Below are 72,089 nucleotides of genomic sequence, written 5' to 3' on the forward strand. Positions count from 1 at the left end.
CGCTGCGAAGGCGGCGACATGTCCCGCTATTAAATAAATTACAATAAATTATTTTATGCACCCGTTATTTTTTTTAGTATTTTTTATTACTAAATTATTTTAAGCATATTATACAATTTGCGTATTTTAAAGAAGTTTATTAAACGTTCAGATAATACACATAGGTATATTTGTTAAATATTTAATTTAACGAAGTCACGCATAAATTAACACCTAAACCCACCAGGACGCTGAAAACATAGCCAACTTAATCCGTATCAAAGCAAGTAAAGCGGCTAATTCTCAGAATATACTGCAAACAAGCTGAGAGACTATTAAGGGACGAGAAATATGATTTCCGGAGCGGTTTCCCGGGGCGCGCATAAAGAAAACTTTAAGCAGGCATTAGATGCGGTTTTATTCGTCGGTGCCCAGCGGGCGGACTCTAGATTTACCGACGCAATGTTCCTACGAACATGAATATATTTTAATAGAACTGCGTTTGCGTAAAGAGCGCCGAGTGTTTATAATGTTCAGGGGTGTACTTATTATTAATTAATTTTATGAATTAAAACCTTACTTCATAAGTTTTTCATATTTACTGCAAAGAGAAATTTACTTACTGCGATTAAAGTTTTAAACAAACATAAACAAGCATTTAAAAACAAGACAGGAAATGCACAAACAGATCTTCTGATGTTGTAAATGTTAAAGGACAGCAGTAACCAGTTAAGATCCTTATTTTCAATAGAAGCCCAGCAAGGGCCCCATTATCCTATAAATATTTAGTACAAAACTTGTCAAAAATAGCTACACAACCCAGCTTGCTATTAAGAAACGTTTTTAAATTCTAGATTCCGTCAAGTATCTTCAAATGACAACTAATAAAGGAAGGACAAGCTTTACTTAGAATTCAACAGAGTGAAACTAACAGGAGCGGTCACGCGACCTCATCCCATTCTAGTCCGGAGATACCGAGATATATTGCAAACAGTAGAATAGAAACAATACAACATATACTATCTGTACTCGTATGTTACATGCTATTGTATCGTATTGTTTAAGTCGATTGGATGGTACTTCAAACTAACTACCTCTAAATCTTTATCGATGCAGAACATTTCACAGTAGTCACAAAATTTATCTTATATTTGAGGTACTTAATAGTAATTTCTTTCAGTTTCATCGAGATATTGTCTTACTGTACGTTACCATTCGCGAAACATTTGTATAAAACATATAGTCATCACTCCTAGTTACTTTGAAAGACAGAGACAACACTATGTTTTCTTTAAAATGATTTTTACGTAAGCTAAAACTACGTGTAAGCAAATTTCAGGAGTAATAGTGGTAATTATCATCAGCTCACTAAACGTCTCCACCGAGGGGTTCGGAGCTTATCCTAACTTAGGGGTAACTATGCCATAGTCAACCACGCTGGCCAAATGCGGGTTGGTTGACTTCACACATATCTTTGAATTTCTTCTCAGATATGTACAGGTTGCATCACGATGTTTTCCTTCACCGTAAGAACGTCGGAAAAATTACCGAACAAGTGGTCACCGAATTAATAACATGTCAGGTCTGTGCTTATAATATTTTATGTACTGTAGAAAATGTTATATGAATTATCCATCTTATTATGTAAATATCAACTATGACGTCACGAAAACATCATAAAGAATAAGAAATAGATAGAACAAAAAGCCTTCGAGCAAAGCGCTGAGTTTAAAAGTGTCATAAATAACTCACAAACATAAAGGATGTGAGGAATTTTGGGTGGGCGTGGCTTCAGTCTGTCAGAGACAATTTTAATGCGTTACTTAGCATATAAATTATAATGACTTATCTCCCTGGAAATTTTGACAAAAAATTTGTCGAAAAAATCATGTTTTTAGACAATACTTGCCACCACTGCTACTAAATTGATGTCAATAAACAAAACAGAAAATAAGTCCCACAAGTGCTACGGTCTTATAGTTAGAATTTAAAGATTGTCTTAGAAGTAAAAAGTATGCCAAAACTGAAAAACATGTACGTAACAACACAAAGCAGCTTTATCTTCAAAAAGTTCACGGTCCCCTTACTAAATATCCAGTCGTTTAAGAAAACACGTCATATCTGAACCCGAAAAAAGCTTTCGTCCGACACTTTTTAGAGAAGTGTGGCGATTTCGTAAAGTTTAAGTGGCCATTAGCAAAGTTGTTTACAGCTGCCCCCGGCGCCTGGTTCGCTTCTCGGCACGTTAGCTCACTGCTCACTGCCCATATTTTACTTTACTTTCTAAAACTTTAGTTTTCGACTAAGAATATTAAGTCGTAGTATACTTAATAATTATGGTAAGTAACATTGTAACCACACAACTTCACCAACAGAATTTAAGTGTTCGAATTCTGCCAAATTTATCTACAATGTTACTAGTATCATTTTTCCTTTTCATGTAAATACGGCGTTGATTAAATTTGTGTCCCCTTTGTGAAAAGTAAACGTAGCCATTCAATATCTGGTTCCGACAAGAATATTAGCTGTACTGCGTAAGGCTTCCGAAGGTAATCGGTGTCGATTAGAAGAATATGATATCGGAAATCTGTCGCATCCGCGCCGTTTCCGCGACATGTGCTTAAATCATAATATAATATTAGGCCGCGTTCACAGTACGACGTTAAATTAAAAAGAAGAGTTTTCTTTTTTTTTTGTTTATTGTAAAAATATCAATAATAATAATTACTCATTGTTCACGACTATACCGTTACATGTTACGGAATAAAAAATCGTATTCTGAACTACTAGTCTCTCGGTGGCACAGAGGTTAAGCACTTGACATGCAGTCTTACAGGCCTTGGGTTCAAATCCCGTCATGTACCAATGTGTTTTTCGATTTATACAAAACATCGTGTATGCAGCCTGCACATATCTGCGAAGAAATTGAGATATGAGTGATGTCAACCAACCCGCATTGGGCCTGCGTGGTTAACTAATTTCTAGTCACCCCTCAGGGTAGACTCCGAGCCCGTCAATGAGGACGTATCGTGAGCTGATTATCATGATTCTAAACTACAGGTTGATGAAAAAAAAATATAGTGAACAATTAGCTAGAACATTTTAAATGATGTAAGTCTAGTGGCTTGTTAATTACAACGTGAATTATCAGTAACCAATAATTATTTCATTACAAAAAACTCTTAATTAATACTATTAATGAACTATTTTTACCTCATTGCAAAAAAATGTAATCTCATTGTAAAAGTTTGATTTTTCTCACGACTCGTAGCTATGTGGTGTTTATTGCGTCAAGGAAAGAGTGATTAAGTTAATAGTTATAAAAAATTGCGTGAAATAACTCAAATTACTTAGTAATAAATTTTCAGGTGAGCTCAAAATGTGTAGATTAATTTATAATTATTTTTGGTATTTCTATGACACATTCAAAATATTTTTGTCGTCGTAAAACTATACGTACAATTTAACTGTAACAAACATCACAAAAAATATTTTTAATGTGTATATTGTACGTAACAAAATCAAAAACAATTGAATATTTTAATATCTCAATTGTGAATACACTCTTACTTCAAGCACGTTTGACTTTTAATAAATCCATGAACCCTATATTTATAAATTCTGAAGCCGTAAAAAATTCAAGCATACGCCAGGTTTATAGCAGTATTACTTAAATTAATGTAAAATATTAGAATGAATCATTTTGTTAAATATATTAATAAATGACACATGATTTTTTACAATCAGTTGTCATTACTTCGTTGTAGTTAAAGAAAACCAGCAAAGGAGAATAAGTATGTTAAAGGAACTCGCATACTGTTCAGTAATATAAACAAATTATTTAATAACATAAGTAAAAATACAGAATTTACTCCAATGTTTGTTTTTTTCTTTCTGTCCAGTACTTTTCATATTTCAAAAAACGAACACAGAACTATTTAAAATAAAAATTTCACGTGCATGATATATTACTTGGAAAACTCAAGAAATAAAAACAACTTATGGTTTTGACATCAAGTTGCCAACAGAAAATAATTTATCGTACGAACTCGACACCAACTTTCCATTATTGCTTTTCAGCTGGAATTTTTGGTTCTTCATTTAAGAATTTTGACCAAAATATTTTCTGTTTTACATTATAAAGGTCGCTTTCTGGTTTAATGAAAACATGTTTACGGAAAGTCTTTTATCTACAAAACAAGGAATAATATTAATAAGAATAGTTAGCACTTATTTGCCGCACATATAAGACCACTGTATACCTTCAGGTTTAACTGCACATAATACTGAAGATATGTAGTGGCCTTTACAACAGTTTTTATAATCTAATATATAAAATTCTCGTGTCACAGTTTTCGTCACCGTACTCCTCCGAAACGGCTTGACCGATACTCATGAAATTTTTCATAACCCCCCCCATTTTTTTTTTAACTGCGCGCGAACGGAGTCGCGGGCGATAGCTAGTAATGAAGTAAAAATTCAAGTTACCAAAACTCCCATAAAATAAAACCAAAGTATGTTAAGTTAATTAGAATGATGGTGAGGTCGTACGTGACATTCCACAGTCTATTGTGAGTTTATGAATCAAAGTTTCAATCAGCGCTATGGACATCTGCAAATTGCAAGTTGGAAACTACCGTCCGCCGTGCCTGCAAATCTTGCAAGGTGCAACTTCATTCAGAATTCAGTCAGTGCGATGCCCTACGAACTTGTAACGTAGACTTTACGAAGTTGGACTTACTCAAAATTCTAATTTAGTTATGAGTTATTTAAATCTATATATATAAAAGAAAGTCGTGTTAGTTACACTATTTATAACTCAAGAACGACTGAATCGATTTGACTGAAAATTGGTGGACAGGTAGCTTAGAACCAGGAAACGGACATAGGATAATTTTTACCCCGTTTTCTATTTTTTATTCCGCGCGAACGGAGTCGCGGGTAAAAGCTAGTTTGAAATATATACTTTGTTGTGATTTTAGCAGAATTATTGAAATTTATGAGTCTTGCTTATATTATAAATTTTATGGATGGATGGATGGATGTTACAAAGTATCTCCGGAATGGTTTCATGGATCACGCTGAAATTTGGCATATATGTAGAACATAGTCCAGAAGAACATATAGGCTGTTAATTAAGTTTTTTTTTCTGTGCGGCCGGTGTCGCGAGCGACAGCTAGTTGAAAATGAAGAGAGATATTAGACATCTGCAAACCTTTCTCAGAATAATACTATGCGACGTTCAGTTCCATTCCAACTTACAACTAAATTCTACACGACAAAATGTTGCAAAGTTTTTTCTATACATGTACTTATTTTAATTTTCACTTTATAATACATTTATGTCGGGTATTATTCATACATTCAACAAGATACTATTAAATAATAAAAGTGTGTTCAAAAAGTGTTCAGAACGGGGTCACTTCGTACCGTTAAACGCGCGGGCAAAATCAATATTTTTGTGCTCGAAAGTAAGCAAGGCTTGCGAGCGGCCTTAATTGAGCTCGGCACTGTTAATACTGTACTGATAAAATATTTATACTATAATCCCCGTCAGTTTAGTGTGCTATTAGCTTCGAAACAAAATAGTGCTCAAATATATTTCACTTTATTTAATTACATCCTTTGTCACAAGATTCAAGACGTACCAATAAAATTACCTACACATTCTAAAATAGTATTAAACGCATTTAAATGACAAAAACACCTCTTTAAGGATTGTGGATTTTTTATAGCTGTATATAAATGCATTATTTTTATATAAAACTAGTGGAATTTCTTCTTCAGCGAAGAATAAAAGAGTAGCCTATAATATGCCTATTTGCATCGATTACCTTCACCTCAAGATAAGCCTTTCCGGAGATTACGCGGACTTGCAGACTGATAGACATACAGACGGACAGACATTTGTAGATCTTTTCTTCGATTGTACATATAAACACTCCATTTTTATTATATGTATATCTACGTATAGACTACGTCTTGCGCTTTAACTCTCTAGATTTCTTTATTGTTTATCTTTTCAGTACTGTACTATGATAACCTAACCTTTCCCTAATACCTATAATAAGGCTTAATAATAATAAGGCTAATTTTCAAAGAATTTCAGTCTCCGTAATTCCCGTAGTAATACTTTTAACTAATACGAAAAAAGAGATCTTAACCTTTACAAATCCATAAAGCTTAATATATTTTATTATAGGTTTACGTAAGAATTTTCATTATGTTAAGACTTAAAGAATCGTTCGTTCAGCACTAATGCTGTTTACCTGTGAGTCCTATTACAAACAACTGAACACGGACGACTAATGGCTGGGATGCGTCTTGCACTTCACTTGTTTAGTTAATTCTACCGTATCAAACTAATTAAAATCAATGTTAAAGAAATCTATTTCTGCTTTCCTAAGTTTTAAATTTAAACATTAGCAATGGTAGTATTGCCTTTTCGAATTACTTCACAAGAATATAAAGAAACTTTCACTGCATATTTTTTAACTATCCATCCATCCATCCATTTCAGGTTCGTAACGCCCACTGCTAGGCATAGGCTTCCCCCAAAGATCGCCACCATGATCGGTCCTGTGCAACCCGCATCCATGATACTCCCGCAACCTTGACCAGATCATCGGTCCATTTTAATCTTTATAGTGGCAGATAAGTTCCGTTTATGAAATATCCTTGTAACATAACTTCTTAAAACAATATGTAAAAGATGATTTTGGTCTCAGAAACCCACGGTTAATGAAAGTTTGAATTAAAAGAGTGTACATTCGTTCTTTAAAAATGTAGCTGAAACAAAAGCTATCCTAAAGTAATTTATTTACGGAATAACACATGTGAATTCGGGCGCGGCCATCAAAAAACAAATAAAATTGTACACTATGTTATTTGTTGGAAAACAAGCCATTTGTACGGGTCTTTCGCGTGCTCAAACCCGATATTACTCTACAATATGACGCTATTACAGTTCAATTGCATATTGCATCGCTGCACCGACTGACATGTCCGTTGATATGATAGCCTCTAATGGCAATTGGACTAAGTAAACGAATCATTTCATACATACGTAATACCGTCAAAGGTTGAAACAGAAAATAATTGCTTGATTTTGTTTGGATAAAATTAAATGTGATATTCCATAAGAGTATCGCATTGTATCGATCACCCTCTGAACGATGCATCAGGATTCATCAGCTAATATGGTCGGCAGCTAGTATGCTAATAAGATCGGAAATAAATGGTTCAAAATTATTTACATCGACAGTGTGTTATGTTATGTAATTACTCTTAACAGATATAGAATACGATTACTTTCTTCTTAGCTAAAAGACATATACAAACCATATTGTGAATGCGAGTAACAGGCTCATCCCATACGCTCAAACGATGAGTTAAAAAACAAAAAAAGCGGATCAACCCACCGCAGACTCAGGATTCTTATGGGGTTTTTAAAAAGTGTTCTAATATTTAGCACCTCAGTAATGGAACACTCTACGTTAGGTCACGTAAATATTGGAATTTGAAATTATATTAGAAGAATACATACAAAATTGAATACCAAAGAAATAATTTATATGTATCCTTAGCAATGTCAAACCTAAATTGCAATTCGTCTTATACACTTTATTATTTTAAAAGCAAATATTATTTTTTCAAGTGTATCTTAATATGGGTTTATATTCCATAATATTTCATAAGGTTAACAACTATGTAACAAAGAACAAAACTTCACCATTTAAAATTAAAATGAAACGTTCAGAATGACATTTGGATAAAGCCCGCATACAAGAGCAATCGCTTTACAAACAATGACGTCATGGGCATAGCTTATTGCTACCGCCTTATATTTTGCTGATAGTTGCAAAAATATTACAATAGTTCCATAAAATTGTGACATACATGTAATATATTTACTGCTTTACTCTGCTCTACTACGTTTTTTTTTTTTTTTTTTGGAAATGTGAGTAACAGCATAAATTTCCATGCATTATAAAAACTACTTAGATATTTCTTTCCTGCCTATCTTCTTTTCGTACTAATTCCCTCTTTTATTATAATAACTGTAAATGGCTATATTTTTCTTCAAAACAAAGGTCATATAAGTAAAAATTTATTATTTCTATCGCCAAAAATGCAAGTTTAATATAATTCTTGTATGATCCTAGTAATTTTAAATAACCTTTTCATCACAAGATATCGACAAATATAAGAAGATTTAGATAAAATCATCATCAGCTCACTATACGTCCCCACTCAGGGACTCGGAGCTTACCCCAAGTTAGGGGTGACTAGGTCATAGTCGACCACGCTGGCCAAGTGCGGGTTACTTCTCAGATATGTGCAGGTTGCATCACGATGTTTTCCTTCACCGTAAGAAGATAAAAGCTGTAGTTTAATATTAAGCATGATTTTAGCTTAGCAATATGTAACAAGAAAGTTAATACTCCAAAGTATGCTTAAGTAACTGCCTTTAACATATAGATGTGTTAACACGTTATGTTTGCTAAGCTGAAAGTTAAATGAGATAGATGTTACATGAATATTTGATTAAGATTCCTCCCTTTTGAAGAACATATCACTAAATACAATTTATAGTTTAAATATATTTTCTATTTGTTTTCCACAAACTAAATATTTGTTTAAAACATCTCATAATCTTCTCTAAAGTACTAGAAGCATCATGATAGTGTCCTATTCCTTGGGGTCAGCACAGTATGTGCTACTCTTCCATGCATTTCTATCAGCTGTCATATCTGAATTATTTCCATTCTTAGCCACAACTTCTGCATAAAAAATCGATACATATTGTCTAAAGATGCATCAAAAAACGTAGTATTTTGTGGGACCTTTATAAGGTTAAAAGAATCTTTGTTTACTAGAGTAATTGTAGCTGACGTAAACGTTTGAGTGCAGCGAACTTGAGCGCATAAAGAAAGCGTAACGAAACTCGACGTGTGCTTGTGTAATTAAATTCTTACCCAGTGAACATCACAACTTAAACGCAACTTCAGTACCGTTTCTCGGTTAAAGATTTTGATGATAAAAATGTTTTAATTTTTTTCAAGCTTTTAACTTAAGATAATATATATGGAAAAAATCACAAGCTTATGAAATATTTAACAGGATATTACTAAATCAAATATAAAATATAGGACACAACATTGTTGTTTTTTTTAATTCAAGAGAACGAGAAAAACAATTGTTAAACAGGCTTCAAAACAGTATAATCTCATCGATAGAAGTGACGTTCTAATTCAACTTTGATTTGTATTAACTTGGCTAGGCTTTAGAGGTGCAGATATGTTATTCTAATTTTATACAACCCTATCGAAAATAGTGTTGTCAGACTAGGTGACTAGGGGTGACAGGCAAAAGCCGTGACGGTCGGAAGTGCCGCCGGACGTCCGTGCCACTCAGCTGGAACATATCTAAATATACCATTCAGAGTACCGTATGGTTTGGGAGTATAAAGAAACTCCCAGCGACACAATCGATCGGAACTATAGAATTTAATTTAAGAGTAAAATGAGCCGTGTACATAGCTTGATATAAGGGATAAAATCGCTTAATTGTGTCGCAATAAATTTGTATATTGGAAAACAAATATCTCTCTAGTGTACCCATTGAGAACTAAACAGTCGAAGTATATAAAATACGAGCCTCTCTTGAAATGATAGGATTTTAAATCAACAGATTTCAAAACACGGGAAAGAATAGAATGGAATCATTAGCCGCCTTGTGTGATACAGATGTCTATAAAACAACTAAATAAAGTATATGCCCACAATGTTCCAAATAGTGTCTTTCAATTATGTTTTACTAGCTGTCGCCCGCGACTCCATCCACACGGAATTAAAAAAAAAACATAATAAGTAGCCTATGTGTTCTTCCAGCCTATTATCTACATCTGTGCCAAATTTCATCGATATACGTTGAGCCGTTCTGGTAATACCTTCAAACAAACATCCATCCATCCATCCATCGTTTGGATGGATGGATGGATTCGCATTTATAATATTAGTAAGATTAATTACAAATAAATTTACTTATATAGCTATTCAAGTTAATTCCAATAAAAGAAATAATGAAGGATAAAGAGCGAGCAAGTATGGAGTGATTCTCTTAGCAAGAAATGAATTGATTCAATAGGAGAGACGGCGTCGCACCGGACGCGGCGCCGACGCCGATAAATAATAATTAACTGCCCTAATTTTATTTATTGTCACCGACACCGACGACGAAGGCATTCGATTCTATTCTCGCTTTATTTGACTTTTATTTCTAAGTCTTACTCGGATTATTGCGATTTTCGAAGACAACAAACTGTTTAATGTAATCAATAAACTTAGAACAACGTGCTTGTTTTTTAAATCGTCGTTGTCGTTTAATTATTTATCACTAAGTTGACACCTCAGTGTAGATTTTGTTGTTTTTTTTAATTCTTTGAGTGTGTCTTTAAAGCGTTGTAAAAGTAGTTTATTCAGATTATCGTCTACAATTGATTGGTACAACTGTGCGTTTGCGAAATACCGCCAAAAGTAAATATATAAACTAAACAACACATCATATTATTATAAAATATTCACAACAGATCTTAGACCGATATTTATGACGTCACATCATTAGTAAGTCGGAACGTATGTAGTTGGTGAACGGAACCTCTGGCTTAGACGATATCTTCCGGAAGGAGCACGTATCGGCTTAATTCCGCCGCTTACTCTATGAATAACAATTGTACTGACTCATAATATATGGGACCATTGAATACGCGTTACTTAAGTCTTCAATAGAATTTAATAAGTGTAATAAATGGTGCTAACAAAATTAACAGATTTCGAAATCTTATCTGTATCCGTGGGGTTCCACTGGTGAAGCAAAATTTCGAAACGTTTTGTTATATGTACATATTTTTCAACGACTCAAAGAGAGATGATAACATGTGTTAGGCCGTGGGCCTTTTTCGTCTCCATGAAAATTTATAGGCTAAAATTTAATAAGATTTGATAAATCTGGTCTTCCAATATTTACTAAATTTGATCAAAATATCTTTTTAAAATTTATGAATTAAAAAAAACCTTTTTTTTTTTCAATTTATTTATTTGTTCCTCTTATAACATATTAAAAGTTAACAATAAGAAGTAATTTTAAAACGTAAACTCGAGTATTAGAATAAATTATTCAATAGCAACAATACAGTAAGTGCTTCCGATATGGTCTGCTTGCCACCGGACGCCAGTTGCTTCGGCGGTTAGTTACAAGTCCGGGTTCGAACCCCACACACGTTGGGGTCGGTTAGAACCATAGTTTGGATTTACGCGCCGCTAACTTAGTTTTAAGAGTTCTCTTTTATGAAACACACATTTTCACGTTGAAATTCCAAATACATAGTAAAGTTAAAGTTGAGTCGAGTAGTTGTGCATTTTTTCTCTCTCAAAGGACTTTTTACTTTGAGCCGAGTTGTTCTCTGTTTGAGGTGTTGACGTACTTGTGAACTACCGGATTATAAGACTTGTGAAGTTGTAAATATGTGGTGCTTGATGCATTTTATACTCGTTCTACAATGTAAGTACTTTTTTTGTTATTCATTCACGCTGAGTATTCACACATTTTTCACTGAATTCCAGGGAAGAAAAATCACAAACAGAATCCACTTCGATATTCGTAAAGTACAACTTTTTACCGTTGCCAAAGCTTTGACAAATTCCAATATGAGTACTGGCAGCTAAATGATGAAGAGCAAATTGTTTAAAACATCGACGTTTCGATAATTCGTTTTATACGCGCGTTGGGAACTATGATCTGCTTTGTTGTTCAAGTTCTATAGGAAAAGAGATTTAGGAGCTGCTATTTTATAGGTTACAAACCTACAAAAACATTTGTTTTTTAAATTAATAAATAATATGTATTCTGATCGAAATTACTACATGGACACGATTTGCCTCAAAATCCCTTCAGGATTGCTACCTTAAAATTTTGATACAATCTGAGTGTAAATTTAAGAGAAATAACATGATACCACGTAAGATTATCTACGATTACTTTCTGAATATTGCTCAAAATGTGTAAAAACAAATGCATGCGTTTTTAAAATTTATTATGACGTCATTTGAAATCATTGGTTACGATAATATAAATTCTAATGCACGAAGCGTGAAAAAATTCAACACAAAACTAAAATTAAGAAACCGACTATCTTATAAGAATTAATTTAACTGAAGAAGAAGAAAAAAATATAATGGAAAATTCATCTTTACAGAAATAAAAAAGCACACAATACGGTTAGCAAACCCTTTGAGTGAATCAATACAATAATAACAAATTGAGCGTTGCGATGTTGATGTACCAAAAAAATTGCTTATCCGAATCCTCCGCTGGGCGGGAAGCAATATAATCGAATTTCACATTCCGGACGCGTTTGAACTTGTGAACAGATCTAGTGTACGAAATTCCTTTTTAAATTATTATACTTATTTTTGCTACTATACAAAGTATGAAAGGCTACAAAAAAGAAGCACAAATAAACAACAAACATGATTACCAAATAATATTTTGACATTTCCAAACCAGTGCGACCTAAATACCTTCAAGAAGCGATCTTACCATCTACTTAAAGCCCGGAAACGAATCTACAGTTCCTCTGGTATTGTGGATATCCTCTGATGTTTTCCCGCAGCTCGATTGCCCCCTTCCCGTAAAAAAAATATGATAGTCGTGGAAATAGTACCTCGTGATAGCATGAGCATACCTTCTAAACGTTGACCCTTTTTGCCCATTGGTCTTGCTTGTCTATCGAATAGTGGTCGGATTATTTGATAAACATTGCCTTTCACAGTAATCTTATAATCAAAGTATATCACTATATTATAATCAATGAAATTAATAGAAAAAGTCAACATTTGTACATTACTTTTAGTTACAGAAACATCATATTTTTGATGTTACCGTAAATAACTATCAATTTTATCGGCAAATTGTAAAAGCTCAACTCAGATTACAGTGAAATTGATCCGCGCAGTAACCGATAGCAACACGGAAGCTGTTTATCATCTGATGTCGATATGTGAACACGTTATTGCCTGCATTAAAAACACTTTAGTCAATTTAAAATGTTTGACATTAACCACATCTTTTATCTTATACATATAAAAGAAAGTCGTGTTAGTTACACTATTTATAACTCAAGATCGGTCAAACTGATTTAGCTGAAAATTGATGGGGAGGTAGCTTAGAACTAGGAGACGGACATAGGAACTTTTTTATCTTGTGTGCATTTTTTTTATTTCGGCGCGGACGAAGTCGCGGGTAAAAGCTAGTTACATATATAGGTTGGTTCAAATCTTTATCACATTTACGAATAATTTTATGATTCACACTGCCTTATAAATGTAGTCTTTGGTTATTGGTTGTAGTAAGTAAAAGGGAATACAAAGGCATTGACAAGAAATACAAGAGACATCCTAAAAATTTTCTTACTGCTCAAATTTTAACTATATCATTTTCAAACAAAACTTTCAAACTTGTTTCAAACTTCATCTCATTGTATATTCATAAATGTCTCAATTCACCCGCAAATCAAAAGACCACTGAAAGAAAGCTTTTAAAGTCCTCACAACGTAGGATATCGTCGCTTCAACAGCCGCCCCACGTGTTATGCAAATCAAAGCGGATAAGTTTCTGAAAGTTCACACTCTTAAACTGGAAAAACTTAAAGGTGCAATGTACCTGTTTGAAAATGGACTAGGAAAAATTACTGGAACATAGATACAACTTCATGAGATTCGGATTAGAAAATATTTTATAATCTGACTGTTGTTAAGTTTGTACTGTAAAGACATAGAAATTTACAAAACATTTTTCAGTGTTTTCAAAATAAAAGTGAAATCCGTGAAAACAATAAAATTTACAAACCACAATATGATAAGTAACACAACATATTATCATACTAATATTATAAATGCGAATGTTTAGATGGATGGATGGATGTTTGTTTTTAGGTATCTCCGGAACGGCTAAACAGTTCTTAATGAAATTTGACACAGATGTAGAACATAGTCTGAAAGAACACATAGGCTAGTTATAAAGTTTTTTTTTTAATTCCGCGCGGACGGAGTGCCAGGCGATAGCTAGTTAAAAAAAACTTGAGAGGTGTCAAGGGACACCCGGATGGAACGAAGTTCTTTTCTATTAATTAGTGAAGGAACCAATGTTTATTCTATGAATAAAAAACTTAAGTCTTCAAAAGAAGTACATTTTATTTCTATGAATTTTCGTTATATATTGTCACGTTGTTGCCATGGTGAACTAGCGCTCATTCGTCGTTAACATACTTGCTATAGCAAAAAGTGTCGTGACAACTTTTCGTAAGAATTTTTTCCGTCTAGCCCCCTTTCACAACGCGCGATAAGGAACTTCGTTCCAATTATGAAATCAACCAAAGTTGATAAGTATAAAGGTTTTTTGTTCTCAGTTCACGACGGTATTCATAGTCACCCGAACAGTAAAGTTCTACATCGTTGAAAGCGGTGAATTTAAAAATTCAAAGGTAAAAGTGACATCGAGGGAACGCTGAGTCCTTATTAACATCAGCCGAGTCACTTTCAAGATCACTCAGTTTAGAAACTTTGAATTATTCTTTTGAAAATTCACACTGAAGAATTTCGCGCGGAACAAATCGTGGAAGTTAAACTTTAACAATGGGATTTGAGTTATTCTCTTTTAGGGTATATTAACCACCTTTATATCACAAAGAGACTGTTTAAATGAAAACGAACTATTCACTCATTTTTTCATAAAATACTCCAAAATACTTAAATTTAAATTAAAATGCTAAGTATGAATAATTTAGAACCGTGTAAAATTTTCTTCAGTAGGTTTTTTTGGCATTATATGAGCTGACGTATACATATTGTTGCATGCAAGTATTTTTGTGTAAGTTTACAAAAATTCACTACAATATGTTACAATTAAATGTAACAAGCGATATATAAGAATTGACAAAACACTAAATATAGGTTGCCTTTTACGATATTAGATAAGCATAGTTAAATACTGCGAACAATGAGTTTTTAAACAAAAGAATCTAATACCCGATACTATTTTAAAAACTCGTTATAAAGGGCCTTGTTCATAGCACGCGACCAAGACGTGTGTTTACGCTCTGATGCATCAAAGACGCGGGTACAAAGGTGATTTTTTGCTGCGGTTTTTTGTTTTTTATTTCACATAAAGAACAGGATACTCGCTCTTCTGAGCAGGCGCCTTCACTTATCTGAAAATTACGTGCGCTCGCGCCATTTGTGGTGTTCTAATTATGTGTAGAATATTAAATTTCATGCGATAAATGCTTTTAATATTTGTTTACTATCTTGTTAAGCTTTGTTTTACATTTTAGGTACGAAAAAGCTATTAGAAATTGTTTTCAGGCATAATACTTTTTTATGTTTTTTTGAAAGATTTTTGAAATTAATTAAAAAAATATTTAATAGATATGTCCTGCAATGCGATTATTAAAGGAGATTTAAATACATCCTAAGCAAATGTGACTTGATTTAAATGTCTAAGCAACAGTCAATCGTACATTTTAAAAAGTCGATGTTAAGAATACATTCTTAGCATATTTTTAAAGTTTGAGATACATTCATTTAAAAAAAAAAACAACAAAGCCAATATGGCGGACACAGGTGCAATATTGTATCTCATTATCAACGGTTTGCCAGTTAAGTGGAACGTTGCGCACGCGTCTGCCCGTCACGCTCGATGACGCTGATATGTGTATCTTAAGTTCTCGTCTCGCTCTCACTCCATACAAGTAATTGGCCGTCTTGCTCTACCAAAAATACTCTACTTGTTTCGATATACAGCTATTTTATCAGAATTCGTCTAGTCTTCAATTCAATATTTTACGTTAATAAAAAGTTGTTGACTTTAATTTTGAACTCATTATTTTTAAAGTACCGTTTTACCGTTACATAATATAATTTACTTTCATGTAAATTGTAGCACTTAAATATAATCGTGGCCACTCAGTGACAAAAATTCGTAAAGACAAAGGCTTTGATCTATTTTTCTGCTTTCTTTGTTAAGGTATTATATTTTGGTAGTTATAGACCATATAAATATAACATTCAACATGAGGGAAAGACAATTAATTGCATAATTCTAGCAAGTAACGCACGAGTCGCGGCAGACAACGGTTGACTGCCCACCCTTTATATCCTGACATGCGTTATATTAAAATATTCCTCGATAAAAACACCATGTTTTTATTGCCGTCAATAACAAAAAGCTGATGTATATCCTGTTTAATATTAATTTGTTTTTCTCATTTTAATTTAATACATAACTTCATTGTTCTAGTTTTATCACAATTTTTTTCTCGGCCTCCCAACAAAATGTTATATGTCCTATTTCCAATCAATATCCACGAAAGGTCTAATAATCATAACCTACAGGTGTTCTACTTTTAGCTTAATTTTAGCTAAAATTGCGGACTAAACGTAGTCCTACTTCAGTTGATTTAAGTCCTTCAAAAATGTCTTATTATATAGGATTAGTCACATGTATATAGGCCTTTAGCTTATAAAATATCTTCTAGGGCCATAAATCACAGACACCATATACTCGCTTGTTGCAAATTGTAGGCGAAACAGAGCGGTGGCATCTGATTACGGAAAGTCTGCCGCGAATGTACTGCGTTGAAGCCGACTCCGGATATTAACCGAGTTACAACAGCGTGACGATGTGAACGACTGCAACTTACGTGCTTGTTTCATATTGTACCCCACTGGAATACACATTTCCTTTTTCCCAGCTGTTGTACTCTTTTTATTTATCATTTTTCTTTTGAATTATACTTTTGGGAAACCGTATTGAATGCTAACTTACAGCTAACACTTACAGACGTTATTTACTCAAGCAGTACCTAAGTTTCACGTCTTAATGCGTTTTCATTCAAAAATAAAATGCTTATTAAAAACATGAGTGAACATCTAATTATAAAATTTTATTTGGATTTTTGATCCCGAGCCAGTTTAGACGTGTGTACCATTAAAAGCTTTGGTCGGCATCTTGTTTAACCTAGTGGCTAAAACTCGTTAAAACGCAAACACAAAACAATTCCGAAATCCAATTAATCGGTGAGGAGATAACGAAGCTTTCTATAAAATTTCATTCTACCCTGCAGCATTGAAATACAAGAAAATAATGCAAGACGATATTCTAAAATGGAATGGATTTCAAAGGAGTTCGCAGTTGATAGAAAACCGCGAAACAATATTCGAGCTGGCTCATCCGATAATAACGAGGCTTCCGAGCGAGCGCGCGCCTAATGTGCCTGCAGGTTATCCACCTTCAATTTCTCGGTGGATTATTTCTTACAAAAATGAAAATATGCACGATGTAAATTTAGTTTATGTTTCAATTATTTTAGTATATAGGCTTTTTAATAGATTTGTTAAATAATTAAATAGATATGTTAATACTCCGAATTAACAAAAGAAATTTGACGGACAATCAAATATTTTTAAAGTGGAAAGTCAAAACACATCTATTGTGATGATATTATACTTAAGCACTTACAGGCGGAGTAAATTAGAAGTAGAACTAAGCTTAAGTTACATTAGAGATAATGTGGGTTTTCACCATTTCGTTTTTTTATTACACAGGTGTTCATTCGGTACGCATCATCAACATACGAGTACCAGAAGTCATTCAATATGGTACGAGGGACGCGGTGACGCTTGACTGTGACTACGTGACCAAAAACGTCACGGGCCTGGTGGTGAAATGGTTCTACAACGACCGCTCACAGCCTGTCTACCAATGGATACCGCCACAGAAGCCTCAAGCGTTGGGATTATTGAAGAATAAGGTATGGCCTTTTTATGTCATTTGTAATCAGAATCATTATCAAGATCAGTCGAACCATTAGCAAACATGCTCGTTAGTAGACCAATTAATTATGTAGTCCTCCTATTGCATCATCCAACCTCATAAATATATCCTGTTTCCAAAGGGAAATGCTTTAACTAAAAGCAGAGCGCTTCATAATGTTTCTTTTTATGATGGTTATCTTCAGACACGAAGACCAAGCGCCATCATGTGGTTCTACTAGAAAAATGTTAGTGACCACTTTAGCCATAAAATATTTTCTTATGGTTCTAGTTGGACTTGACCTATAAAGTGTCACAAAATCCGTACATGCAGCACCGAGCTCTAAGGATCCTGCAGCCCGGCACCGAGCTCACTGGAAACTATACTTGTGTGGTGTCTACGTTCCTTGCCGAAGATGAGAAGACACGACCCATGACTATTTTTGGTAAATATAACAAATGGTAACAAAAAATAAAAGACCAAACAAGTCATTGCTTTCAAAACCCATTTGTAGTAAGATCAGTACTGTAATTTAATAAGTAGTTTTATGTTTATTCCGGGCTTATATGGAAATTGATGCCTCATTTTAAAGGTCCATATAAGATGCGGTAATATAAATTTTCTTTAAAATGATTCAACCCTGCATCAGTTGTGGTAAAACAAATAATTAATTTAACAAATTGTTCTTCTAAGAACCTGAATTTAAAGAGAAAACCACTCGAATTCAATTACGAACAACAAACACACAAATTCTATTGCCGGCAAGAGATATGCGTTTTGTGATTTGAGACAAAGCGGAAATTACATAGCGCTTGTTTAGTACCGGTGTAGCGGGGGCACGTTGTTTGGTTGTACCTGAACGGATGTAGGGGCTGACTATAGCCTGCTACATTACAAGCTTTAACAGGGGTGATTTGTATATTTCAATATTTATTTCCTTGTAGTATATCTACTGATTTTTGTACTTTAATTTTGCTAGCAAATTCTTCATTATTAGAGACTATGACAAACGATCCTGTTGAATGAATGATTCGATTGAACGGGTGAGGTGTTCTAAAATTGATCGCGGAAGAATTTCTTCTGATTTCAGACGGGAAAAATTAAAACCGAGATTCAGAAATTTGTGCTTAGTATTAGAAACCCATCAGATTAAAACAATACAAATATTTCTACTACTACCCCTACTCATGAAGACATACATTACCATCATCAACAATTTAAACGATTAGAAAAACAATAAATTCATTAATTACGTTTTTAAATTGACTATTATTAGCGCTGCTCTATGTATTTCGAAATACTAATTCGAATTGTACAACACGTACTTCTATAGATTAATAAAACGGATAAACAAATACAAACGGAACAGTGGAACATCAGGCGAGGGGGATGGGGGGAGGGAACAGATACTAATGGAATACAAATTACCGTTTTGCTTACATGAAATCAGTCAATACACGATACGATCTTATCTGTAGTCGAAAATTATATATGGGAAACTATTAAACTTTGGAAGTTAATTTAGTTTTAATATAGTAAAGGCAATAACATTATTTACACTAGTCTTTGTTTTTATCTGTTTAATGTTGTTTTGATCAAAGGCACATGACTTATGAGCTTACTTTTTTTTATTTAAAAATTTATCATTTCTCATAGAATAGAAACAGTTTTACACAAAATGTGTTGAAACTAAAGAAGAATTATTTATTTAGACTAACTTTTAAGGTCAATTACTTCACGTCGTATTCGTGATATGAAACTATTGGAGAGCACCAGAAGCATTCCAAGTCGAAGTAATAATCATTAAATTTGATGTCGCCTGTGTACATAGTGGATGGTTTGATACATTTTCTCTTTATTAATTACTACTTTTGATGGTCTCATCAAAAAGAATTTTTTGATATTCTAGAATTTTACGATCGAAAAATGTTGACGTTTCTACAGAATTTCTCCTAAAATTTTCGATTTTAATACATTGCTAATATATTCCATCAGGCGTTTTGCTAAATTAAAAAATTACAATTCATAAACATTACAAATTATAGAGAACAATAGTTCCAATAATTTATTGTATTTGTTTCAGTTCCCGAAACGAGGTTCGATATGATACAAGATCGGTTACAAGACGGCTACTTGAATATTATTTGTTCCGTTGAAGGCGTTTTTCCCAAGCCAGAGTTAGTCATCTTAGTCGGAAACAGGTAATTTTCTTAAATATTATTCACTAAATATTCTTTCAGTAAAAAACTTAATAAAACGGTTCCTATTAAATTTTTAAGAGAATTAAATTCACTTTAACCTAATTTGTTCCTGTATGCACTACCGACACGACATTTGCATTCTTTTGTGTCCAGCGTATTCGCACTATGATTTTTCTTGCTGAGATTTTCGTTTTTTAACAACTAGCTAACAAAGTTCCGTAATATTGCATGGCCGAAATACTACTTTAAACAAGTGAAGATTAGACAAAACTATAAATAAGATATAAGACATTCTCCTTATCAATTTTTTTTTATTTTTTTCTTTACGGTCCAAATCAACCTTCAAGATTCGGATTAATACATTTTATTTATACGGGAATTAAGCTATACACATGGTATGAAAGCCCTTACCAATTAACATGGCTAGTGAACTTGTGGAGTAGGCTTTGTACTTGTACTTATGTATATAAATACCTATGTATCTACGTATGTGTCAAGCGTACGACATAGCATCTAAGTCGTTTAACGTTCCTCCCAACCATGAAATCCGTCACGTCACACGTCATGCACGGCCTGATAAATTTCGTTTGCTACACAACAACATAAACATATGTGTACGTGTATATTATATTCAGGATTAATTGATATCACAATAACATTCGGAGGCAAACATTCTATAAGATTTAATTTAGTACAAGAAATAATAACATTACAACAGCGATATTATAGGTAAAAGTACACAAAAATAAAGGAAACTTCATATGGATTATAGAAGTGAGAATGTTGTGTTAGACCATTCCAAATTGAAATATAAAACAAGTTTTTTTTTAATTACTTATAATATTCCGATTAAATAGAGGTAAGAATAAGATAAACGGACAAGTCTCATCTTGAGTTTCTGAGACGAAAATCTCCGTTTCAAATAAACTACATCAATATTTTAGTTTTCTAGAATAATCATCTTGCGATCGTCACTTTAAAAGAACTCACTTCTACAGTTGACAGACTGAATTAATCTTGTGTGCTTTTATTGGGAATCAATGTATATACAAGCCAAAAAGGAACTAGAATATCTTTGTCCTACATGTGAATTAGGAAGTAACATACGTTGTTTTATACAATGTTTTTATGATGCGTGATGAAAATCCTATTGGAAAATTAGTACAAGAATAAATATTCGACTCTGTAATGGTACGAAAAAGAAATTTGAATCAGAGTAACTCTTACTATCAGACACAAATAAAATCAGTGCCGTGGATGTTTAAACTTGCCAAAGTTTTGTAATTCCGATCAGCGAGGAAAGTTTCCTAACAATTTAAACAATGTTGAGTATACAGTAAAGTAAAAGAACTAACGAATTAGTTACCGTACCGTGAATTTAGTTTTACACATGAGGGTCGGAAAATAATTCAATTTGATAAAAAAGAGGATACATATTCAACAGTGGTAGATCCCGCAACAACAATATTTGTTGGGTGCACGAATTGGCCGGGTCGACCGGTGAAATACCACGACCACACAGAAGACAGGCGTGAAGTGGAAGCAATTCCGCGTTTCTTCTGATGAGTGTGGTACCGGAGGCCTAATTTTTGTCCTCTTTCCCTTCCCATCCTTTCCTATAAAGGAGTGTGGATTTGGCGGAAGATGGGACGCATAGGAAGGAGAAATATCCTCTTTTTGTGCGTCCCCTTCTCCGTTAATTAAAGGTAGGCAACGCATCTGCGTTTGCGGATGTCTATGGGCAACGGTCGCCTCTCAATTGCGGCGAATCCAGGTGGCCGTTTGCTCGTTTGCCACCTTGCGATATAAAAAAGGTCCAAATATACGTCCATAATATGATCATCTTCTTAGTGATAATCTAAGTAAGACATTTTAAATGGTTGTTTATGTTTCCAGACCTCTGAACGCGAAATCTTCTATCAAAAACTTCGAGGGTCGTTACACAGCGCTAACCAGCGCAGTCGTAAGCGTCGACTCTTTGCCTCCAACAGTTGAAATCCTGTGCGATATGCAAGTCCCCCTCGCGAATTACTTCAGCAGAAAAAGGGACATATTTTATAGAGGTTAGTTAGCGTTTTAGTTTTAATTTATAGTTAGTCATAAATGTTAGTGTAACATGTTGTGTCTAAACGAATAAATGATGACACCTAAAAGTTAGGTCGCATGGTTTGTTACATAAAACGTTTCCCTAGAGTTTGGACTCTGTATAGTGTTTATTTATGTTTCTAACATTTTAAACATTCAGATATGTTTCTAATTTTCCAACTTATTATAAATTACTTAAAAAGCGAAGCGAGCGTATTACCATCTCAAAGACCGACAACGCATCTGCGATTCCTCCTATATTGCAGATGTCCATGGGCGTCGATGAACACCTTGATATTCCCACAGCACGTTTGCCCCTTCTCTTATAAAAAAGTTAGTTATTAAAAAAACTTAATTGAATAATTTCCTTCTATGTTTAAATATTATCTTGGGATAGAATTACTTACGTATGTTTTAATAATGATTTACTTTCTTCCAGATCCACCATTAACTTCGCCAGAGTCAACTAATTATTTACAAACATCACCCGATGCAGGTATACTTATTTATATTACCCTTGTAATAAGTTTTAGTACATAATTATGTAAATAGTATGAAATAAAAAAGTGTTCATGTCTTAAATTTTTTATCTTATTTACACTGGAATTTATATTAATTTGGAGCTTATTTTTTAATTTGATTTCATCCAGCTTTATTGTTGACTAAATATAGAATGAACAAGAATGGATAAGATGGTTGAGACTGAGAAAAATATTCTGCAAAATAAATTATTTCTATTTTCTTTTTTGCAGGTTACTCCATGGAATCGATGCCCAGTCTAGTATTTGTATCAATTGTAATGTTTTATATTTTACAAAGTAGGTGAAAATACCCTGACTATTGAAATGTTTTAAATTAATCTTAATACAATTATGTATATGAGAGTTTGACGAAGTTATTCTTTGCAACACTAGGGAGGGGAGATAGTTATAATGTAAAAACTAAAAATGTCACTGCTCAAAATCGTGATTAAGTAATATAAATTAATTTATATCATAATTTTTACAATTAAGTTTGTTAAATAAAATATACAATTTTTTTATTGTATTCTAGACATAGTTTTATCTAGTCTTAAAAATAATGAATTTTAATAAATAATTTATAATCTAAAGAAGCATTTTTTTGTAAAGATAAACTAACAGGATTATAACAGTAACAGTACAGTATTATAAAGTACGTAAGAATAATAATACTATTCGATTAATGTTTGAGAAAAAATTTAAAAATAGAATGAGACTAGTTGACGCACGCGACTCCGTCCGTGCGGAATTAAAAAAAACATGAGTAGCCTATGTGTTCTTCCAGACTATGATCTACATGTGTGCCAAATTTCATCGAAATCCGTAAAGATCGACTTTCAAGTATCCATCCATACATCCATCTATCAATCCAAAAATTCGCATTTATAATATTAGTAAGATAGTAAGAAGTAAGATTATGTTATACACTATAATGCCTTTTAAAAGTATTGTTGCGTAAAAGATTTTTTTAGAGTAACCTATATTAATTCTATAGATGAGTTTAGGACGAAAGTCGTTTTGTTGGAAGATTAAGATTTGTACCGCACATAGATTTCCCATGAGACACGTATTTTACATTAAGCGAGGCCGCTGGGACATTATATGACCCGCAGGAAGTTAATACAAATTTGGAAGGCTTAGAACTTTTTCCCAGAAAATACTTTGACTTTTATATCAAGGCTTTTAATTTTATTTGTCACTCGAATCACAGAATGTTAGCTGTGGATATTTTAGTCCAATTTCTAAATTAAAAATGATCGTTCAGATCTTTAAAAAAAACTGACAAAATATTAAAATATAATACCTTAATGATAAACTGAAAATATACACTTTTATCCATAACTGAAACGATAGATAAAAAATAATAATTTACATCTATCTTCTCAAAAAAAACATTTTTAAGTTAACATTATGTTTTTTTATAATTAAAAAGTTTGATTGTCATTTGTCACTACAAGAATAACTATAATTACCATAATATTTGCCTTATCAAAATCCATAAATTATTAAACGAGTATTGATACTTTACATATGCCTATTAATTAAGTAGTTTGTACTTAGGTACGTATAACGTTTGTGGAAGCGTTTCTCTGTAGCGTCTAGTGAAGCACTAAATCAAACTAAATTGAGATACATGACCTCGTCTCATAAACTCCCGCATAAAGTTACCATCCGGGATAAATGTTGACTGTATTCAATGTTGATATGTTTATTATATACAAGTTAAATTATATCAAATTGTGTTTAAAACTGTCTTATCGTTGATACAATCTGTGGAAGTGACAACTCTAATTTTTATGCCTTCACGTTCACGCTAGTGTTTTGAGAGAAATCACTACGTTTTGAGAAAACTTTACAATATATTTCTTAGGTACAAGCTTCATGTCTTTGACTTTGTGTTATTTTCAGAGAAACCCTTTCGTTTAAGCTTAATTAAGTGTTTGCTATGTAAACGTATTAACATTTAAGCTTGATTTTCATAGGCCTCTATCACACTGTCGTCAAAGATATACGGAAACGGGAACAAAAAAAAACTATATGCAAATTTAAAATGTTTTATTGTAAGTGTAGTGGATGCTTTTCACTTATTAAACGAAACGAACACGAAACCGCTTTGCCTTGGATTCGAAAGTTCGTACATGTTGACAGGCTACGGTAAGTTTTCTTTCAATTATCGCATTTTTTTGATATAAAGATTTCATAGATTTTATACGTTTCGACGATCTATATAGGCACATAATGCGAACACTGTGTTTTATGTTCGGATCGCTTCTGTATGTCTGTGTGCTAGAGGCCTAAAGTAAAACTCGTTTACAATTTTCGCGAAATTTATAATAATTTGGATCGTAAATTTAAGTCAGGATTAAAGCGGCAAAACGAGGCAATAAACGTGGATTAAAATTATTATGAATTTACAATCATAATAACACTTACCGGTATTTCCTTACTATGGAAAACTGCTTAGTTTTTTATTGTTTCGTCGTTTGCATTTTTATGATCGCTCGTCGAGTTCCATGTTATGTTAACTCTTGTGTGCATTAAGTTATAACTTAACTTTATGACTGTTTTATGTAAAATTTATGAAGCACGCTAAACTAATCATCCTTAAAAAATGAAATGATTTGATTTAATAGAATAGATATGTATTTTGAAATAACACAATTCAAAAACATTTAGAAAACTTAATCAATTCTTTATCAAACCTCAAAGTCGTCAATACAGAATCGAATATTTGAAATCATTGTTAGTTCTAGTCGGACGCAGCGTGAAACTAAATATGTGTTTTTTCGCAACAAGCTTCAATCCAATCCTCCCGACAGACACGGTACACTCCCGTATGAATTGGACTGCAGCCGCTGTCCTGATTGACGCAGTGCAATTTTGAAACCGCGTTCTGCGATAGTTTTTCATTCAGTATGTTAGGATAATAGTGCACTATACTGAGTTTAGGCTTTTGACTTTCAAAGTTTTCTGCTGTTTGGTGTGTATTTTTTTGCAGAAGAAAAAGTGTAACTTGAAGTAAACGCTGACTATTATCATCAAGCAATGAACTAAAGACGTATCATGCGTTTCCATCGAATAACAGATTTGGTAAAAAAACGAGTAATGGTAAATATTTGTGCATTCAAAGGTCATTTCTAATTTTTTTTTAATACTTACAATTTCAAATGGTGTTACATGCTAAAAGAATAACATGATGTTATGTTCAAGAATTAGTGTTTCATTGGTCGATCGATACTATGAGATGTTCGAATGAATCAGTTATTTTAATATTATAAATTGTAATAATTTTAAAATAAGATCTTCCTCGTCACGTTCCTATTTGACGCTACATCACGTAAACGCGCTCGTTGAAATATATTTTTACAATATCTTCCAGCAATCAAGAACTATTCAAAGTACTGAAACGAATAAAATTATTTAAGAAAATATTCCATGTCCTCGGTTAGTTCGTAATTACGTTGAATATTTATAATTTATGTAGAATCTTAAATAATATGAAATCTTTTTTTTTACTCAAAGTTAAATAATATGTTAAAATTTTAGAAAATCCTGTAAAAACATAGACACAATACTTAAAAAAACTACTTCAAGTCATTTCATTAGTAAAGATGGCTATGCCGTAGCGGGGTGAAATGAGTGGGCGGGGTAGTAAAATGTCATTGCGGATTTTTATGAATTGAACGTACAGAAGCTATTATTAAAAGCGTTACCTTTGTGTGCGCGCAATAACCGTGGATAACAGAGCTAACGGAGATTTTGATCTCAAAAACTCACGGTAAGATATTTTTTCAATCGACTAATAATTCAATTTTTGCAGAATAATTTTACGATTTTGATTTGTATACTTTTTTATTTCTTAACTATAATCAGAATTGGCAACAGGTTACACTATATTTTTTATGATAATTACTAAATACATAAATATTACAGTTATATTCAATGAACTCTTAAGTTACTTTTGTTCCGTTCGCTAGTTTATAATTTTTATGAATTTTTCCATCATAATCATCGTCATCAGTCTGAGTTCATCCACTACTTAAGCCTAACCCTTCGATTGGCACAATGCCCAGTCCTGTGTCGCTCGCATCCAGTGCACTCCCGAAAATTTGAACGGATCGTCGGTCCATCTTGAATCGGAAGATTTTTTTACGTTATTTAAAATGTTAGGTCGGATATTGTTACGAGGACGTCATTCCTCGTTTATAAGTGACCGCTTGCTAGCGTACGTGAGTGCATTAAATTCACTGAACCTTGTATAAACCTTTCTAAATGTTCACTAAATGTGTCTTAGGTTGCGCTTCAATAAAATTTTATGTTTCACTCGATTTATACGTTATAAAATTTAATGCAATAGAATTATATTACTTTCTAAAGTAATGTTCGAACAATTATTTAAAGGGTTTTTTTTTTCATTTTTTAGCGGCAAATATGAAAATGTTTATAACAGACGTATGCATAAAATCCTTAAAAATATAAAGGTAAGTATATATTAAAGTGATAAAATATAAAGTACTTATGTGTTACAGTAACAGATTTTTCTTCATCAATTTATTTTTTCGTATTTCTTAGTTAATTAATTTATCTCAAAGTTTTTGTGAATAAATAAACGGTAGTCAATTTTATATTAGAAAGCTTCTTACTTTTAATAGGAGCGGTCCTTTCGGGAGCAAGAGGCGTGCTTTAGAAATCACTCGAATCAATAGCACCATTAGCAAAGCAGCCGAGCGTTTCCTTTTGACGTCGGTCAGGAGGCTAATGTGGGTCCGCCTTAAGAACATTGATCCTTATAACCTTATCCTCCGGATTACGTATTTCGATTTAATTCTTGGTTTTCTTCAAGTTCCATTAAAAAAACCTTTATGCTATGCTCATAATGTATATTCATTATTTTCTCTTAATTTGAATCAAAATGAAATTAACAAATGGTTGGAAATACGTATAACACACTAGCTGCCGCCTGCGACTCCGTCTGCACAGAGTTAAAAGAAAAACTTATTAATTAGCCTATGTCTTCTTCTAGACTACGAGTATGATCTACATCCGTGCCAAATTTCTTCAAGCATCAATCAATTCATCTATCTAAACTTTCGCAATTATAATAAAAGTGAGATTAGTTTGGAGGTTAGCTAATCACTCGTAATATATAAATTTAACCTTTCGAATTTTGGTATGAATTATAAAAAACATATTTAAATTAGATCACCACCATTATAAACAGCCTGTAGACATTCACTGTATAAAATGTAGTTTGTTTTATTACAGAAAATTATTGTAAATATACCTACAATAAAAAGTTAGTACTTAGTTAGTTAGTGCTTTAACTACGTCTGTATCAACTGTGGTAATAATGCCTATTTGATATGTAATAAATTTTGCAAATTGAATTAAAATGTACTCTAAACGTAAACAACTCCATAATAGTCTCGAGTCTAAATTTATAATAAATATGCGAGCGTAACTTAATTAAGCTAAGGATTTCTTAAAATGACGACGAGATTGCGAAAGCAACGAGCAATGCTTACACCTGGATGAAACGTAATATAAATTGTAAGATTCAAAACGGATTTGGAGTTTTTTGGATAAAATTATGATTTTTTTCTGATGAATCTACAGGGGGTTTTATACTGCCGTGATACTTTATTAAAACAATGCCATCCCTTTCATTCGTTTCAACAAAACTGAGACTACAATATCTATACAAGTTTCACGTCAGTCGAAACACACTGTGACGTAAAACTAAAATGTTTATTATGTTTCTGCAATGATAAATTTGTATTGTCATAGTTCGTAATACGCATTGTACGTAACAATGGCCCTCCAACAACATCCAATCTAATCCTTTTGAACACACGCTACGAGCACGAAAGCGCAATGCAGTTGGTCCGTCGTCTGATTGACGCGTCGCTGTTTCCAAACTAAATGTTGAGATAGTTTTTAATTTACTTGAGTAAGTTCATCCAAAATGTTCTACAGAACTGTACCGTAAACGGATGAGTTTATCCGCCAAATATTGGTCCAAACTCTTAAATAATAAAGTAACGTAAATACAGATTACTTGCCTTTTTACTATTAATTTAATAAATATTTCATTATCTTATAATTTACAGGCATCAAACTACAACTTTCAAGTAGTGCAAACTTCTTCTTAATTACTTTAAAATAGTATCGCATTCTAACGAACAGTGGGATCAATTTCTGCTTTATGAGCGTTCGCTTAATGACACGAAGTTTGTTTCTAATATAATTTTACTAATATTTTAAATGAAAGTTTTTAGATGGATGGATGTTTGTTACAAAGTATCTCCAGAATGGCATGGATCTTAACGAAATTTGGTGTAGATGTAGTACACAGTCTAGAAGAATACATAGGCTTTTAATTAAGTTTTTTTGGAGTTAAAAAAACTCCAAAAAAAACTTAATTAATAGGCAACAGCTTGTTTAATATCTAAATACCATTTTAAATATTTAAAAATTAACCGGATACTTATTTCAGTGTAGACAATTTACATAGATAGGCTCGATAACAATTGTAAACATTTTCAAGTGAAATCTGTTTTTCAATAAACTTCACATCACTCAAAGCAAATTCGATTGCGAAATGTACTGCAATGTTCAAATTTAGCAACTCTCAATATTTTTTTGGATTTCCGCCAGCGTAATGGCTTTGTAAAATCCAACGAATATTTCGATAGAATAACTCACACAATTTTTTAACTAAATTAATAAAAGTAATCCTCAGACATACAAGGAGAAGTGTATGAATCTTTAATAGATTTGGTCACAAGGTCACATGAAACTATTTTTTTTTATTTAGTATATTAAAAATGATTGTTATGGTGCAAAATTGAAGCATTCAACGAACCGGCGACAAAACAGTACTGTTTTATAAATTGCATATGTTGCAATTGTAATATCTTACGGTAGTCCATTGAATGTAACGTGCCGTGAAACCGCCCCTTACCCCCACCGCACTACCCCCCGCCTGCGGGTCACACTCGTTCTATTTCCCAAACGTTATGACGCAATATCCACTATTTTTTCCACGCCATAAAAACCAATTCCTTTTGACGCGTAGCATTCCCGTGTGAATTGAAATCTGGACTATCGCTGATTGACGTAACTCAATGCGACCACGTTCTACGATTCAATTCTAGTTAACCTGACGTACTAGCTAGAATTTACTATTTACGCAGTTAAAAGCATATATGACATTCATTATTTATCTTCGTCCAAAAGGATATACGTAGTTATGTTGTTAGTGTAATAAAGTAAACTTTTGTTGTCAAACTTATTTGCAATCTTGTTTTTTATATCGAACATATTGTTGAACAAAATTGAAAATTGAATGGATGAAATTTTAAAAAATGTGCATCTCTTCGTACAATATAACATTTAAAAAAAGAGTTTTAATTGTGAAATATACATCGTGAAATTTATAAAAAAAAATATACAAAATTCTTTGAAACATAATCTGTTTGAAGAAGATCCAATGAATGATTTACTCGAATCGAGACCTGTGTCATCATTAGGGGCTCGTGTCCTACAAATCAACGAGTTCATTAGTAAAACCGTCGAGTATTCCCTTTCGAGGTCGCTCATGATACTAATGGGTGATCCGACTTAATACTGACCCTTGTTACGACGCCAAGAGTTCTTATCAAAGAGATCCGAGAAGTAAGGTTACTTTATTACAAGATTTTTGTTTACTGCTTAATCTTGAAGCAAACGATAAGTCAAAGATGTCTAGAGACGATTTTACAAGCTTTTATCTTTTTTTTTGTTTTAATTTTTTTTTACATAGTTCGTTTGAAATCAATTTTCAATACAGCTACAAAATATTTAACGAGCTCTCTTGGAATTATTATCTTTTACGTGAATAACATGAAACACTTTTAAAGAAAAATAAAATGAAAAATCTTTTTAATAAATAGAATGCTAAGGGTTCCTTTTAGGTGAAAACTGGAAAAGTAATATTCCCAAAAGTTGGCACATTTTCCTTTTATTGAAAACTAGATTGCTATTGCAGTGATACTCCAAAAGTGAAGGGTACTGCATAGTTCAAATTTAAAATCCTATATACCAATAGGTTTTTGGATTTTCGCCAAAATAATTTATACATATAAAAAACTACATGTCAACTTTGTGGAAGCCGCTCACGATTACTACGTCAGTCTAGAAACATGCTTCTCCATAGATAGATAATTTAATATTCAACTATCTCCTGTTCTTCTCTCTACATTAATTAAATAAATAAAAAATCCCGCTTGTCTACATCCCAATAAGGAATAATACGAATGGGGCGAACATCGAACGAAACTTCACATTTTAAAATCGGTCAAGCCACTTTCCTGAAGACGGTACAAATGTATAATTATTATACGTCAACATTTATAATTTTAAATGTTTGTTAGTGCAAAGAGAATTCTGAGATTAATTAATTTGTTTATCGTCCTTGAATTAAATCAAAATTAAGTGAATTAACTGTCACGTCTCATAGTCCAACTACCCAGTCTCATTATTTTTCAGTTCTAAGAAATATATTTGCTTAAATGATATATCCTAGGATGTTTTTAAAATAAGCTCATCGAGAAATTGAGGAGCAGAAGGTTAGCGTGGTTTGGACAAGTTATTTTATAGAGATGTATGGAGGAGTAGTATATACTGTGCCAACCCTCCTTAGAGATAAGGGCATGTTGACGACGATGATGATGTTTTTAAAATAAGCTTGTATTTCACTGCGTACACCACTATCTTAAGTTTAGCATTTGAAACGTAAAACAAGTTTCAACTAATTTGGTTTAAAAATCGATTAAATTCTATGTAAACGAGTTCACGGGACACAGATAATATATTTTAAAAAACGATGATGGATAGATAGCCTGTTGCCTGATTACTTTGATTGTAACATTCAGAATAATTACTAATAAGTAATGAATGGAGAAGAAGCGAGAGAGGTATGTGAGGACCGCGTCAAATGGAAGTCCGTGGTCTCTGCCTATCCCTCCGGGGTATGGACGTGAAATATGTTGTTGTTTTGTTGATTTTTAACTAAACACACTACTTATTAACAAATACCGTTATTAATAAGGGATCATATTTTTAAGTAGAGTAGATAGTTGACTATTTTGATAATAGTAATTGAAAGCACGTGTTAAATTCCCTGACCTATGGGTTTTATTTAACAGTCAACTTTGTCGAATCATTGAATTATTTATTCGCTAAGTGTTAGTTCCGTGTTAAATAAACAATGTGCTTGAACAATGTACAATTGTTTGCTGTTTGTTGGATTGTTGGCTTGTTTGCTTTGTATCAATAGATGCAGATGTCACATGGGTATCAAATTATATTAGATGCTAGCGACACCGTCCGCTCAAAACTAAAAAACAAACCTAATAAGTAGCTTTAAAGACTATGTTCTATATCTTTTTTATATGAAAAGGTGGCAAACGAGCAAACGGTTATCTGAATTCGCCGAAACAGCGAGGCGACCACTGCCCATGGACGTCCGCAAATGCGTTGCCTACCTTTAATCAACGGAGAATTGGACGTACAGAAAGAGGTTATTTCCCCTTCCTATGCGCCACCTCCTCCGCCAAATCCACTTCCCCTTCCCATCCTTTTCTAATAAGAAAAAATAGTGAGGACTTAAATTAATTAGGTATGGTCGTGGTATTTCACCGGGCGAGCCGGCCAATTCGTGCAACAGATGTTGTGGCTGGCGTCTACCACTGTTAAAAATCCAAAAATCTATACCAAATTTAATCGAGATCCTAATTTTCTATTTTTTGTATATTTTTAGATTCATAAGAACCTTCTCCTGATCGTTATAAACATACAAACAAATAATAAGCAAAATTGGACCTGCCATTCATGCGTGTTTCCGTGGTCAAGGGAAACAGGGATTTATTTTTCTATGGAAGAATCAGTAAGTTAAGATTAGTTTGACTATTGTGATTAGCACCTTATCTCGTTGTTAAAGAAAAGCGAAGCTTAAAATACATGATTTAAATTGATAAAGATGTGCTCCTTTAATATAAGTATGATTAAAAAATAACAAAGACATTTTTCATATGATTTCTCTTTGTCTTCTCATTCCTATCTTCTCAGCTTGATATAATATTAAACTGTCTTTTAATATTAAAATAATTTTGAAATTCTGAATACAAGCTAGTTGAGACATTTAACATGTATTATTCAGTTGGGTCTTCAGTCATGAATACCTTCTGATTGGGAATTGCAAATTGCATCGATAGGAAATTTCATCTTCGAAATATTGAAGGCGTTGATCCGAATCTTGAAAGGTGCTTTGAACTATCGAACTTAGGAATGTGTAGTTTACTCTTGGAGTCTTGGATCTTATAGAAAATATGGCAATAAATTAAAATGTTTATGCAAAATAAATTGGAAAATATTGCTCTTAATAATTTAAGTAGAAGGCAATGTCTTTGGCTATTATTAAACTGATCTTCCAAAAAAAAAAACAGTCGAATTGATAACCTCCTTCTTTTTGAAGTCGGCTAAAATAATAAAACAGGAAGACCTTTTAGTTGTTCTATCAACTTCTTTTGTTATTAAATCTTTTATCAATTTTTAAACATGTTTTGTGTTCTATTTATACTGCATTTCTTTAGAATACGAAAAGAAAAATATGGCTTTGACATTTCTTATCGTTAAGGGCAAACGTTTTTCATTACTCGGGATATTTTCGTGAAATTGTGCTTAGAATTGGTGCTTCTTATCTGTGAAGGAACGTTGTGCGTTTGCGGAAAGGATCATAAGATGTAGTCACAAAAGATCGTTGCTTTTACATACTGAAAATTTCTATATTATTATATGAAAATGATGTAAATCAAAAAGTGGGTAAGAAAAAATGTAAAGTTTTTTTTTATATAGGGACTTTGTATCTTATGAACATGTCAAGCCCATAGAAAACTACTTACAAAATAATTACAATTACGCGTACAAAAAAATAACAACAAAAAAAGAAAAAAGTACTCGTATTAGAAACAAAAGAAAGTATTTACAATTTTTATAAGGCCTTTAGCACCATGCTGCGGAAGGTAAAAATCTAAAGTTTGTAGATTCGTCAATTTAAATTTAAGGTTATTTTCATTTTAATCATACATACCAGTTTCAGTTGCTAGAATGTTTGTTTTATAAATCTTATAGTAATTTGCGGATCAAAATAATTGGGACGTTAGTTATTTAACCGTGAGTTTCTGAGAGAAAAATCGTCGTTTAAAATGTATGGCTCTTTGTTCTATCAAAAATAAGTTTTATACAAAGATTTTAGTGTCTGAATCCAACGGTAATAGATTGACCAATCTTTCGGGGTCAATGACTAAATAGGCTATTGATATGTGTACGTTTTATGTGTAAAATAAATCAAAATTCCATATTCGGAATTCCTTACAGTTAAACTACAACAAAACAAGTTCAAGCGACATTCCAGAAGTGACGTTGTAAAAGTAATAATAGCTCGAGGAAAGTTTCTTGCAGCGATAAATTTTATGGAACACAATTTTTCTATTTGAAAAATGATACGAAGCCCACGTAACAGCTTTATTGTCTTTCTAAACTTTAGTACGACTTTTAAAGTATACACTACTCTGATTGGTTGTCACAATTTATCATTTAATGATATAAATATAGAAAACGACAATGATTTTCAATGATAACAAAAATAAAATAAATGATTTTCAGATTATTTTCACGCTTTAAAAGAACGAAAACGTAACATGAAATATAGTAATAAACTTGCCGTCGTCAAGTCACGTATTCTATTTACAAGAAAACCTTTGTTGTGATCATTTTACGATTAGTAAGGCTAAAGGTAATTTCACAAATAGCCATACTCACTGTGGACCTTCTATATAACGATAAACATTTTATGTTCGATCCCTTAACAAACTGCGCAGCTCATGATTGACGAATCGTAAAATCAAAAAAATGAAATGTTATTTACATACTTTATATACCCTCTCTGATTAGGAGTGATTTTTGTATTACTATGAATCAATAAATGAGACCGTCACATTATAATATCATATAAAAAAGCGACAGAATTACAACTTAATACGTAAATATTTTGATGATGTAAATTAGTCATAGCAGCCTTTTGCAGAAGAAACTTAAGTAGTTGTCTAAGGCCGTTTGTTCACCAACACTGTCACCGGCACTGGCAGTAACCAGCTAAATTCATCGTGATCCGTTGAGATACCTTCAAACAAACATTCATCCATCCATTTAAACATTCACATTCATAATATAAACGAGTAAAGATATATTTTTATTAATTAATTCACAAAAAATAATTTTTACACATGAATATGTTCTAAAATTATGGAACAAATGTTAAATATAAGGCTTATAAAAACAGTATGTTATGTAGAAGACGCATGTTATCGCGCATCCCCAGCGCCACCTGCTCCTGACTTAACTTGAAATTTAATTAACATAGCTCGGTGCACTCCACTAGATAAGACCATTAATACTACTTATAATATATTTACATTAGTTTCGTAACCTATTTACTTATTTACTCAAGTCTTATTTTATGAATCCAAATAAGTAACCATAAAAATATCGTGGAACAAATTTTTTATAGTAACCTGATAAAAACTGAAATCTATGTAACCAAATTGAAAAGATATGTATCTAAGATGCTTTGTAAAAAAAAAGTACACCACGATCATCATTTCCCCGTCATCGTCCCTCGAAGGGGCTCAGAGCCTACCCTAAGTCAAGGAGACTAGGCCATAGTCATGCTGCTCTAGTGCGGGTTGTTTGTCTTCACACATATCTTTAAATTTCTTCATATTTATGTGCAGATTGCATCACGATGTTTTTCTTCAAGGTAAGAACGTCGGAAAAATGTCCATATGTAAACGAAAAACACATTGGTATAGGGCGAGATTCAAAACCAGGACCTGTTGATTACAAATCAACTGCTTAACCCTTGAACCACCAACGCTCTCATATTAAAGTTACTAAATTAAATTATTTAGTACAATGAAAACTAAAGTCTATGCAGATTAAGTGTTGGTCCTTCGAGTTTGATAATTTTTTTAACGTGTTTCATTTTAATAAATGAAATAATAAATTACAAATGATAAGATGTTGTGAAATGTTACCAATTTTACAAGAAAGTGGAATCTACGAGTAAAAACCTTTATAATAATTTTATAGAAAAGTAGGTTAATATTAACAAAAAGAATAATTCGTCCATCATACATTTAAATGTTTCCTCTCATTATATAAAGAATTTTATTTAGTCTAATAATGTTTCTTTGTAGTTTCGTATTCTCAAAGCTAGTTGTTGCTGCTTTTATGTTTACTTATTACTTCAAAGGGAATTAAAACAAAAAGAAATCAAGAGAAAATGTATAAAATTAGGTATAGTGTTTTAATATTCAATTATAACCAAATTAAATATTTTAAATAATATATTAAAATGAAAAATTTCCATTATCTATAGAGCATTGCCTTTCTCTACCCGCGCAAGCCTTTTCTAAGCGTTCCCTTAATTGTGTTTAGTCAATTAGCATACGAAATTTCATTTACTAGCCTATGTAATTACTGACTGTGCATATGTTCGTGGATCGTCTCTTTTAAGATTCTTATTATTTTACACAAAGATTTTAGTAATTTTTTTTATTTAAGCTTCATTTTTTTTGTTGTTTATGTGGAAAAATATATGCCTAAATGAAAATATAAATTAGTGATGTGGGTTAGTTACAAATTTGAAATTGAACTCTACTCATATGCCATGTGTTCCCGGTATTTACCTTTTAATAAAAGCTTTTGAGCTACTTTCGTGCAATTAGCAATTAGATGTCATTTCATCTCTCTGCGACAGATTGCGTTTTAATGCAAAGCAATGCAGTAAAACTACTTACCCCAGTTTTAAATTATTCAGTTTGGTTCCGCTCTACCATACATTTGCATATCCATTCAAATCTGCGTTCCTTTTTGCTTTGGTTAAATGCTCAATTATAGAACTAGGTGGATCTGTAATTAAAAAAGAATACAATTTGACATTCAACAAAATTAACGTTCAGTTTTAAATAGGCAAAGAATTAAATTCCCTTCCCACTTAGAATCGAACGTCGTACAGAAACTGTCATCTTCAGAGTTACATTCATCATGTTAGTATTAGTGTTAACAATTTTTGTATAATATTCGATCCTAAGTGGGAAGCATAATTACTTCGCTTAATTGACCTCCTACCTTTATTGAGTTGAAGTTGTTAAAGTTTTCGACCGCAATGTGAGGGGAACATTTCACCGAAATGGGTAGGAAATAAAAGTCCTTTCCGTCCTCAATTATACAGAATACAAATAATGTATGAATACTCAAATGTTATAATTTAAAATACATGTTATTATTATGAAGAATAACCAATCCTATATTATACTTAAGTGAACTGCTAAAACAATGCTTTGGCCCAGGGGTATTCGCGATCGACATTAAATAACATACGCGGGTTCCGTTGATGGAATCTATCAGGAATGCATAGAATAGTCTACTATTGCCGCTGGCAGTTTGTTTATGAATAGATTGTTTCTATGCATTACCTATTTATGGGCTGTTTATTGATTTTATTGGATTAATATTAACGATATTATACGAATATTTATACTTGTTTGTCTACTGCTCTAGTAATGTTTATAAATACAAATGTTTAGATGTATGGATGGATGTTTGTTAGAAGATATCTCTAGAACTGCTCGATGGATCTGGATGGATATAGAACATAGTCTGGAAGAACACATAGGCTACTAAGTTTTTTTCAATTCCGCGTGGACGGAGTCGCGGGCGACAGCTAGTTTATAAACACAACTAAATTAGAAATGTATCAAGTAAGTCCATTGTAGCAATACAGCATCATAAAAATGACTTAAAATTTAAGTATAACTTCAGTAATCGCAGAATAATATGTACTATGTACTTTTGGCAAACAATTATGGCACCGAGGGAACGAACTCTTCGGTAATTGTGTATTCTCTCTACACGCGATAATTATAAAACTTTGTCGCCATAAATATAACGCAGGACGGGCGGTTGACCTAAAATAAAATATGATTCGAAATTCATGTAACAAAATAAACACCAAACTTTGTAAATTATTGTCCCATTAGCCTTAATTTTCGCACAAAAGTCATCTTTTTGCAAACATAAATTGATTTACATTTTGAGGTTATTTACACCATCTATTTTAAGTAGGCCCACTAAACTCTACGGGCATTACCATAAAAAACTTTCAGTGGAGTATTTTGATTTTTAATACTTGTTTTACGTTAACATATTTAAATCTTCCAGCAGATAAATGCTTACTTGTAAATCAGTTCAGTGTTTCAGGGCTTTTTTTAAGTTTATCCAGTAAAAGTTTAAAAAGGAGGGTAAAATTTGTTTGACTTTCTTTAGTTTCATCAAGCCTTTTGTACACGCTTGTTTCTTTGAAGAAAGCATGTTTAAAAAGCATTAATTAATCAGCCTTTACTTTTAAATTTTTTAAAATTCGTGTACCACATCAATTTATAATAAAATACTAGAAGTATAATAATAATAAAAGGCAAATGTTACGATTAATTTACAACGAAGTATAACTGTAAAATCGGCGACACCTCGACAAAGATAAGGTTGAGTTTAACTGAGCCTGGTTTTGTTTAAACCAATTACCGGTACAGTAAAGTGGCAGGTGGCGGCCCGGCTTAATTGTAGATAAAGATGGAAATTACTTGTACTAATTTAAATTTTTATACTTTCATTTGTTTATTGTTTGAAGCACGAGTTTGTGCCACCAAGCGTATAACAAATATTTAATTGAATAAAAGGTATTGTCTTAACTAACGCTATCATTTAATTCAACATTTAATTTAAAAAAAAAATATTTTGAAGAATTACGACACACCGACCACATTCAAGTGTTTTTTGCAACCTTGTTTAGATGACAATGACCTAATCTATCTATACAATTTTATTGCGGCTACTATCTACTAAGGGCAATGTGCACCAGATCTTCGGGGTCAGTCAGGAGATTGGTCATCTTAGAAGTCAGGAGTCATGTTTAATTAAACGTTTAGGTCACCATTGTTTGTAATCATGCTCTGTTTGAAGCATGTTTATGTTTGTTGTTGGTACATTGTTACAAGATTTGGTAAAGCTAACAGGCCTTGTACGTGGGACGAGAAATTAATTTAGACGTGCTACATTAAATTATGAATTTTGTTTGCCTCAAATTTTATGCGACACCTATATTTCAGTTGCAGAAAATATTCATCTAAATGTGTCGTCAATTTTTTTTTTTATACAATTACTAAAAGCTCACTATCGATACTTAATTTTTTGAGTTCAAGACAATGACAACCATACATTTCGGCGTTGTATTAAATAAAAATAGCAAACCTAACTTTTAGCACTGCTTCATAACGTTAAAATACACAAAAAAAAGTCTGTCTAGTTTTAAAAAGCTTGCTAACTTCGGATGGAATAAACATAGTCTGTGAATGGAGATTGAACTATTCTATGCATTCGTTATTGATTCTATCAGAGTACCTAACGGTTTTATTTAACACCCAGTGCACTCAATAAACCAATGCTGGCGCTATAAATTTTAGATTAAGCATTTCTTCAACCAATTAAAAAAAGTAAAAAGTTGCAAAGGAGGTCGAACAAGTCAAATTATTTTATCTAATTTTGTGGGACATAGTTCTATTTTAGGTTTTTTTTATTGTATTGTAAATAAATAAATAATAAGTCATGAAATTAATAACAAATTTTAATTTGTTATTCATCAGAAATGTTAAATAACAAAATACGTCAGAATAAACGCACTCACGTTGGCACGCATTACAAAGTTACGTAAGGCAGTATGGTTGGAAGAACTATATTATTATTGGATTAACTAATCATAATAAAAAAATAATTAAATGACGTGTATGCAATACAAGTAATGGAGCAATACATCACATACATTACTCACGATGGACTGATAAGTGACAGATTGTCATCGCGAGATTTGAACATGATCAATGGCTTCTCATATTCCGCTTATATTTATACGCAAACTCTTGAGGCGTGCGATACCTCGAAATATTGAGGTAGAAGCATTTTTTTACATTTAAGTAATCATAATTCGCCTAACGAGTATATTGTCAATCAAAATCCTAAGGATTTAATTTCGTTAATATGGTTTATTAAAAATTGACACAGTTCAGTTTTCATAAACATAAGTAACGAGGCACATTTACATGTAAAATAATTGCTAGTAAATTAGTTGTTCTATTTATCTCATTATAACTTAAATTAATATTCACATTTTGAATCAACATTACTAATGAAAATCTAAAATATATCATACATTTTAAGTAAACAACTAATTAAATGTAATCAACTATCTTAAATATAATATAAAAGCTAAAATATATCATTAAAAGGAGTCCCTTTAGGCAAGGTTCCGAAGATACTGGCAGCATTCCCCCTTTGAATAGCTAAACTAATTCTTTGTCCGAGGTAGCTGCCAGCTCTTCGGTCTCCTGTGATGTCGACTAACCTTTTTGCTACTTCCTTAAAAAGCTTTCTAGCGCTAGGACCCCACGGACCAAGGGTCTCGACACCGAATGGGACAAATTCGTATTCAGTGCCCAGACCCCTGTATTTGCAAGCTTTAGCTTTTTCAGCCGCTTCACAAGCCGCACCAGCTCTGTTGATTGTTCCATGTAGATGGGAAGGGGCCAGTGTGTCTGAACAGGTTGCATCCCATACCAGCACCCGACCCATCTTCCATGGAATCAAACTCATACCGTCCGGCCTCTTGCCATCGTCTCTGGCAATACCAGTCGGTTCAAGTAGACTTGGCACGTTGACGTTGGCAAGAGACCGGCGCACGATATCGTTAAGTGCGGCATGTCTCGAGAAGCGGCCTGCACTTTTTTGACATGACAGTCCGTGATGTCCTAGTCTGTCGACATCACTGCCACAGGGACATTTATGAGGAATGCAGACCGGAACCCCAAGCCGTAGGCAGGTTGTGATTCGGAGCGTGTCAGGCTCAAGAAAAGTTCCTGTATTTGACGAAGGGTACGCGTGAAGCCAGTAGCCGGCCTCATGCGTACCCACAGCCAAAAGCCTGGCACGCGCCGAATCTGTACTACGGCTTAAAAGATTGTCATAAGTTAATTTGCAATTTATGTCATCCCAACTCATCTGTGAATTTGGAGAAACTGGAAAATTTTGACCTGGGCATGCAATTAAGAAAGCGTTTCTAGCTTCTTCCAAGCCAGCAATCTCAAAGTTTGAAGGGGATGCCCTTAAAATTTTACTTATGAGATTTGTTGAACTATGGACAGAAGATAGGAAGGCTGGTAAAGCGACACTGGAAATTTTGCGAATCCCTAAACCACCATAACGGATGGGTAAAGATGCTTGGGTCCAAGATTGCTCGTTCAGCTGTAAATTAAGAATCGATTCTATACTAATTTTGATTAAGTCGTCTACTTGTGTCAAAAGATCTGGGTGATTCCAGAAGGAGCAGCAACGGAGCACATAAGTAAGTTTTGGCACGAAAAGGCAGAATTTTAAGATGCAAAGTGCATAATGTGGACTAATTTCTAGGAGACGGTCAGCGGCTGTTTTAAATTTAATAATTGAACTATTAATATATTCAGAAAAAGAATCATCAAAAATTGGAGAACCTAAAAGGTGAAGGGAATCACTGTTAACTATTTTAATATTTGGAGCCAAAATATTAAATTTTTGTTTTACGTCATTTAAATTTAAGTTGGAGTTATTTATAAAAAGTTCGCATTTGCTAAAATTTAGCTCCAAACCAATGGCTTCAAAATTATTTTTGATTAAAAAAAGGTCCGAAAACACAGTATCCACATCACCTCCTAGGGTTCCGTCGTCCAAATACCAAACGTTGAATTTAGAATTTAAATTTTTGACTATTGGATTTATAGCCAAACTAAAAATTGCAGGCCCAAGGGGATCACCCTGTTGACAACCTACTTCCGAGGACAGTTCATTAGAACGATATAGCAATTTTGTTGGGTCAGCGTAACTGAGAAGAAGATAATTGTATATTTCCGGTATATGATGTTTTATTTCTGTCAACAAGGTATCCCTATTTACCGAATTGAAAGCATTTTTGACATCAATTTTGAGCAAGACGTCAGGCTGTCCATAAGTTAAGAAAGAGCGTAGGGCATGGACGGCTGCCTCACACCCTCCTTTTACACCAAAGCCTAACTGTACGGGCTCAAATTCCGGTTTTAATTTTGGTAAAATATGTCGAACAGCAATTTTGGAGGCCAGACGTCGTAGTGTTGATCCAACAGCAATTGGTCTCACCCCTCCGTCCTTTTTGGTGAGGGCAATGAGATTCGCGCCGAAAAGAACGGGAACAATTTCTGGATTGACATGACCGGAATACATAAAATTGATTAATTTAGTGATCGAATTTACAAGTCGCTCGCCTGCATCACCCACAGAACGCGATGTTAAGTCTTTCAAATGTTGGGGTGATATTCCATCCAAACCTGCAGCCGAACCTGGTTTAAAAGATAAAATGGCATCCGTAACATCTTTGTTTTGAATTTGAAGGCAAGCTTGCCCTGCTGTTGGTGGGTCAAGAAAATATGGGTTTATTGGAGCTGGAGGATGTTTTGTTTGTAAGGCCTTAAGGGTGTCAGGGGTATCTGGTGATAGCACGTCGTTGGAGAACAAAAGGCGAGCGGCACCTTTGAGATCTCCGTCACTGATTTTGTTTTCTATGAGTTTGGTGCGATTACGAGGGGCATCATGTTTGATTAGATTTGCGGGAGAAGGCGAGGAGCTTACAGTACAGTTATTTTTGATTTTTTGGGTCAAAGATAAATTTGGTTCATCAGTATTTATTATATGTAGCGTGCTGTATGAAAATAAAAATAAGTTCTGCCAGTCTTGAGTAGCATTGCTTAAGTAACATTTCTGGAAATTAATATTTTACTAATAATAATACTACACATTACTAATAATATTTCCAGTAGGTCTAATACCGCGATATTCAGAGAACATTTAAACTTAAGACGTCAGAATCGTGTTAATATTTCTCGCGCTCTGCAATAATCATCAATCATACACGTCACTGGATGCAATTTGCTCGCAAGTAGAAAGATTGATTGATAAGTAACAAATGCTCCCGCATCAAATTCCTAGAATATGGCCATGCCAAATTTATGATAAATTTCTCTGCTATTTTGAATAGTTATTACTATGAAATAATATGGAGATTATGATTTTTCAAAGGTGCTTTGAACAATCCATTCATAGTTAGGTTTTATTTGTATAATACAAATCTTTACTAAGCTTAAATATTTGTTGCAACAAATGTTTATCGTTTTCTTCCTCTTATTTATATATCGGGCGTAATAGATGTTTTCGTATGGCTATTTAAAGGGATTAGAGGAGCAGGTCACGTGCGGGGCGTTAGCCAACATTGATGAGTTCATGGTCGTGTCGTGAATACCGTTTAATGGCTGCGAGATTGCAAGCTCCATACAATACATACATCGCTCGTTATGCTCAGCGCATTGGGAATCCAGCGCTCACTTAGCAAATAAAATCTTCAACGAAATACCGGTCAAGCAGTTTATTTTATGTTAAGTTATTGTAACATTGAAATGTATTTTGTTTTTAGATGGATATAGCAATGACATTGTGCTTGAAAAGGCTTAAATTTGAAATTGAAAAAAAATCTGCGTGTTAAGAGAGCTATGTTAAAGTACATTTCAAACCATATTTAGTTTCAGATTATCAATTCCATTAAAGTTACAAGTAACGTTACGTCTGTATTCAGTACATTTTAACAACAACAAATAGTATAACGAAGGAGCTAGTATTCTTTGCAACATCTAATCAAGGCGTTGAAATTCAATTCAGCGTACACTCGATTTTGCTTGGAGTTCCATCGATTTCTTACATCTTATTTTATTATTCATAGATTTGCAGCAACTCGCGTTCTGTATTCGGTCTATATGCAACTGCAGCAAGCTGGCGCATCCATAACATTTGCATGTCTAGTAATTTTATAAATAACTCCCGCATAAATCTGAGTCGAGTAAATAAATTATAAAATGCTGTTTAATATTATCACATTTGTCACGTTTTATGCTTCATATTGCTAGAATACCATACTCATATCTAAGACCATCAACATTGACTGACGAGTTTTATCATTGCTTCTGCTACTGCATTTCTAGAATTTGTTGGTACTTTCTTGTACTGTTTACAACGTAAATATTTCTTTCAACTGTTTAATTATTCCTTACTAGCAGCTGCCTGTGACATCGTCCGCGTGTTAAAAAACAATCTAGAAATTAATATAGCCTATGTCATCCGGGACTTGTGGGGCTTTCTAACAGTATTTTCAAATCGGTTTATTAGTTACCGAGCCTATCCTATATAGACTACCTACTAATTACTATAGAGAAATATCATACTAATATTGTAATTGCGAATGTTTAGATGGATGGATGGATGGATGTTGAAAAAAATCTGTAAGAACATATAGGCTAAAAATTAAGTTTTTTTTTAATTTCGCGCGGACGGAGTCGCGGGCGACAACTAATTACTTAATAAACACAAAAGCTTGGATGGATAGATGTACAGATTTTTGGTATCACGTAACTCCACGACTGAAAGAATCTGGATGTTTGAAACAGAGATAAATTACAGCTTGAAATAACGCTTCTAACTTAGATATTTTTTATTCCACTCGGACATAGTCACGGGCGACAGCTAGTTAACGATAAGACTTTATATTGTTCTTTTATTTAATTTTGCATAAGTACAAAAGTAAATTGTTGAACAAAGAAAGAAGTTAATGAAAGTAGATATGCGGCATATTTTACATTTAAGCCTCCGCAGCGGACATAAGGATTCAGAATAAAAATACTTCCGAAGCCTATCTACCTTATATAGTTATGTATGTACATACTTTATAACCTAATCTCCGGTCCGTATGTATATTTTAATACATTAGCGTAAAACGTTGAATAAAATTAAACCCGCAGTGAGTTAAGATTAACAAAATTCACGTGAATTTTGCGATCAAATTACATTAACTGGTATTACTTGAAGGACTTACTAGGGATTCACCTTTCTTGCATCTTCATCTCCTTTGTGAGGCATTTGAACACAACGTATTTGACGTTTGATTTTTATATCATTACTATATCAGTTTTTACCTTCTTTAGTATCTATCGTATAGTATATATATTTGTAAATAGCGCTTGCTAAATTTTAATTCAAATCTGAACTATGAAAGACGAGTCGAACTTCAGCGTCTTTATAAAACTGTACATAAAGAAATTTCTTACCTAAAGAAACTTGGATACTTAGAGTATTCATGCTTAGTAGAAGAGAAACGTAAAGGTCGACGATAAAAAAAGAATCTTAACTTGATTAAATTCAGGCAGTTGAAAAGGGCTCTCAATAATATTAAGACCAAATAAATGTAGAGCCGAAAACATTTTTTTTCTATAGTAACTAATTCTAAATAAACATTAAGACCTCGAGCGCCGGGAGCGCAGTAATTACAACAGTAGTTGCAACACCAGATTATAATCTACATGTTCAAGTTCGATCCCCGTCATATCAATGTGTTTTTCGATGTTAGAATTTCATATTTACATATATCTGAAGTTCTTACAATGAAGGAAAACGTCGTTATGTAACCTGCACGTATCTGCGAAGAAATTGAAAGATATGTATGAAGTTTAGCAACCCGCATTAGGTCAGCGTTGTTGATTATGGCCTAGTCATCCTAACTGGGGTAGACTCTAAGCCCCTCAGTGGGGACTGATGAACTGACGACATTACGATCTTCACGCTTCATATTATAGCATGTTTAGAAGTTTCCATTAAGTGTATATCTTACTAATATTATAAATGCGAATGTTTAGATGGATAGATGGATGGATGTTTATTAGAAGTTATCTCCAATAGAATACATAGGGTACTAATTAAGTTTTTATTTTAATTCCGTGTGGACGGAGTTACGGGTGACAGTTACTTCTAAATAAACCAGAATTAATAATGAATATTGATAGCTACATGGGCACATGAAGACCGAAGAAAGTATTAGTGATTTATGTGACAGAAAATATGCGTAAGAAGGTAGTGAATTCATAAATGACGGCTAATAGAGTTGTTTATATAGTGGCGTAGACATAATAATGAGATAATTTGGGTAATATTCCAACTGAAGAATTAAATATTTATTCCCTTTCAAAATTTGTTTTGTCAATCAGTTATTACAATATAATTTTAATTCAAATACATGAGCTCTCAATAAAACGGTTCTATGTTCAATCTGTATTTGATATCGAGAATCCGTTCCGTGATTTACATGCAAATAGAGAAATGTCCGGTTATTCGCTTTATTTCAATATCGCATCGAGTGCAGTTGCTAATACAGCCCGGAGGCCGTCTACATGCCCCGTGTTCCAGGGATTTTGTTCAATTATTAATTTCACATGTTCTATTTGTTTTGTTATTTTAATCTCGAATCTTCAATTAAAAAATTGTTTTTAAATCTTTGACTACATTATATTTACTAAGTACTTAATCTTCATAATATTCTACGTATATATTAAGAAAAAGGTTTATATACAGTACACATCGTAGGCTACTGTTGTTGGCGAAGATTAAGGATTGTGCCTTGATTGTGGTACATCTCAAATACTAGTATATTTTTGTGATATTTTTATATATATTTTTCTGATATTTAATTTCATTCTCGTTAGCTCATACAATCATTTTTCCGAGGGGAACGAGCCTACTCTAAACTGGTGACTAAGCGTTAATCAACCTTTATCTTTTACTTAAATTTATAAAATAATTAACAAAAACCGGATTTTTTTACATATTAAGTGTACATTTCATAGGAGAAACCCAAAAAAATGTAACTTAACTTTTGACATAACTTTACTATCTATTCAGATTAACGAGACTCTTATTTGCAGTAGTGATCTTAAGACGTCTAAATGTATCCGGAATATCCCATTACGTTAAGCCAAATCGGGCGATATATTTCAGAAGCAAGCTCATTTGATCCCACGAACTATTGCTGGCAATGGAGGAAAAGGTCTCGTATTTAATTTCCTTAAATATCGTTTTACATGATCATACATGTTTTAAGTTAATGGAAAGAGAGTTTGTTATAAAAAAATATCGGGTAATAAATATTCGTAATATACAAAATTTTAAACTATCGAACAAATATATCCATTTCATAAAATAAAAATTATCAAGGAACAGAATTTTTATCTAAAAAGCGAACTTTATATAATGCCTGTGCTTACTCGTGCATAAAATTTAAACTAATCAATAATTTTACAAATTATTATTTTAGTCAAAATAAAAATAAAATTGTGTTTCTCTCGGGAGTCTGAGAGGTGTTAGAATATCCAAAATCAATGATATCGTTATCGAAAATCTCAAGTAATACCTCTGGGACCGGTCAGGGGGCTAATGGTGTTCGCATTCGCTTACAAAGATTGACCCTTACAAAGTGATCCCTTACATCCAATGCCGGTAATTGAGGATCTCAAACAAAAATATTCCGCCCAATTTACTTCTAACCACTGTTACTTAGACGTTTGTTTGTCTACTTTATCGACAACTTTCACCAAGGATTGTTAAGAAAGTATTTGAACAATGTCTTCACTATTTAGATATTCAGGTATTAATATATTTTTGATGTATGTATTTTGAAAACATTTCTTTTTGAACAATTTTTAGAAAAACTGGTAAAAAAATTAAACTCCCATGAACAACTGACGCGTGATTTACTATGCCTACAGCGCCATCTTCCAATGAACAACTAAACGCTACCTCCCAGTATGGGATTTAGACGTAATGGCTTTAACTTCCAAACATATTTATTTAAAGTTTTTATGCATAATATACAAGTGTATTTTTAATTCCAACGTTAATATAATACGAATGGTAAAAGTGAAATATACTAATATCGTAAATTTCGGTAGCTTTTCTAGAAATCCCAACGGTTGTAAATCCACAAAGGCGGATGTTATTCAAAGCTCTCATTTTGGGTTGCCTTAAACAACAGGTTTTACGATTGTGACCAATCAGGATAGCTTCCTTACGGGATTAAGTAAATAATACAAGTCCGAGTTTTATAATTCTACGGATATTTTATTAAAATTTTAATAGAAAAACGTATAAATATCGCTCATAACTGTAGTACAAAGATTTATACATTATTTTAAAGAAATAATTTTATTAAAGAAGTTACTAAACATTCTTTATTTTAAACAAAAAAAAAACTTCAAAGACTTAATTAAAAATTTCGTAGCTTCATTTGTTTATTTCTCTCAAATAACAGATTCAGATCAGGTTTTCTAATTGGTAGAAACTTCTCAAATTAATGAACGTTTTAAAATTGTAAATGTTAGTTTGCGAGTTCTTTTTTTGTACTAACTATCTCAGGATTAAGAAATAATGAGATTTCTTGAAGATAATTTTTTTCTTTGATTTGAGTTTCAGCAATTACAATAAAGAATAATTGGTTACTCTTTAAATAATAATATAATACTAAAAGATACCAATGGAAAGGTTTATTTTGGTCAAATACAATAAGGGAAAATTTAAAATATTAAAAAAATTTAAAAATTTATTTCAAAATATATATAGCTCAAATCGGTTTTTCAACTGTATTCATTACGACAAGTATTACATTAAAGTACAAAAGAAAAGCATTATTTCCAAATGTTTATTTTCAAAATTGAATGAGACAGTCTAATTGCTGCAAATTTAGCAACAAAATCGATGCAACATTAGCAGGGATAAGATAGTCCCTAATTAATTCTAATTGAATTCTCTTTTTAAAAGGACCAGTGTCTAGACATGACTGAAATAGACCAAGCACTAAACAAATAAAGTGTTCTAGTAAAAGAAAAAAATAATTCTAAGTTGAGACTCTTTATGTATATAATTTCCTTGAAAGACTTCCTTTTCGAATAATTAAAACATAATTGCTATTAATAAATTATAGAAAATTATTATGCAAAATAACGCTGTTTTTTATACATAGATATATGTATAAACACCTTAACATGCTCTTTGATGCGTTTGATCACGATATGAATGTGCACACACTCATGTATCTGCTCAGTCTATCAGAACGCAATCGGACTCATCTCGACGACCGCTTTGTGCTTCATTGGTTTTGTTCATCTAATAACATTGTCAACTCAATCATATTCTTTTAAATAATGTCGACGCAGCGTAGATAGGCCTCCTGCAAGATGGACCAAAGACCTGGTCAAGGTTGGTGGAATGCACCATCTATCCATCCAAACATTCGCCTTTATAATCTATTATATAAAATTCTCGTCTTATATATAAAATTCTCGTGTCACGGGGTTCGAACTTGAACTCCTCCGAAACGGCTTGACCGATTCTCATGAAATTTTGTGAGCATATTCAGTAGGTCTCAGAATCGGCCAACATCTATTTTTCATAACAGCCCCCCCCCCCCCCATTTAGTTTTTTTTTAACTGCGAGCGGACGGAGTCGCGGGCGACAGCTAGTACCTATATATAAGGTTAGCAAGATTCTTATGTTCAATACATATTCGAATAATCCGTGGTTCATGCTCGCAAAGCTCTCAGACAATTAATTACAAAAGCATTTGGCGTAATCCCGGCGCATCCCGCGGGAACTGTTCTCTTGCATGCGATATGATATAGACGTCCCGGTCATGATTCGACGGAATCGATAATTTCCAATAAGGAACATAAGCCTTTCAAATAAAACGTAATTTACACATGCCAATATCTTTTCAGTTTTGCAACTAGTGTTACGACGGTCAGAAACAAATTCTAATTTTGTGTTTTCCGATCTACATGAGTTAAAGAGATATGACAGATGACTTAAGAACTACACAAATTACAGTTCATTCTGTTTAATTAATGAAATATTAATTCCTGTACTTGAATATATCAATCTCGTCATAATAGCCACGCGCCGAGATCGTTCAGCTTTAGAATATTCCGGCACATCAAGGCATTTTCGAAGTCCTTTGTCGCTCGGCAAAGTGTTAATTATTCAATTAGGTGCACTCCACTCGGCTATTCGCCAATTTACTATGTACGCACTGCGGTCCATAGGCATCAGAGAGTTTGGAATTGTTGCACGAAATTGGATACTGGACTTGGTTGATGCTTTCTCATAATTGGATACTAGTGTCCTTAGGATTAAGATTATAAGGAGATGGAATCTTGATTAATGATATTTCAAATTAGAACAGTTAACGCTAGTAATAAATTATGTGGAAATTCCTGTTCCACTCTATAAAATCTATCTAATCTAATTCCGAGGTAGAATACTGACATCTCACTCTTCAAAGTCAGTCAAGCTGTTTAGAATACGAAAGGTCACAATGAAACGGGTATATATAATGAATAAAACAAACAGCCAAATGAATATTACCACTATAAACAACCTTTTGTACAACCGACTAACGAGGAAAATGGAGTAAAACCCTTCTACCAAGTTTAATTTTTAACTAACTAATTTTTAACATAAGTCTTCAAAGTAAGTTAAGGCAAAAAGTGCTTTTGTATCATCTGTAGGAAGAGGATTTCGTTTCAATTTGTTTTCAATATCAGAGCCCTAGCGGCGATCCGCATGGATGTAAAGTCGTTTTTTATTTGCTTTATTCCAATATCCTGTCTAGTGAAGTCGACCATGGCTTTCGCGAGTCATAGCTGCTTCAAATCACGGTTGCATGTTTGCTAAATCCTCGTTTCATTGCTGGCACAAAGTATATACGCGAAGGTAGCCGATCAAATTATTAAAAACTAGCCGCCATTGTCAGGGTCGTGAATTCATAAATTCATTATTTCAACCTAAAAATGTTTAATTACATTCATCGGAAACTATGGTTATCTCCCTGTCCTTGTACCACTCATCAGGTCGGCGCACCAGGTTTTCGTCCTTCATATTGATCTATCTTCCGTCATCTCAATCGACACTCGTTTCTTGATCATGTTACCTTACACTTATATCCGAACTATCAGTACTTTGATGCGATGTTTACAGTTTAATTGAAATTCGATATTGTCGAGTCAAATTTCGAGCGTTACCTTCGGGACCGGTCAAGGGGCTAATGTAGGATCCGCTTACGATTACAAAGATTGACCCTTACGGACTGAACTTCGATATCCAATTCAAGTAATCGAATCTAAGACCAACATATCTTGATGCGTTTAACTAAAACATGATACCTTGGAATTATATCTATTGAGACCGAAAATTACACGTATTGAATCGATTAATATTTTAAACTTGTAAGTTAAGAAACCACACATCGCGTATTTTTTATCTACCCAGCATCATTAGCCATATGCCTCACTGAGAGGTTTGGAGCCTACCATTAGTTGGGGCTGACTAGGTGTTTGTCAACCATGCTAGCCCAGTGCTTGTTGGATTTCACACATATTATTGAATTTTCGCAGTAACATCACGATGTTTTCCTTCAACGTAAGAACGTAAGATAAATGTACATAATTTAAATGGAAAATCACATTGAACCCAGGACCTGCAGATTACAAGTCAAGTACTTAACCCCTGAGCCACCGATGCTCTGCTTGTGGTTTCGCTTTTCATAAACGCTCATTTTTATTTATAGAAAAATATTATATTTACTTCTAGTTCCTATGTTACTAATATTGTAAAGGCTTAATGTTTGGATGTATAAATGTATTTTTGTTAGAAGGTTGTGCAACGGATCTCGATATAATTTGGCATAGATGTAAAACATAGTCGGAAAAACACATAGGCTACTAATTAAGTTTAACATCCACGCGGACGAAATCGCGGCGATAGCTAGTTTTCAATGATATGTTTTCAGTTATTATAAAATAGTTTTGTACATGTTTTGACAGTGGGAACGCACGGTAAGCGTACATTTGATTTAAATTGTGGTTGTCAATGTAAACAAGCCTGTATTTAATGTACATATTAAATTCCACATTGGATGATATTAACGATGAATAGAAATATAAATGGCGCGTTTAAATCACTAAAATTATTAAACTATTTATCATAGATGAAATGAGTTATTTGTTACGAGTAAGTGGGCATGTTTCTGCGGCATTTATTCAATATTAATTTAGAACACCCGAACTTATTAAACTGAAATTCGGACAGATGCAAAAAGATATGTACATTTTAGTTTTTATTTATTTATTTCATGTAATATTAGGTAAGTTCACATATTGGGAAAAGATAATTTTTTTTATATAATTACAATATTACACACACACAATAAACAATTAACAAATTCAGTATATTACATAAGATTAATAAAATATTTTATAATGTTTATTTATAACATATACTTTTTTTACTGTTAGTAACTACATTAGTTTTAGTTTATTAAAATCTTCATGAAAGGTACGAATTAAATATACCATTTTTTTAATACTTTCGATGAAACCTTAAGTATTTGTACCTTAATGTACTCAATAAAACTATCAACGAGCGAAAAAAATGAATTGCTCGGTCATTGCTTCCTTTGCTGAGAATCAGGACTGTACTGAATCTTTCAACTAAATGGTAACAATTCTCAGTAGAATCTATAATACGTAGTGTTTTTATAAAGAAAAAAAAATACGATGCGCTCTTGTTTTTATATTTTTATAACAATCCAAATTGTTTCGTCAAAATCAATTCTGGAAGTACCCAATTCCTCTTAGATCCATTTCACGAACCAACATACAAGAAAATTATATACATACAATAAGATTATTTTGCAATATTTTAAATTAAAACTACAACATTGAAATAACGGGTTGTTTTCTTGTTAAATTATGCATTCGTTTCGTAAGTGGCAACAAGAAGACTATGCAAGTTTCGTTTAATATGCAAACAAAAGTTAGTAATGATGGTAATTTCTCTCGGGAACAATGTTAAGAAGATGATAGCGTTTTATTTAAAGCAAAACAGGAATTAAAAAGAACGCTTTATTCAAAAACTAAATATCTCTTAAATTGCTACGAAGACAATTTTATTTCTTAAAGATACATAGTGCAGAAATAAAAACGATAATATGTTCATTCACATAGAGTGTTCCTTACGGAAAACAAAAACTAATCTCATCCCTACTAACAAATATTTACACTCAACCGCAACAAAATATACTAAATAGATGGTAAAACGGAATCCACTTACCTTCTACGGAGTGACACAAATTTGTATACTTTGCCTGATATACTTTAAATTCGTCCCTTTTCACATTGATACCTCAAATGCTATAAATCCAAAAAGGTGGATATTTTCGCAAGCCTCGGTTTTTCGGGTTGCCTTAAACAACAGGTTTTATGAGCACAGCTTGTCTCTCTCAAAGCTCCTTTCTTACTGCCTTATATATTTAAGGGTATTCTACATTCAGTTTTTTTTTCTTTTAGTATTACAGACCTTACTTTTGGCATAAATTTATAACCACTTTTGTCCCAGTATCTTTTTTAAAGAAAAAAAGTTTATATTTGAAGAACATGATATGAATACTATAAGTTACAGAATTAAAAATAAACATGGTACTTGGTCTATAAATAAAAATGTTTTAGTAGGCAGATACTCTAATACCTCTGATTGATTCTTTAGTCTTTGAGCTTTCCTTCAGTAAAAGTTTTACACTTTAAAAATGCTCTCTAAACTTTTTTACTTTTTATTGAATAAATTTAAACAGTTTATTCTCGCACTCTAGTTGCACTGCATCGCCTAAGGATTTCCTTAGGCGAAGCTTCGATAATATTATGCATGAAATTCTATTCACTAAGCAACATACATAGACAGTCCAAAGTGCTGACATCTAGTGTTTGGATCAAGCACGTGCGAACTCAAATTCACCTTTGATATCAGCCGTCCCTCGAGCTCACGTCAAAGTATAATATGCGAAGTAATTAATTTAAAGTTGAATACTAAGTTACCGTTGCATTTAGTGTATCTCTTAGTCCTAAGAGAAAGTGACAAAAGACTCACACAAAGAAGTTTTTCTCAGTTTTTTTTTTTGCTTTTCAGGAAAGGATTTTAGGTCATAACATTTTGATTTTGTACGAATGTTAAGGCAGTAGAAAACCAAGGTCACAATATTGGTACGCTGTAAAAAAAATAAAACAAAATAAGTTCTAGGCGTAATCTTTTGAAGTTGATTACATAGAATAACAACACCGCTAATATTTGAATATGCAACTAAAAATATTCCTTAAAACTGTAATAACTATTTTAGACGATCTTAAGCAGTAAAGCGAAATTTTTTTTTTCTTGAATTTACATCAAATCTTACCTTTCCGTATGTAAAATGAAGTACAGGTAACACCGCAAAAATCAATCCGCAACCGGATATTAAGAATTGACAGGATTTTCAAGAAGCGGAAATCAAACGTAGTGCAAGAATGTTGATACTTGCAATAATTTAGAAACAGGAAGGAATTGGGCGTTAGGAAATAACTTCGGAATTTTTTTTCTTAACATTACGTATAGAGTAGGTTTTTATTTTTGCAAGTTACTATATAAAACATGCATTACTTTCTGAGAAATAATTTTTAAAATAAATTAAAAGAAGAAATAAGAGCGAGTAATACAATTGCAAAAATAAAACAGACAGTAAAACATTTTAATATTTAAATAGTATTGACTAATTTTAGTAAGAATTTGTTAATGTATAGGTTATTGGCTTACATTTAATATTATAGACATATTAATGAAATCTATATTTCAAATGGAATTCGAAGAAAGCGTTTAAATATAAATCACTCAAATTATTCAACCTTTTGGTCACAAGTTCTGTCCTTTATGAAAGGTCTGTCTCCAGTTATCGTTCTTTCAAAGGCTCTTACTGAATAAATGCATGAAAGGAAGTAATGTGGCGACGTTGAATTTATAAGATATTAAAATTGCTGAGTCATTGAAATCTTAGAAATGGCAAAAATTAAACTGACTCAGCTATAATTTGGTTGAGTCTTGATCTTTGGATAAATTTATTATATTTATTGAGACGCAAATTTAAATTATATTTAATGCAATACTATTTTATATTTAATCAATTGATTTTATAGATATCACAAGTCTTGATAAAAACATTTTAAAAATGTTCTCCATATCGGACAAGAATAGATTTTATCAACACCCTGTATTAGTTGTTAGAAAATTAATTTATTATTTATACAAAACCTTTGTCCTTTCTTTTTAAAAGATTCATTGGTTATATTTTCTAAATAGGAAACTTTTTAAACAAAGTGACATTTCAAAACCCCAGTGTGAATAAATGAAAAGAATACGACAGTGTACAAGGTTTGAACCGCTTTAATATTTAACGTACTTTGTCTGAGAGCGATGAAACGACAAACTTAAAGAATAAAGTACAACATGGTGTTTGAGTTATAACACTACTATGGATTATTTCACGCGATTGTACGTGTAGTTCTACATCTATCTATATATATAAAAGAAAGTCGTGTTAGTTACACCATTTATAACTAAAGAACGGCTGAATCGATTTGACTGAAAATTGGTGGGCAGGTAGCTTAGAACCAGGAATAGGACATAGGATAATTTTTACCCCGTTTTCTATTAATTTTTTTTATTCCGCGCGGACGGAGTCGCGGGAAAAAGCTAGTTACGAATATTAATAGAATTTATACTACGTCTAAACGACAAAGACTAGTTATCGATCCTTAAACATCGATATATTTTTACACGCTTAAAAGAAGTTTTTAAATCTGTTGAGATATTAAAAAAAATAGGAGCATCTGCAAGCACTTCCTTTCGATTAAAATAATTTTTATCAAAATCGGACCACCAGGGGCGGAGAGTCGCGGTAACACACATAAAAAAACAGTCGAATTGATAACCTCCTTCTTTTTGAAGTCGGCTAAAAACAAACCTATGTTCTTAGTTAAATATAAAACATTGATTCATCCTACTAAGATATGTTACAAGGAAAACTTTGTTTATATTTAAGAGTAAATATGATGTTTCTATAATTTGATAAAATAAAGAAGAAAATTGCGAGACTGCCGCACATATAACCGCTAGATACACCCATCTAAATAAATTGTAACAATTGATTTGCAAAAGTCAACCTTAATATAATATAAATAAAGACTTCATATACTGCAGTCGTAGTTTTGTATTAATGTTTACAGAAGCACCCAGTTTTCGAGTTGCAAGTTGATTGAAATGCCGACATCTGGTAATTGCTAGCAGTTTTCCTGTTATCGTTAGCAGCGAAGTTAAGACAGTTCTCCCCACATGCGCTGTCAAAGTTCGACGACTTATATTTGATCTGTTTTTAACTTTGCTAATTTGAAATATTATTGCATCATTTTAGTAAGTTATAGGTGTCATTTTGTTTAGTTAGAAATAACTTGTTAATCCTTTTTTTTTCATTAAAACTAAAAGGAATTATCTTATTATTTTTGTCTATAACTGAAGTGGGAATTGATTACTTTTGCACAACGAATTTTTCAATAAATTTAATAAAAAACGGCACAATACAAGATAAATTTTGTATCAATAAAATGTACACGATATAAAACAGAACGCGAAAACGAAAAGATGTGATAAAGAAGATATTGATTTTTAAAATGTTCCAAAAAGATGGACGCAACCAGGAGGCCGCAACAGTCTAGAAAGTAAAACTTATATTCATGGATTTTTGTCTCTAAGGAACAAGTTCTTAGGACACAGACGTCAATTAACATTTAATCCGCGACTTAAAGAAGTTCCGCGAGAAATGATAACAAAAAAATCTTCAACGAAGCTGTTAAAAGTTAAACCTACTTGTATGAGTCGTAACAATGTTTGCAGAAGCTCTTCGTTTTCAAGTTTTAAATTGATTAAAACGCCAAAGTCTGATAATTGCTAATAGTTTTCTTGTTAACTCAGAAGTGGGAAGTTTGAAGGTAGGTCTCTAAGTTTTACTTTGTTATTTGTAGCTAATTGGTTGATTACAACATTCCCGACAACTTCTCTAGTTCACTTCAAATACCAAGTAATCCAAAAGCTTTTACTTAGATTATTAAACTATATGTTTCCTGTGACTTTACTGCATTTAACAAAACAACTTTTTTTGATTTTCATGATATACAAGCTGTCGCCCACGACTCCGTCTACTCGAATTAACAAACGTAAAGAATAGTCTATATGTTCGTTCAGACTATGCTCTACATTTATGCCAAATATCATCAAGATCTGTTGAACCGTTTTGGAGATACCTTCAAAGAAACATCTATCCAAACATTCACATTTATAATATTAGTAAGATAGGGTCAAAAGTCTTAAGTTTTGTATGAAATTATGCAGACATAACTTTGATCTAGTCCTCCTTTTTTAATTTAAAAATGCCATATTTCATAATCTAAGGTTTAATATCATAATCTAAGGGTTTCATAGGTAAGGCAAAACTATGTCTACTTTTTTTCTTTAAAATTTAACGATGGTCAACAAAGTATGTACAGTTAGAAGGATAATTTCATCTTTGATTAATTTTTTTCCTTATTATCAAATTTAATTAATCTTCTAACTAATATATACAAAACTCAGAACTGACACACACATTGCTCTGTTAGAAACATTTCACAATCCAAAGCTTGTACGATTAAACTTAAATAGGTTTTTAGTTTTCCTAGACGTAGTCCGCACACCGTCGTGTTTCTGAGATGCAAATTCAGTTCCAACTCATTTGCATCTTATGTATCGCCTCAACTCTAACATATAACTTACTCTACGATAACAAGTTGCTCCCAGTTAAAAACTTCTTACCGGCTCAAACGGTATAAGCTGTGCTTAACTCGAGCTTTTCAAGTTATCTTGAATATTTTCATTGCAATTTATTTTATTACTATCCTTTGATGTTCTTCTTTTTACCTTTTGCAACGATTTATCAGCAATTTCAAAGCTAAATTATAAGAATATCTCCTTAGTATAATTTTCTTATGATTTTTGCATCCCAAGGCCGTGGACACGAAATTTGTAATGAGGGCGGCGGCGAGCTGATGTACAAAAGTATAGCAGTCTACATCGTCGCGAAGGAAACGAGCGGGAGCGGAATAGTACTTTAGTTTATTTCGCCCGCTCCGCTGTTGCGCCTCCTCGCTCATCGCTGATTTCGTGGCTGCGGCCTTATATTAAGATTAAGTTTTTTTATTTTATTAAAAGCAAAAAACTGGCAACTGTAAATTTATTATTGGGTCGATAGAGATTTGGAATTTTTAGGAAAAATGAAAACTGAAGCGAATAATTAAAATTACTTTCATATATTTTCAAAGAATACATTAAAAGTATATATCAAGATTATTCACAATCATCAATATCAATATAAGCTAAAGCAACAAGTAAATTTCGTTAGGAAACTCCATCGGTCACAAGAGACACCAATCAGTTCCATTTCCGTAACAGCGCTAAGTAATCGATAACTTCTTCAATAAACTTTCTATGAATAACTGAATAAATATCAGGTAGCAGTTTTAGATATTATTTCAAATTATTCAATTGTTTTTATTGTCATTTTAAATCACTTTTTACATTAATATTGTCTTAAGACGGCAGAAATTATCACAGTAAATATTTTACTATTTTTTCACTTTATATTTTAATTCTAGTGTAATTAGTTATCAAAGAGATATCGTAAAATAGATGACGTGAGATTTACTACTCGACATAATAAGTGTGTTAATTTAAAAGTGATAAAGGCCGCGGGCACGAAATTCGCGAAGAACGGGGCGGTTCGACGTGCGGAGCGATGTAAACAAAAGTTACTCCTTTCCCGATAGGTTCGTGTGCGTTGTCCAATTGTACTATAATTTTGATTACATCGCCCAACTTATCGCAAATTGCGTGCCCATGAATTGTCGTTGATTTAAAAATTTAAGGGTATATATTGGTGATGTATAAAGTACGACAGATATATCAATCTGGAAGACGGAAAACGTGGAGCAACGATCCCACATATAGGGTAAAGGCAAGGAAGTGATGATAATATTTAAAATGTATCATCAAAGAAAAAAAGTTGATTTCTGAGACCAGCGTGCCTCTATAAAACATAAAACAATCTGTTTCGTCAGAAATATCATAAATAATATAAATATATATGTGTGTGTATATAAGTTCAAGTATATTTTCGGCTCAGAAATCAACGATAATAGTTATAAAAGTACTTGTACGTACTTGTAACATTTGTAAACGCTCCACGTAAGTGATTACAACTTATAAATTGATAGAAATGCCGAACTCTGATAATTGCTAATAGTTTTCTTGTTAGCTTAGAATCGGAAGTTTGGAGACAGGTCTTGCTAAGTTTCACTCTGTTTTCTCAGACTAATTGTTTGATCCTAACGTTACAAAGTAATTTCCGTTTGAGAGATCCGTTTAACAAAGCTTTACGTTCTGTTATATAACTTGAGTCAACTTGCAAAACATATTATATGTTAATAACGTTACTTACACAATCGTATCTTACTAATATTATAAATGCGAATGTTTGAAGATATGGATATCTGTTACTACGTATCTCCAGTACTGCTCAATGGATCTAGATGAATTTCGGCATAGATGTAGGACATAGTTTGGAAGAACACATTGGGTCCCAATTAAGTTTTTGTTTTAATTCCTCAGGAACGGAGTCGCGGATAAAAGCTAGTGCGTTATCTATAGCGGTCATAAGTTATTAAAAAGAAGTAATGGTTAAAAATACATCGATTTAAATTATTCAAACTTTCGTGAGACATTATCACTAACTTATATAGAAACGGCTAAAACACTCACGTCTATATATCCGGTGTCGTCACCGACTACTACATTTTGTGCCCCCGGAAACTCTAATAACAACACCAACACTGCTTTGGTATCAACCTCGTCAACAACGCCGTCGCACCCCGCGCCCCCCGCCCCCTCAAGACGCGCCCTAAGAGCGCAGGCGCGCAGTGAGCGACGGGCCGCGTCCGCGAAATAATACCAGTCCCACTCACCCTGATGAAGAGCCCCCGAAGGACTCGAAACTAGTCGGTGCCGACACCGGATATATAGACGTGAGTGTTTTAGCCGTTTCTATATAAGTAACATCGATTTAGTTGATATTTTAATGTTGAAAACGAGTAAGCGGCGACTTGAATTAGCTAAATTAGCGAAGAGACCTTCTGTGAACAATATGTCAAAAACTAATCCTTTGACTAATATTCTATTGACGAGTAAAAATCAGCTTTGCAAAAATATGAGGTATTATATAAATAAACTTGTGCAGAGTTTAAATCTCACAGACACGAACACACATCAAGTGCACTGAGCTCTATAGATCTCGCCCTATCTACCGCAACTGTACTGAACTCTATATTTATAGCTCCCACTAACTATCTGCTTGTCTTTACTTTTAAAGCTTCATGACTAAGTTATGTATGAACTTTAGTATGTTTTATGATAATTAACAGTCAACACTAAAATAACATATTGTATTACTTATTGTTCTAATAATGTTATTTTCCTCAGAGTTTAGTCAAACGATATTCAACGTACATTTTAATTAATGTGTAATATGAACCATAAAAAAGAACTAACTATTTTTAAACAGAACAGTTATAAAAAAGTACCAATACATATGAAAATAATATTTCGGGTCAATGGCCTCTCACTTTATCTTAATCAATTGTAATTGATTACCATAACAATGAAATTATTACAATTAATAATGTATTAATTAGTCGGTACAACCTAATTAAGAGTATATTTAATCCACTATACTTTTAAATTACAGTTTTAACAGTGGTAGACGCCAACCACATCTTTCGTATGAATAGGGCGACTCGCCCGGTGAAATACCAAGACCAGACACTTCGCTTCGCTATTTCAGCGAATCAGGTGGTCGCATGCTCCTTTGCCACCTTACGATATAAAAAAAATACATATTTTAGTTTCAAAAAAGTAATTGGTTGGAAAGTAGTGTGGATTATTCGTACCTCTACCTCATTTGCATGTTTGTACGGTTTAAATTTATCCTCGGCAGAGACAAGCCGCGAGCTAGCCTGTACCACTTAATTTACTTGAGTGTTGCCAACATTAACAAAAGCAATAAATTGTGTATTCTATATTTAGTTCGACCAGCAATATATTTCAATTGAGCAAAGTCATCTTGACGTATTAAGTTTATAACTTAATATAACTTAGTTATGGATATTGCTAACGATCCATTTGTGGGTAAGTTATAAATTGGGTCGCTAAGTGAGTAATATGTTCATAGTACCTAACCTAATATATGAATATATTATCACTTACAAAGATTGATGTTAAATAATTGTCGTGTTGAGAGTGTCCGTTAGCTAAAATATTTTTAAAACGATATAGTACACAGATTTTTTTTAAGTTTTTAAAAACATGTAAAATAAAAAGTGTAACAATTTACAATATTTTGCTATTAAAATAAACAAAACATTTATTATAGAAACAAAGAACACAAAACAGAAATGTAGAAGTCAAAGTTGTTTATGTCATTAACGATAAGCTTATTGAAAATTTTATAGAATACGAAGTTTCTACGTTAATGATTAGCAATTAGCTTGTTGACGGGGAGTAAGACGAACTTCCTTCGACGAGTCTTTTGTATCAATCCGACGGCCGAAGTAATGGAGATCCTTTTCTTTCAAATAACAAACTTAACTTTTCCCATTTAAAGTTAGCCACTTTTTACTTTCCACGGCAGGTAAAAATAAAAATCATCCTCTTAAACAGTCATTCTGCGGCGAATTTGCCGTAAGTTGGCTTTGTTTACCGCTAATTTAATTAAAAATATTAAATTAAAGTTATATGCATGGAAATGAAATTTTTATGAAATTGTAGCTTTGATTAGCTTAGACATAACGTCTGTTTATTGTGTGAAGAATCTTCTTCACAATATTTCTCATACTTTAGATTTTGAGCTGTAAAAATTATAAACGTATTTAAAAGTGTGAAACTAATGGGCATGTTCCATCAGGAAATTATCACGCCCTCACAGCATAAAAACTTAAAATAATCCTCTTATATTACCTTTGATAAATGTCACAGCCCAGACAAAATCACAGATAGCCCAGAATATTAAATACTAGCTCAATTAGCTCTTTTGCCTTGTCAACACATTGTAGTCATCCTGTATTCATATTTTATGTAACATAAAGTGTGTTTAAGCACGGTATTATATTTCACTCTAAACACCAGCGTAATGGAGTTTGCTTGTAGTATTCAATACTTTGAAACTTCCTTATATTGATTAAATTCAATCTGACTTTGCGGTAAAATGTTTACTAAGTAACACGTAAATTAATTATCTTAAAAACGTAATCATCTTATACTCGATAATGTAAAGTAAATTTTATTTACTAAAATTTTCGGGTCTTTTAAATCACATAATAGAACTCTGAGATTAGATTAGAGATAACTTACTAATTCTATAAATGCGAATGTTTAAATGGATGGATGTTTGTTTGAAGGTATCTCCGAAACGGCTTAACAGATCCCGATGAAATTTGGCACAGATGTAGAACATAGTCTGGAAGAACACATACTAATTATTGTTTTTTTTAATACCGCGCGGACGGAGTCGTGGGCGACAACTAGTTGATTGTAATTCTTAAAATCGTGGCACAGAAACTATTTGGATTGGAATTAAGACATAAAACGATTTTCCATATCAGCTCTTTAGACTGTCATGACTTTTATGATAGTAAATAAGTTAAATATATTGTAAACCACACGGTACACAGTTCTGGAATAAATTATCGAACTTACAAAATACACATGCACCTGCTGAAACGTGGGTTTGCTTCAAGATATGGACGGGGGCGGTTAAAATAGAGAAATTGTAAAATAAAAAAAAATGTCTAATCTACTTAACCATAACATGTATTTCGATGTTTGTATTACTACATCTTAATAATCGATATAATATTTATTTATGGTGAGAATATTTGTAAAAGCCAGCAACAACAATGTCTGTAACATGAATGGGCTTGACCGGAGAAATATCACGACATAAAGACAGAAGTGAAGTGAAAGCAATTCAACGTTACGTCTAACGAGTGTGCGTGCCGGAAGCATAGTTTAGTAACACCCTTATTTATCACTGGACTCTTGTGATTTGTACCAAACATAAAATTGCACACGTTGATTCCTACCCCAGGCAAAACTGTTCCGAACTTAATTAAACTTCTTGACTTTGAAATGAACCCAAAATTAGAATTAATAACAAAACAAACGTTTGTATGTCAAAGTTGGCAAGCGGTTGAAAATACGAGCGGTGTTAACATTTTGTTTAAAAAGAAAAGGGAATACAATATATTGTAGTACAGATTTAGCTCTTTGTTTATGTTTAATTGACGTATGAAGTACAATAAAAAGTAGACACATTTATATTAAACACAATCTGCTATTATGCCTATCATCAATAAAAAAAATTAAGGTGTCTTTTCTTAAATTTGTAAGTCAATTCCGATAAAGGATATTAGAATTTCTTTCAAGGTATAAAGTTTATAACGTATTGAACTTCGAAATTTTCTCTCTTAGAATATTTTAGGATTGTAAATTTAGGCTTGTAATGGACTTTACGTGTTACCATCGACTTTTACAAAGTTAAATCGTATTTTAACATGATTTCAAATATTTGACAGTTTTTTACCGAGACTTTTGTTACATTATAAGTATTTACAATCAGTTTATCTTTTTAATAATACTTCTATCTTTGTGCCGTACACGACGGGTTCGGGTCCCGCGGCACAACCTGCCTTAAACTACGTATCACAAGGCCTGGCGTAAATAATGTAAATATATGAACTGGCACTCACCTACTCGATGCCCCGTTCACCGCCTGCAGGTGCCTGGTCACTCTGTCGGTGTCAGTCGAGTCGAATAAGTCACAGTCATACAGTCTAAAGGCGCCAGCAATGCTGCACTCCTGATGCACCCGATGCACCGCTTCCCGTATGCGCCCTATAGACGCGTCCTTTACCGAACCGAACGCGGAACCGTAAACTTAGCGACCCTGTACGCTAAATAATAGACACGTCCGATGTGCTATCCAACTGCCGACCACTTTTTCTGCTGACTCGATGCGCTCTGTCGACTCACTCCTTCCCCGCACAAGCCCCCCGCAGGCACCGCGCCCGTCCGTAGCAGAGAGGGATTTCCAACTACCCGCTTGTGCGGGAGAATAAAAGTGAGTCGACCTACCAACATAAAACCTGTGTAGGTCAACCGCGAAATTCAAAAATATACATATAATATAGTACATCTGTACCGAACAGTCCCCCGCCCCAGCCAGACGATATCTGGCTGCGTCTAAAACCGAAATTCGAAACCAAAAATTAAACGAGCTGGGGGAGAGTTGCCACTGCTCGCTTTACCACCAAGTGGCCTAATAAAATCTGCGTAACCATCCAATTCGCTTTACCTGTTCCGCGAATAAATCCGTAATCCGTATCCGTATCCGGTCGATCCGCGACCGTAAATGTTCCACCGACCGTATTTAAACAATGCATCCCTATGAACCCGAGTCCAAAACCGCGCGCGTGGTTACCTATTTACTCCGAAGAGAACCGACGCGAACCTGAGCGGTGGACAGTGAAACCGTACTAAGCGATAAGATGCATTGCGATGGAAAAGTGGAACGACTTATCGTTCCTGCGAAGATTTATTTATATGTGGTGTGGAGGAAGGGCGATCCTGATCACTTATCACCTGATGATCCGATCGATGCGGCCTGCGACGCTCCAACCGAGGCCAGTCCGAGAAGTGGAGTGGCGAGCGAGCGCCGGCCGCACCAGGCTCCTTTGCCGCAGCTTGAGGGTCGCTAAAAGAGTTACGCGGCCCCCCGCCCGTGCTCGCTGGTGAACCATGAATACTTTGTCGTTCGTAGTTGGCACTAAGTCGTGGTGGAGACCTAACATCACGGCGACCTGATGTCCGCTGCATAGCTCCAGACCAATGTTCATCCGTATTTGTATTGTGAACAGGGCAAGTTACAAGTCCCCGAGTGTTTGGCGAGTGCGAGCCGTTGCGGTTCCCACACAGCAGGAGATGATGCCTACCTCCACACTGACCGCACGCACGAGTGGACTGGCAGTGCGAGACAAGGTGGTTCCCCAAGCAGCAATAACACCAAAACCGTTGGCGAGCAATACCGCGTCGAGCTTGCCAACGTAGTTCCCGGAACTTGGGGCAACCCGTAACACTGTGTCCTGTATCCCGACAATAACTGCAGTGAACGTCCTGTGCCTGTCGTACCGCTGCGTTAAACATCCGCGCCCTACTATGCGCCCAAACCGGTGGACGGTGTTCTTTACCCGCGGGCCTCGCTCTAGGAGCAACTACGGGAGGCTCTGGAGGAGGAGGAGGAGGGACATTCTCCGATCGACGACACTCATCCTCCAGGAATAAAATTAGGTTGTCAAAGCTGGGAAGATGAGTGGCGGAGTCCCCGCCGTATTCCAGTTCAAATCTATGTTGTAAATCGTAAGGTAATTTGGAAAGAATTATGTGTAATAATAAAAACGACCACGTGGACACAGGTAAATCCAAACCCTTGAGACCGTTGACCGCTATTAGCAAAGGATTTAGAAGTCGCGTGCGCAACGACTGAGTAACCGAAATCCTAGGTAGGCCTAGGATAGCAGCAACGTGACTATCCGCTAATCGCCGAACATTCTGGTACCTACGATTGAGTAAGTCCCGGGCGATTTCATAATTACCGTCAACAAGGCCTAAATGTTGGACAAGGCCCTTGGCCTCTCCCGTTAACGACGCCAACAAATAGGCAAGCTTCTGAGCAGGGGTCAAATCCCTACGACTGTGAACAATGCTTTCAAATAAATTGTTAAAAGCAACCCACTGTTCCAAGTCACCGTTAAATTGTGGCAAATCGAGCAGCGGCAATCTACTCATGAGCGCTGGTGACGCCTCCGACTCCGCAGTAACGCGCGCGTCAGCAGCGCTTGACCCCTTAAGGCAACCAACAGCCTGAATAATTTGATCAGCCAGGTCGTCGGCCTGATCAATGTCAGCATTAATCTTCGCCATGGCATCCGCTTCTAAACCTAACTCTAGAATGCCACGGTACGCCGCATATAGATCCGCCATTTGATCGTCTAAAACCTGGTATCTAGCCATAAGGGCCTGCGCACGGTCCGGCCTAGAAATATTCAAAACCGCTGAGCCGAGCCATCTCAGCACACCTGTTATCCTAGCGGTATATTTGCCGGCCATGATTAATAAAATGAAATTTCAAAAAAATATAAATAAATAAAATCGAAGGTAGAAAATTATCGATGCTTCCAGAAACCGTTTACTACAAATGATCGTTAAAGGAAAAAAAATCTAAATGGTGGGTAGATAATTCTCGCCTTAACCAAATGTATGAAACCCGTTACAAAGAATTACCTAATAAAAAAATAAACAAAACAAAAAAAAACAACCGTAATGAAAACCGACCAACTTAAATTATCGTCGGTAACATAAAAACTACCAAACGAAAAAAAATACTAAATTAAATTATTAACCGTAATATAAAAAAAAAAAAAAAACAAATTAAAAAATCACCAAATTATATTATGCACTTAAACTACAAAAAAACCGTTACGTAAAAAAGCCCTAATTTAAATATACTAGAAAAAACCGTGAAATTACTCAATTAAGTTATAAAGAACCCTAAATGAAATAATCTAAACTATACGAAATCAATAAACGGAACCCTAAAAGCCGCCGTAATTAAATATTACGTAACAATCGTACAATTAAAAATTTAACGTAAACGACTCGATTAAAAACCTAATATTGTACGACGTAATATGTTATAATATTCTGTATTCCGTTGTATTCCGTTATATTCCGCGCGAGAAGGACGTTACAATATTTCGCCAAGCAATGTAAATACGTACCCGAAAAACACGTAACCCGAATATAACCACGCGGTTATAACCTACGTGTTAACCTAACCACGCTCTGCTACCATCGCATTGTGCCGTACACGACGGGTTCGGGTCCCGCGGCACAACCTGCCTTAAACTACGTATCACAAGGCCTGGCGTAAATATTGAAAATATATGAAGTGGCACTCACCTACTCGATGCCCCGTTCACCGCCTGCAGGTGCCTGGTCACTCTGTCGGTGTCAGTCGAGTCAAGTAAGTCACTGTCATACAGTCTAAGGGCGCCAGCAATGCTGCACTCCTGATGCACCCGATGCACCGCTTCCCGTAAGCGCCCTATAGACGCGTCCTTTACCGAACCGAACGCGGAACCGTAAACTTAGCGACCCTGTACGCTAAATAATAGACACGTCCGATGTGCTATCCAACTGCCGACCACTTTTTCTGCTGACTCGATGCGCTCTGTCGACTCACTCCTTCCCCGCACAAGCCCCCCGCAGGCACCGCGCCCGTCCGTAGCGGAGAGGGATTTCCAACTACCCGCTTGTGCGGGAGAATAAAAGTGAGTCGACCTACCAACATAAAACCTGTGTAGGTCAACCGCGAAATTCAAAAATATACATATAATATAGTACATCTGTACCGAACAATCTTCTATCTTTCGTCTTCTATCATAAATTTAAAATCATTATAAGTTTTCCTTTTGTCTTCATTAAACATTGGTTAAGTTTACTAAGTTATCATATAACTTTGTTATTAAGGTTGGTATGAAGTCCGATCACCTCACTCTCAACGACCGGCCGTTATAGGATCACCATTACTGGCCCAGCTGAAATGAACGCCAGCAAACAGCCGCGGTGGAACGTTAAATATTAACGTCAAAGTTAGCTTCAGGGATTTTATCGTACGATCCTACGGCGCTCGCTGCCCGTATGCTTCATATACCCTTTTATGAATGCATTTTCAATGTGAACTGGGGTTAAGAGTTCGTTATATAAAATGTATAATGGCAGAATCAAAACAGCGATTCATTTGTTCTAAAAAAAAAATAAAAAAACAAATGTCTTTAAATAAAACATCTGAAGCAAGATTGCTACAGTCCCTTTTATTTATTTTAAAAGAAAAAAACTCACATTTTTTTCGGTTTCAACACTGTTCTACGTTAAATTTCATTTGTGGATTTAAAATTGATTTATTAAAATTGATTTACCCAGTAGAATCAAACTAAAAGCATTCCTAGGTTAATTATTAAGTATAACCGCAGCTCTATCATCTAGTCAAACTGTAAATTGATTCAGATCTTCCTAAGTCAATACGCGTTTAATTGCTCTGCGCCCCGTGAGACTACCTATCAAAGCGCTCTGATATAGATTGTAAACACGCTTTACAGTACCATACTTAATTAACCAAATTAATACTTTATTGCATTAACAAATGGACAATGGACTGATGATTTTGATACTTGTATATATCACCTTGCAAAAAGAATTTCAAATGGTGTAACCGAGACAGGTACACACAGGACATGGATGATTTAGAAAAGGTTCATAAAAGTGAAGTGTTTCATTAAAAATAACAAGCTAAAATTAAAAAAGAAATGACATTCATATTTAACAAATTCATACATGAAACATAGTTGTAATTGAAACCGTGTTTACTCAAAAATACATTCATTTGAACACTTATTCATCGTATTATTTAATTCATACTTTTAATTACTCGCTCGGAGCTAAGAGCGAATATCACAGAAATATTTTCTATTGTTTGTAAGTTGAATACAGTGCGCATAATTGACACTGAGACAAAGCGTGCTTGTCGCTTGCGTACGGCGCGGAATGAAAATATGTTAAGCAGATAAGTGTTCGGGCTCAGTTGAAATCATGTAACGTATTGTGGAACATAGAGTTATGTTTGTTTAATTTAAAGTGCACTATAATGAGGTAGGTGATGCACTAAGTACATTATAATGAGGAGAAGAACTGCCTTTCACTCACTATAGATATCAGCATGATGAAGACTAGAAGTAGCACAAAACATACCTCAGATATAAAAAGTACTACATTGTATATGCAAAGTACAAAGTGTGGACTATGGCCATAGCAATGGCTTCCGTCAAATTTCAATGAAAAAAAAAATAAGTAACGTTTTTAAGTTACTTCATAAATTATTTATTACATAAAATGAAAAACTTTAAACAATTTAACATTTTTTTGAAATCGCTAGAATGACGTATAAAAATTTACAGATGTCAGATGACAGCCCACTCTTGATGCTTCTAACGCTACCTACTTAGAGTTTTCAGTTTTTCTGTTTAAAAACGTTACATTTAAAAAAATGTTATCAAAGACTATAGTAAAGTTTAAGCAAGGCTGTTTTGTTAGTACAGTGAAACCTGGTTAAGTGAGACATCAAGGGACCTGCAATGTCGTTTCACTTATAGAGGTATTCCACTTACCCAGTGTCTCAGATATACAGGTATAAATAAATATCTGTCTCATTTACAGAGGGTTCCATTAATAGAGGTGAGAATACAGGTTATTTCAGTTTATTTCAGTTATTTCACTTTGACATTTTTCAAATAAACATCTGTATGATAGTAAAGCGAAACTAAAACTGAAGGTAATTGAAGCTCAAAATTTGTACTTACGTACTTGGAATTACGTGTGGAATTTGTGGGTAGAATAAGAATGAGTAAACAAACAATGTTATCTCAGTTACAGAGGTTTATGCATATAAAATTTACTCGCTGTCTCAGTTATAGAGGTAACTATGATGATAAATCGAAAGAACAAATCCCAGATATAGAGGTTTACCTCGTCCCACTAACAGAGGTAATTCAGTGCCAAAGTGTTGGGACCTCAGCATGAGTTCCAGTTATGGAGGTTTCTCACTTATCCAGGTCCCACTTAACCAAGTTTCACTGTACTTCTAGAAAATCGTATTTTATAGAACAGCTCCAAATCATATCCTTCTCGTCAAAACTATAGGTACCTACAAATTGTTTTCAATAAATAATGTTACAGCAATTTATACCGCATACGTTACGGTTGTGCTGCCTTATACATATTTACACTTGAACAATGCCTCAAATAGATTCGGCAACTTGTCCTGACATCTGACCACACGGTTTCGATCTCCGGATCGTGTCTTGAGTACTTGCGAATGAATAAATTATTCTGTTTGTGGAGTCAACATGTCCGACGCTTAGTTGAGTTTCGGCTAATGTAAAGCTGACTTTGTGTCCAGATTATTAGTTGAACTTACGAATGCTATTTATAAATGTCACCAGTGATATACATCGAATTTATTTAATGATGCCTATTTTGTATCTCTGTTATTTCAAAGAGAATTAAAAAGAGATGACTATATTTTTGTGTGTTTCAATAATTGAATGTCAAGGTAAGAAACACTTTTTCTACGCCTAATATTCTGTCAGCTAAAATTACATTTATTTTAATAGCCAGTGACAATGAGTAAAATAGCTATGGACTAAAGAAAATTATTTCAGCTTTCGAAAAGTAAAAAGTAATAACACACTATTTACGTTGATCACCGCGTGGGCTGTGGGCTATTATCAGTAAATTGTATTGTGTGGGTGGTATTCTATTCCAAAGTGAAAATAATTACTTCAATTCTATTTGAAAATATCACGGTCACGGTAATATAATAGAGGTCCATTTAAACAAAATACGACAGATAAATATTAAACAAAAATGTGTAGTAAAACATTTCATCGTCATATAATATGTGCAATAAATTATGAAAAAAAAAACGCTTAAAGTTTTATTTCTGACTCTCTGAAAGTTTTGCTCTGATTTTTTTTTTACTTAATATGAATTTTTACATTTTCAGGACCATGTCACTAATACAAAAGGCCGATGTCACTAATTGGATTTAAAAATTATATTTCAGTAATATACCTTTTCATATTTTTCATTTACGCTTCATTTGCCCGCTGTTCGACGAATACAGGTACTAATGCGACCTTACGAAACACGGGCTCTCTATTAGTTTTGGGTTTGGTCCAAGTTAGAAATCATACAAATACATATACGAAGATAAATGTGATCAGATTCTTAGGTAATAAACTTTTTTGTTTATTAAGCAGTCCTTTAGAAAACTACGACAAAAGCTATCATAACCGTAGAGATGAAAACAAAAATGTAATTTGACTTGTTAAATGGTAAGAGTTATGTTGAACGTACCTAAGTGTTCGCTTCGATTCCGTTACTCTATCGTAACTGTGTGCACGAGGATTTAAAGTAAACAAAACTGTTATAGGTCTATGTAATCGCTTTCATCTTACAAATTAGAGCAGCTTATAAAAGGTATACTGTATTAACATGATTGCGTCAGTTATTAGCATTTATTTAGCCCCGCCTCGTTAGCTTACTCGACAACGGCCAATGAATATTTTATTGGCGATATTAAAAAATTCTTGTAATAAAAGTATTAGTTACATCTAAATTTTTATTTTCTATCATTCAAAAACATATTGTTATCTCAATATCTACTAAGAGAAAGACGCATATTTATTTTATGTTCTGTTTCGGAAGTGAAAATGCATGGATTTTTTTTTTATATTAAAAAAATCTAGGGCTTGACCACGAACCCACCCCATAAAGTGATGATGTGGTCTAAATATGGTACGCGTTAGCTTTGTAAATGCCTATTCACTCTACTCTTGAAGGCCCCCACGTCGTACTTGGGCGGAAAAAATTTTTTGCACACAGGATTGTTTACTTAGTTAAGGTCAAAAAGGATTTGATACAGTGTCTGTTAATAAATCATGAAGTCGCGAAGCAAATACAAGGCTAATTGCTTTGCCATTTACAAGCTCGCCTGTCATAATAGTTAAATATCAGTTTCATTCGCTTTAGTAAAGTGACCTATATAAAGGATGTTTTGGAAGGATAAAGGATAATGCTTTCAATGACTTTGGATTTCAATTGTTTTTGGGTTAGAAATAAATATGAATTTCGTTTTCTTGTTCAAAAGTAAGAGATGGCTTATAAATTACACAGACAATTCTAAATAGAAAAATGTCTAATCAAGTATTCTCTTTGTGATACATTTTAAACGTTAAATTGTACTCCATTCAATTCACAACATTCGTGCAAATAATTGACACTGAAACAATGGGGTTTGTGCCGTCGCAAATAAAGCGTGGAATAAAAATTGCACTCGACAATCTGACTACCGACGACCGACGTCAGTAGCGCTGTCATGTTAAGGATTTGCGTTCGATCGATTTTTTTTGCTGCGTGTCAACTTGTTAGTCTTACTATTGTTTCGAATTTTGCTACAATTGGTGCAGTTTAGCTTTGATACATTTTCAAATAAACACCCACTTTATTTAACGCTATCCATGCACAAAAACTCAAGTACTAAACGGGATGACGTCATACTTGTGTATGTTAAAGTTAAAGTAAACAAGTTTAGAAGCAAAGTAATAAGAATTGCAATATCTCTTCT

At 33.5% G+C, this 72,089-nt stretch overlaps 1 protein-coding gene across 1 annotated transcript; it reads left to right on the forward strand.

Moving 5' to 3' along the window:
- The first annotated feature begins 11,245 nt into the window (after positions 1-11,245).
- On the forward strand, positions 11,246-23,041 carry LOC106710605. Its single transcript, XM_014502698.2, has 7 exons — positions 11,246-11,541; positions 17,643-17,848; positions 18,142-18,295; positions 19,934-20,051; positions 21,948-22,114; positions 22,576-22,632; positions 22,889-23,041. The coding sequence occupies exons 1-7, from the start codon at positions 11,505-11,507 to the stop codon at positions 22,960-22,962; spliced, it is 813 nt and encodes a 270-aa protein (XP_014358184.2). The 5' UTR covers positions 11,246-11,504; the 3' UTR covers positions 22,963-23,041.
- The last annotated feature ends 49,048 nt before the right edge of the window (positions 23,042-72,089 follow it).

The sequence above is a fragment of the Papilio machaon genome, chromosome 5, assembly GCF_912999745.1.
Source record: "Papilio machaon chromosome 5, ilPapMach1.1, whole genome shotgun sequence".
NCBI lineage: Eukaryota > Metazoa > Arthropoda > Insecta > Lepidoptera > Papilionidae > Papilio > Papilio machaon.

What these genes read in the sequence shown, in the direction of transcription:
- LOC106710605 (XM_014502698.2), top strand. Translation starts at nt 11,505, where the DNA reads ATGTGGTGCTTGATGCATTTTATACTCGTTCTACAAT. An exon ending in TTTTATACTCGTTCTACAAT is followed by an intron (nt 11,542 to 17,642) that starts GTAAGTACTTTT and finishes TTTATTACACAG; the next exon opens with GTGTTCATTCGGTACGCATC. An exon ending in TGGGATTATTGAAGAATAAG is followed by an intron (nt 17,849 to 18,141) that starts GTATGGCCTTTT and finishes TTATGGTTCTAG; the next exon opens with TTGGACTTGACCTATAAAGT.